Source organism: Pan troglodytes, chromosome 1, assembly GCF_028858775.2.
Source record: "Pan troglodytes isolate AG18354 chromosome 1, NHGRI_mPanTro3-v2.0_pri, whole genome shotgun sequence".
NCBI classification, from domain to species: Eukaryota; Metazoa; Chordata; class Mammalia; order Primates; family Hominidae; genus Pan; species Pan troglodytes.
Genome location: NC_072398.2, coordinates 1,848,211 through 1,920,299, shown reverse-complemented (window position 1 = coordinate 1,920,299; position 72,089 = coordinate 1,848,211). Strand labels below are relative to the sequence as shown.

The 72,089-nt window shown below is 39.3% G+C and overlaps 1 protein-coding gene and 3 pseudogenes across 5 annotated transcripts in view; 2 read left to right on the top strand and 2 right to left on the bottom strand.

The window, feature by feature from the left end:
- The window catches only part of LOC101056983 (zinc finger protein 682), a 21,907-nt gene extending 6,598 nt beyond the window's left edge, over positions 1–15,309 (bottom strand). The window contains exons 1-5 of one of the 5 annotated variants that reach the window (XM_016942170.4): positions 15,100–15,309; positions 8,157–8,303; positions 6,462–6,541; positions 4,516–4,642; positions 3,891–3,986 (exon numbers count right to left, since the gene is read on the bottom strand). In XM_016942170.4, coding sequence (XP_016797659.1) covers positions 3,891–3,986; positions 4,516–4,642; positions 6,462–6,476 — 238 coding nt within the window. In that variant the 5' untranslated portion in view covers positions 6,477–6,541; positions 8,157–8,303; positions 15,100–15,309. Of the gene's footprint in view, positions 1–3,890; positions 3,987–4,515; positions 4,643–6,461; positions 6,560–8,156; positions 8,304–15,099 lie in introns of all 5 variants that reach the window. The other 4 variants (XM_009441822.5, XM_009441824.5, XM_009441823.5 and 1 more) reach the window with 4 other exon arrangements.
- An 18,924-nt stretch (positions 15,310–34,233) lies between these two features.
- Positions 34,234–36,204, top strand: LOC469741 (heat shock cognate 71 kDa protein-like; annotated as a pseudogene).
- PANTROV1R-PS204 (vomeronasal 1 receptor panTroV1R-ps204 pseudogene) lies at positions 41,287–42,331 on the bottom strand (annotated as a pseudogene).
- VN1R5 (vomeronasal 1 receptor 5 pseudogene) lies at positions 60,453–61,526 on the top strand (annotated as a pseudogene).

The following is a 72,089-nucleotide window of genomic DNA, read 5'->3' as shown; positions in this document are numbered from 1 at the left end:
CCTCTATTATTAAAACAAACAAACAAACAAAACAACAACAACAACAACTATAAAATAAAAAGAATAAGAAGAGGCTTTACACTTCCTGGTTTCAAACATATTACACAAAGCTATAAAAAGACAAATATGAATAAATAGATAATGAAACAGAAGAGAGAACCTAGATATAAACCCTTTTGGATACAATCAAATGATCTTCCACAAGGTTGCCATGGCCACACAATAGGGAGAGACTCTTCGACAAACCATGTTGAAAACGGAGTATCTACATGAAAAAAATTAAGTTGGACCCTTCCTTTGCATTATATGCAAACAATATTTTAAAAGGATTCAATGCTTAAAAATAAAAATATAACAAAACTCTCAGGAGAAAATATAGAGAAGATCATGACATTGGTCTTTGCACCGTTTTCTTGGATATGATGTCAAATGCATAAGCAACAAAGAACAAAAAAACTGAACTACATCAAACTTCAGAATTTCTGAACATTAAAGGAACCAATTAGTGGAATGAAAATGTCACCTTAGAAATGGGTGAAAATATTGACCTATTAGATATTTGATAGGAGTTAATGTACAGAATGTATCTCTCCTAAAACTCAGCCCCCCAAAAATAATAATTTGATTTAAAAACAGACAAAGGATTGAACTGACTTTTTTTTAAAAGATAATACTCAAATGGCCAACAGGCACTTGAAATAAAGCTGAAAATTACTAATTTGTAGAGAACTGCAAAGCAAAATCACAATGAGCTATCACCTCACATCCATCAAAATGGCCACTATTAAAAATGAACAGAGGCTGGGCACAGTGGCTCATGGCTATAATCCCAGCACTTTGGGAGGCTGAGGCGGGTGAATCACATGAGGCCAGGAGTTCGAAACTAGTCTGGCCAACATGGTGAAACCCCATCTCTGCCAAAAAATACAAAAATTAACCGGGCATGGTGGTGCATGCCTGCAATCCCAGCTACTCGGGAGGCTGAGGCACAAGAATCACTTGAACCCAGGAAGCGGAGGTTGCAGTGAGCCAAGATTGCACCACTGCATTCCTACATGGGTGACAGAGCAAGAACCTGTCTGAAAAAAAAGACCAACAGAAACTAATCTGTCAAGGATGTGGCGAAATGGAAACCTGTGTGCGCTATTGATGAAAAAATATGACACAGCCACTATTAAAAAACAGTATAGAGATTCCTCAAAAAACTAAAAATGGAATTATCATATAATCCAGCAATCCCATTTCTGAGTATATATTCAAACTCAGAACCTAGAAGATATATTGCAGCATTATTCACAAAAGCCAAAATGCAGAATCAACCATGATGTCCCAAATGATCAATAGATAAAAATAAATGTGACATATGCATAAAATTGATATTATTTAGCCTTAAAGAAGGAAATATTGTTACATTGTATGATAAGGATAAAGCTTGAGAATATTATGTTAACCGAAATAAGCCAGTACCAGTGACAGTGTATGATTCTACTTCTATATAATATCTTAAGTAGCCAACATCATATAGAAAGTTGAAGGGTGTTTGCCAAGGGCCGGAGAGAGAATAAAATGGGCAGTTCTTACTTAAGGAGTACTGAGTTTTGATTTTGCAAGATGTAAAATTTCTAGCGGTCTTTTGCATAACAATGTGACTACGTGTAACGTTACTAAAAATGTATCCTTAAAGGTGCTCAACATCACCGGTCATCAAACAACCGCAACTCGAAACCACGATGAGACATCACCTCACACCTGTTTGGATGGCAAATATCAAAAAGAAGAGAGATGTGTATTATTCAAGGGATGGACAAAAGCCCTGACTTCACTACTGCATAATCTCTCCACTTAAGAAAATTAATTTATACCCTAAATTCATACAAATAAAAAAATCTACAAAAGAGATAATGTGGCATATACATAAGACTGATATTATCAGCCTTAAAGGAGATATTGTCACATTGTATGATAAGGATAAAGCTTGAGAATATTATGTTAACTGAAATAAGCCAGTACAAGTATTGACAAAGGTGTGAAGAAAAATAAATTCCATATATTGCTGCTGTGTTGTAAATCGATAGAGCCATTAGCAAAACCAGTATGGAGGTTCTTAATTGAAAAATGAAAAAGTAAAACTACCATATAATTCATCAATCCCACTTCTGTGTAAATAACCAAAGGAAATAAAATAATTATCTCAAAAGAAAAAAAACTGTACGCTCATGTTCATTGCAGCATTTTTCACAATTGCCAAGATATGAAAACAACCTAAATGTTTGCAGACACTAAAAATAAAAGTACACACACACACTCTAGAATGTTATTCAGCCATTAAAAATAATAAAATCTTGCCATTTCAACAACATGGATGAACATGGAGGAAATTACGCCAAGTGAAATAAGCCAGGCACAGAAAGAAAAATACTGCATAATCTCTCTTATAAGGGGAATCAAAAAGGGTTGAATTCAAAGAAGCAGAGAGTACAAAGATGATTGCCAGAGGCTGGAGTTAGGGAAAATTGGGAGCTGTTGTTCAAAGAGTACAACTTTCCATTATAAGATAAATACATTTTGGGGATCTTGTGTATAGCATTATGACTGTAGTTCATAATAGCATTCTGTATGCTTAAAATTTGCTAAGATAGTTGTATCAAATCATCACATTGTACACAATACTTACACAATTTTTATTTGTGAAAAAATCCATGTTACACACATGTACATATATACATAAATGTATACACACCAACATATATATGAATAACAGTTCCAGTCATTCCAAACAAAATTATAAAATTACAGTTATTATAAACTAAGGTAGCAAGTGGAAGTTAAACATATGCTGAGCACTGCTCTAAGCTACCCAAATACACAGCATATTTAAGAAATCTAGGAAGCTGATACGGTTTGGCTGTGCCCCCACCCAAATCTCAACTTAAATTGCATCTCCCAGAATTCCCACGTGCTGTGGGAGGGACCCGGGGGAGGTAACTGAATCATGGGGGCCAGTCTTTCCCGTGCTATTCTCATGATAGTGAGTAAGTCTCACGGGATCTGATGGCTTTCTCAAGGGTTTCTGCTTTTGCTTCTTCCTCATTTTCTCTTGCTGCTGCCATGTATTCAGCCTCCCGCCAGGATTCTGAGGCCTCCCCAGCCATGTGGAAATAGTTAAGTGCAGTTAAACCTCGTTTTCTTCCCAGTCTCAGGTACGTCTTTGCTAGCAGTGTGAAAACCGACTAATACAGAAGTGAATAGATACACTAAACCACACTACACTTGAGAATTTGGGGCAGAGTTTAAATTACCAGTCTCAGTTTATACTAAAACAATAAATGTTTAATAAAAAATAACAGTTTCTTACATTTAGGGAGATGTCTAGTGTTCTTATAAAATTACTGAGTATAAATTTCTATAGAATGACATTTAAAACCTCTATAGAATGGGAAATCACAAAGCAGAAAACATGTAACATCTGTTCTGGTGTTCCTGGGATTCTGAGCCAAATCCCACTGCTCTCACACACCTTAGACATAATGCAAAAAGGGAACTTAAAAAACAGCTTAACAAACAGTTTCTCAAAAATACACAGATATTCCTGTGTCCCCAAAGCAATGGAAGAACAATCAGATCATACGGTCTGTTCCAAGCTATGAAAAAGCCTTTGGCTGTCACTGTCATCTTGAAGAAAGATCACTGAAGGGAAAGTAGAGCCCTAAAAGAATTTCAGAGCATGGGACAGAAGGTGTTCCTATGTGACAGCAAGGGAAAGAAACTCAGGCTTCGCAGAAACCATTTCCATTGGAGCAGAGCTTCTCAAACCACATTTTAAGGTCTGGCTTCCGCCTTGATCTTTGAACCTCTCATCTGTATCATCCACTTCATTTACTCCCACCTACCTGGGTGTCTGGCTACTGTCTCATGTTTCTTCACATTCCAGGGCTCATTCCTTTGCTCTAGACAGGTGATCAGGTCTGGCTTAGAGACAGCAATACCTATTTTAAAAAAAAAATTAAAAGGACCTGTTTTATTTTTTGAGAAGTAGCATGACTCTTGCTTGGATTCTCTAATTACCAACCTAGTACTGTGCTCAGTAGAGAAATAAGGAAATAGAAGATTCTAAAAATTAATCCCAAAATACTGTTTCCTGACAGAACCTTTAGAATATTTGGAAAGTATTTTAAATTTGTGAGTCCCTAGCTTCACTACCTAATACTACTGAATCAAGAATCGGTGGTGGTAACTGGACTTTTCAGGGTGTGGGCGACACTATTTTATGCTACTAAATTTCTGGAATTGCCACCACTAATCTGAGTACGCACATCACCTCAAGAAAGGAAGGTTAATGTCAAGATAAAATACCTCCAAGATTATTTTGTTCTACACCAACAAATCCCCAAGTTTTCCTTGAAAGCAGAAATCTGAAATTCATTCGTGCAAAGCAGAATTCCCAAAAATATTCTACAATGAAGGAAATAAAATCCTTAGTGTAAAATAGAAATTATGCATTGAAGCGATCCTCACCCAGGGAGACCAGGTTTCTGTAGTTTTCTAACATCACGTCCCTATACAGATTCTGCTGAGCAGGGTCCAGATAGCTCCACTCCTCCGGAGAGAATTCTATGGCCACATCCCTGAATATCAACAGTCCCTGGCAAAGAAAAAACACATACTTATCAAGTGGCCATGGGCAGAGTTCTTAATTTGATTCCAGGCACAAAGAGAGACAGAGAGAACTGGTTCTTACTTATAGAAGAGACTGAAATGATCAAATAATTGTAAACACAGAAATATTCTCTAACATAGTCTTTAATCCTGAAGAAAGAGGATGGCATAAGCTCCACATAACCAGTGTAGATATTCTACTCTTGTGAATAATACAGTATAAAATTAAGGGCATCAACACAGGCATATAGGTTTTTTCCTGCTCTATTTACATCACACAGGATAAGTTGTAAATATTTCTCATATGCAGAGGTCATGATTCATCAGAAGGTACCCCTCAAATTTTAATGCGTACACAATAAACTAGAGATCCTCTTAAAATGCAGGTTGTGAGTCAGAGGACCTCGGGTGAAGCCCGAGTCTCTGAATTTCTAAGTGAGCCATACAGTGATGCCACTCTGTCTGGGCCAAGGAAAATATTTTTTCAAACATGCAGGAAGTGGCAGAGCCTGTGTTTATTTCAGTTTATCTAACCAATAAACAAACACGAGAGCCTTCATTTTCCAAAGCAAGCTATAAGCGAGGAGAATCTAAAAAGAAAGAAGAGCTTCCTAATTAAATGTGATGGCTTATATGTATCAGTCAGTAAATCTCCCCAAGGTACTAAACAATAATGAAAAAAATACCTCTATAGTGCAAAAATCTGGCAGAGAGCACCTTAACCAAGTAAATAAAATTAAGATCAACTATAATAGGATAAATCAACATCAAAGATGTCAAGGATAAAATGACATCAAGGATCACATGACATCAAGGACACAGTATCACTGCTCTGATATTATTGACCACAAAAATAGTAAATTACAATCTGAACCTAATCATGTAGAAACATCCTTTTTTTGTTTTGTTTTTTGGAGACAGTCTTGCTCTGTCGCTCAGGCTGGAGTGCAATGGCGCAATCTCGGCTCACTGCAGCCTCTGCTTCCCAGGTTCCAGTGATTCTCCCACCTCAGCCTCCCAAATAGCTGGGATTACAGGCATGCACCACCACGCCCAGTTAACTTTTGTATTTTTAGTAGAGATGGGATTTCATCATGTTAGCCAGGCTGGTCTTGAACTCCTGACCTCAAGTGATCCGCCCGCCTCGGCCTCCCAAAGTGCTGGGATTACAGGTGTGAGCCACAGTGCCTGGCCAGAAACATCAGTTTTATGCAAAGTTCAAGCTATAGCTGTTTCCCTGGTTCTTTAATCTGCAATAGGGTATTTCAATAGTGTTTCTTTAGCATCCTAGACAGCAAATGTCTTCTAATTATTCTCTTTTCAGAACTTTAAGTTACTCCAGGCAATGAATGCCATCCTCTTTAAATGTCTCTTTTCTTACTTCTGTTCTGCATAGAGATGATGGAGCATGTGGATGAAATCTAAACGGTATGTGATCCCCTTCTTCACTGACACCCCAAGACCCAGCCCCATCCCCAGGGACAATCCTGGGGATCCACACTTTCCCATGTTGATATGTCACAGAACATCTCAATACTGCCCATCATACATTAATGGTAAGATTTGGTCATGACATATAAGAAGCCTGGAAGGAGAGAATGGAGAGAAGGTTCTGGTACACAGGAAGAAGGATTTTACAGAGCTCCTCATCAATCATAAGAAAGGAGGGGGGAAGAGGGAAGGTAGTTGGGAAGAAACACATCAGGCAGGTACATCAGAAGTACAGAAATAAAGGTTTGCAAGTTCTAAGCACATAACATCCCAGAAGAAAAGAGGACACATCCCCTGAACCCAGACACATTCACCTGAGAACCAGCCATTTCTTCCTCTTCTTCCTTCTTCTCTGGGATTCCTTCTCAGGTGAGATTATCTGGACAAATCACACCTGCATTTGAGAATATGTCTTTAAAGGTGTCAGCACAACCCTTTCACCTGCAACCAGCACACCTAGAGGCAGAAGGCCCTGCAGTGCAGAAAAGGGAATACTCCCCTATTCTTTATCACAGGAGAGGAAAAATGAGCTACCACATAAAGACCAAAAATTTCCTGCCTTCAGGTGATCTCCCCTGCCATGAACTCCAGCAATTTCTGGTACAGCAAAGGAAATATGGATCTTGGTGACCTACCCCTATCAAACCCAAGAGCAGGCCCTCTGACCTCCTTTTGGAACCCAAGTCTCGTGACTGTATCTGGGAGCCCTCAAGGTTGACTCTGATCTCACCTTAGAATCGCTGGGGGGCACTTACTTAAAACAACAATTATGCTTCCATCCAGACCACAGACAGGATCTTTGGAGACGGCATGTGTGATGGTAGTTCTCCAAACTGGCTATTTGATTCTAATTGCAAGCCTGGGCTGAGAACCACATACCTGAGTACTGTCTCTCTGGCTTCAATGTACATATAAATAATTTGGTATTCTAATTTGGTATTCCAGGCCCCATTCTAAGTAATGTGTTTCCGCAGGTGTGAAAGGGGTCTGCAAATTGGCTTCTATAACAAGTCTTCTGATACTGTTCCCCCGGACTCCTTATCAGCAGCACTCAGCTAGAGAAGGCAAATACGGCACAGAGTCCCTTGTACTCAACACCGGTATCACAACAGAAATGCTTTGGCCGGGCGCAGTGGCTTAGGCCTGTAATCCCAGCACTTTGGGAGGCCGAGGCGGGCGGATCACCTGAGGTCGGGAGTTCAAGACCAGCCTGACCAACACGGAGAAACCGTGTCTCTACTAAAAATACAAAATTAGCCGGGTGTGGTGGCGCATGCCTGTAATTCCAGCTACTGGGGAAGGCAGAGGCAGGAGAATCGCTTGAACCTGGGAGGCAGAGGTTGCAGTGAGCTGAGATCGCACCATTGCACTCTAGCCGGGGCAGCAAGAGGGAACTTGGTCTCAAAAAACAAACAAACAAACAAACAAAACCCAGAAATGCTTCTGATTGCAAGTGAAGACCACCAATCGCCATCCTGAAAAATGGCATTCTCTGCTGAGCGTTTAAAGTTTACTAAAGTCTAGAGAAGGCAGCAATGTCTGAGTAAGTCTGCACTGGGAGAACGTGGACACGGGCATTAATGACTGTTTACAGAACACATACTACGTGCTCAGAAGTGTGTTACAGAGGACAGCGCTGAAAACCTAGTAATAGGTGAGGTAATTCTAACACTCCGGGAGGTGGGTACTAAGTGTTCCATAATCCCCAGGGTTTACATGAAGGGCCCAGCTTTTCTTTTTCTGTTTCTCCATCACTGAGTTTTAGAAAGAAAATATATAGAATAAAAGCTAAATACAGACAGATGGGAGAGATACAGAAAGAAGGGGTTAAATGTAGTTGAGAGGGATTTTTCGTTGTTGTCGTGTTTGTATTTACTTTCTGGTAACTCATGGAGGAACTACTGGGTCTGCAGGATGAACAACAGGCTGCCGGGTGGGATGTCTCTAGCAGCACTGGTTTCAATGAAACACAAAGGGCCACAATTACACAGTTCTTTGTTCTCATTTACCTGCTTTTGGATTTGGGAAAATTGTCGGCACCTGCTCTGGAGAGATCACAGGAACCACCACGCAACAACTCTGATGTCTTCTAATGAATTCTGTGACGGAGATTTCAGGGTGGGATACGGCCTGGGAAGCAGGCTGATCTGGCAGAGCTGGGCCAAGAAGCAGACCCTCAGCGTCTCATCTTTACGCCTCTGGGTACTACCGGTTCTGTTTTTCCTAGGCCTGCCCAACAGACACTTGACTCCCAGAGTTTGTGTAATTTTAACCAATTTTAGCTACTTCCTCGTCTATTTTATAAGATCCAGTAACGAGCAATTTAACCAACACCCTTAGAGCTTTCTAGGACAAATATATTAGAAACTAAATATTTATTCTTGGCAAGGAAAATGCACTAGAAATAAAGATAATAACAACTCTTTTGTCCATAAATAGCCCTTCAGGTGGCAACACCAGAACTCACAAAAGAACAAGAAAAGAGAAGTGGCCCCAATGAAGCCACAATCCTCTGTATACCTCCCTTTGTGCTGACCACAGGATGCCGAATTCGACCGTTTATCCACTGGCTCTAGACTGAAAGTTCCTGGTTGGTAAGGACCCAAGACTGTGTCATCTGTTTTTGTAATGGCCATATGAAATGGAAGCAACTGGTTTATCAGTTTGAGTCTTGAGATCTCCTCCTTGTTTTTTACCCAATACCAGGAAACGGAAGCCAGTCCCATCTGGATATCAATCAAAGAGATTCCTTTTGTGAGGGGGAAAGAAGAAACATGCATGACTCATTTCTCTTCCTCTGAGATGGAAGCAGCTTTGTTTATTTGTTTATTTTTAAACGAAAAAAGCCTACAGCATCCAGTATTCCCAGGACTGACCCTGCTTAGCTTCCAAGATGAGATGAGATAGGGCATGTTGGGAGCGGTATGGCCATAGACTGGAAGCAGATTTAGACCTTCCTGTCAGCCTGACCTGAGTCTGCACTAATATTTAAAGACTCCCAGGTACCTGCGACAGGGTCCTCAGTGACCCTGGGCTTATGTCCCCATGGTGATCTAGGCAAGAGAGATTCCGGCTGATTCTGTGGGACAAAAATAGAAAACAGGCCGGCACGGTGGCTCACACCTGTAATCCCAGCACTTTGGGAGGCTGAGGCGGGCGGATCACCTGAGGTCAGGGGTTCGAAACCAGCCTGGCCAACATGGTGAAACCCTGTCTCTACTAAAATACAAAAAAATTAGCTGGGCCTGTTGGCAGGCACCTGTAATCCCAGTTACTCAGGAGGCTGAGGCAGGAGAATTGCTTTAACTCAGGAGGCGGAGGTTGCAGTGAGCTGAGATCACCCCACTGCACTCCAGCCCGGGTGACAGAGTGAGACTCCGTCTCAAAAAAAAAAAAAACACAAAAAAACCCAAAAAAACAAAACTGCCACGGTGGAGTGGCAGATTCTTAATCCAGAGGAGATATCACCTGTCCCTAATTAGCTAAATCTTGAGTAAGAGAAAGGACAACAGTGCTTCCATGTCACACTTTACAGGTGGGTGTGACTGTGACCACAGCTCTGCCTATTTTGTGGCCCTAACCTCACCCTGCCGAGGTTCTTGTTTACATTTACAGACTCTGTCACCAGGCTGTTTTTTTTTTTTTTTGAGACAGTTTCACTCTTGTTGCCCAGGCTGGAGTGAAATGGTGTGATCTCGGCTCACCACAACCTCTGCCTCCCAGGTTCAAGCGATTCTCCTGCCTCAGCCTCCCGAGTAGCTGGGATTACAGGCATGCGCTACCACCCCGGCTAATTTTGTATTTTTAGTAGAGACAGGGTTTCTCCATGTTGGTCAGGCTGGTCTTGAACTCCTGATCTCAGGTGATCCGCCCGCCTTGGCCACCAGGGTCTTTTTATACCAGGAGCTTCTCGCACAACTGTAACAGGTCGCTGGACTTGGAAAACTCAAAGGGTGCCACTCTGAAACTGGGGCTTTAAGATGTCTATGTCAGCCAGGCACAGCGGCTCATGCCTGTAATCCCAGCACTTGGGAGGCCAAGGCAAGAGGACAGCATGAAGCCAGGACCATCCAGGGCAACATAAGTGAGATCTCACCCCTACACAAAATAAAAAATAAAATTTGCAATGTGGTGTGGTGTGTCCCTTTAGTTCTCGCTGTTGAGGAAGGAGGATCACTTGAGCCCAGGAGTTTGAGGCTGCAGTAAGCTATGAATGTGCCACTGCACTCCAGCCTGAGTGAAAAGAATGAAACCGTGTCTCAAAAAATAAAATTAAGTAATTAAAAGCTTTAAGAAAGGGGAGAAGAGCAAAATTTATTCTCCTATTTTCTGGCGGGGGAATTAAGCCTCTTATTTCTAGCTGCTGTCAGTATAAAGAGCTTCTTTCATGCTTGGGGTGTACGGACACCTGCAGGGGGTGCTCCCCAGGAAGAACTGACCGGGCCTTCAATGACCTGCCACAGCCAAGTCAAGGGCCACCGTCTTGGACTCGTGGATATCTGAATTCCAGTAGGTCTGGATTCAGGCACTTGAGGGGCAGCCTGGGACAAACTGTGTATCAAAGAGGGTTTGTGGGAAAGAAAAAACAGAAAAGTGCTGTCAAGTACCCATGTTAAGTACTCAGTGCAGGGTTAGTGAAGAAGTGGTCTGTGCCTACAGATACTGGCCCAAGTGGGGCTACGCTCCGGCTCATTCCTGTGTCCATGCAGGCAGATGAGATGACGGTCATATCGTGGAGGGGCCAGGATGCTGGGGGTGGGGATAGGCCAGGAGTCTTCCAGGCACCTGTGTGGGTTTTCCATGGGAAACTCTAGAAGCAAAGGTGCTGTGATGGGATTCCTGAGGGTGAAGCCTTGTTCTGGGAGGGACATGGCCACGTCAGTGCCTAGTGGGTATGTTTACAAGTGGGTGAAAATCACGTAGTGGCAGCAGACTAAAGACGGGGTCTGTCCTCAGAACTCTTTGCTTCTAAGTCCTCAGTCCTGTCTGATCCTGAGAAGAGAGCTGGAATCCCAGGAGAATGTGCAGTGTGTGTGCAGGAGAACAGAGCCTCCCAATCCTGCGACACCCTGAGGTGCCTCCAGCCCAGGCCACTGTGATGTCTTGTCTTTTTTTTTTTTTTTCGAGACGGAGTGTTGCTCTGTCGCCCAGGCTGGAGTGCAGTGGCGTGATCTGGGCTCACTGCAAGCTCTGCCTCCCAGGTTCACGCCATTCTCCTGCCTCAGCCTCCCAAGTAACTGGGACTACAGGCGCCCGCCACCACGCCTGGCTAGTTTTTTGTATTTTTAGTAGAGACCGGGTTTCACTGTGATAGCCAGGATGGTCTCGATCTCCTGACCTCGTGATCCACCCGCCTCGGCCTCCCACAGTGCTGGGATTACAGGCTGTGATGTCTTTTTTTTCTGACACCAAATGTGTGGAGTTTGCTGAACACCAACCAATTCTCCAACACCAACAGGGTGCTGGAGCAACTCGGTTCTGACACCACCCAAAAAACAAGTTGGCACACGACCCACAGGCTCAGGACTCAGTCCCACAACGCTGCCCCCAAGGCAGGGGCCAGTCACGCGTCCCCGGGGGCCCAGCAATACTTCTGGGCTACTGCCTATAGATCAGAAACTCCCATCACCCACTCCTCAAGTTCAATAATTTGATAGAGCTATTCGCAGAACTCAGCAAAGCACTGTACTTACGTTTACCAGTTTATTGTAAAAGATACAACTCAGGAACAGTCAAACGGAAGAGCTGAATATGGCAATGGAAAGTGGTGGGGGAAGATGGAGCAGGCAAATAGCTGTGATTAATGAAATCCTTCAGCTGTGTGTTCTCCAAGAACAGCTTAATAAAAAGCAACACCCCTCTAACTTAGATGAAGCTCCTTCTTATACCTATCACAAAGCCAGGCACAGACTCTCAAATTCCCATTTTCCCCCTATAAACAGTCAGCTGAATAATTTTGTCTTCAGTTGTTAGAACAAAATACTTATTAACCAAACTGTTTAAGATTCTCTCCTTCTCCTAGGCCCATGAATTTGTCCCACCCTCTGCTTGAGCTAACATACAACTCCTATTTATGCCCCTCCTAAGAACAGGCTGATTTGGGAGTCAAACTTTCTCTAATCTAGGATCTGATTTGCCACCCTGCATCTTGTCCTCTCACTCTCACCTTTCTACTCTGGTTTGTTCCTCCAAACGAAAGAAAGCCCTCGTCTGCCTAAACTTTGAGATCCTGGAAGATATAGTTGGTGCTTTCCCTCTGTTGTAATACTCCTTTGAAGTAAGTAACTTCTTATCTAAATGTGAATTTGTTTTATTTGACAAAGTCTAGAAACAGCCCCAGAACAATAACAATTCCATCCTCAGAAAGAGCCTCCAGACTCCGACCCCAACAGCATCTGCCTGTGGATCCCAGCTCTCTAGGGCTCTATAGCTCCTCTCAGTATAAAGTGCTCCGTTCATGTTGGGGTGTGCAGGCTGGGACACCTGCAGAGGAGGCTCCCCAGTAAGAACTAACCAGGTCCTCAATGACCTTGTTTTGCAGGCTCAAGATTGGCCTTAGCTTAGAGTCACTGGGCTCCGACTTCTATTTCCCAGTCAGGGTTATTCACTTAGTTGTAAATGAGAAAATGCTCAGTGTTTGAAGAATCCAGCAAAATCACTCAAACACAGTGTTTATTTAAGAGAATAAAATTATAAGGCACTTACATTGTATACCTCAATAGAAAAAGCAAAACTCTCTATCAGTTTCAGACAATAAACACGTCACAATATTTCCGTAATTCAAATCATTCAGTAAACAATCACATATGAACATATCTAGGAGATGCCAAGTCCCATCTTGTAAAATTCAGTATTAAACTCAGACATCTAGATAACAGAGATATCAACTCCACAAGTCCTCCACCCTGCAAAAGAGAGGAACTAATATTTTGATGAATCAATGTAATTCACCAATTAATCTACTACTTTTTTTGTGGAAATGTATTCATTTCCTATAGCCATACTGGAAGAGGATTTTTCCCTATTACTTTCCCTGGTAGCATTCCCACAGCTAAGCCCTGGGATTCTGTTTAAAATCACCCCCTAAAAAAGAACAGGCCTGACAAACTTACTATACTCTAGTGAAGAAAAAGGTAAATCAGAATTTTTAACAAGTGAATATTTGACTATATATGTAATGTCTTTTCTGAAATCCACCTCTTAAACATTTTCTTACCTTTGAAACTCTACTGTTAAAACGCAATTGACAGTTAATAAAAAACTAAGGTTGAATTAAGTGAAAAAAATTTTTCAAGGTGTAAAACCCAGGAAGTGGCAATGCTGATTGGAACACAGACAAATCTGACTCAAGTGCCAAGTCAGGCCGTCCTATCACTTGGGACATTCCTCTGTTTCCATACTGCTCACTGACCACCTTCCCGCCTTGCCCAGGAGCCACCACACTGTGCCCCACTGGGTGCCCCAAGTGGCTTGACTTTGCAGATTCTTGCGCCCCCTCACTGCAGTGGGTTTTCCTTGTCCTTTGGAACAGCTTTTTCCCCCTTCACAAGTCTGAGAGAATCCAGATGTCAGAAATCATTTCTGTTTTTTCTTCTCAATATCAGCATCCAACTGGCTGACCAGCAATGGGTCTCCAAGGAACAGACGCTGGAGTTGGGTGAAGACAATCTTCATGTCCTAAGGGGTTAGCTTCGTAAATGAAGGGTAGGACCAGCTTCCTCTCAGCCCCAGGGCATCCATCTGCTCCCTTAAGAGGCTCCACCTCCATCACTGAGGCTGTCCTCTGGGAGGAAAGGAACAACGTGCTAATGTTCACTAAACATGCCTTGAGGTGGGTCACCCCAGGACAATTATGAAACCCAGGCACAGAAAAAGACTGGAGGGTGGCTGAGGACACATGACCTTGTACAATTTCCAAAGCAGAACCTCAAACCAAAGACATTCCGATAAGGTGTCTGTGCCTGGGGAAGATAAAAGAAGAGACACAAAGTTTTTTTTACAGCAGTGTGTCAGGTGATTCTTCTCTGCTCACATAAAATGTTTACAAACAGAAAACAGATGTCTAAAAAAAGTGCCATCCAATGCTCTGTGAAAAAATGATGAAAACACTGTGTGTGAAATGTACAATAAAGGACACATAGGCTGGGGGGACAGGATGGTGGATGTGAGACCGTGCTTGCTACACATTTGGAAACGCAGTGGAAAACCAGTCCCCCTCTGGAGTGTTTAAAATAATTAACTAGCAATCAATTAGACTGAAGTAGCACTAGGACCATCGGTTCCTAAGGAAAAAAATCTAACAGAAATACATGTCTTGTAAATTACTACCTTAGGAAGAAACGATATTCAGCCTGAACCAACCACAAACCTCCAGTTAACCTCTCATTAAATAACCAGGAAATTTCCACCTGGACAGTCCACATAGGGCGACTCCACAACTGTAACTGTAACCGAGTTCTGAATTTGGTTCGCTTCCTTATGCCCCTTACAAAAGCCTTTGCTCCAAGCACCCACAAACCATGACTGGGCGCTCTGCATTGATGAACAGCTCTTTGCTCAAATAATCTCTTTAACGTTTAAACCTTGACTCCCTTCTCACTTTCACCAGGAGAAAGGAGGGCCTGGGACCCCACAGCCCACAGCTCCTCCCACGCAGTGGCTCCTCCTGGGTCGGGGCTCTCCCCCAGGCCCCTGCCGTCGCCACCGCACAGCTGCCAGCGAGGGGACGGGCCGGGCGGAAGTCGAGCACAGAAGCGGACCGGACGCCGGGTGAGGCTGGCGGCCCAGCCCACATCCTGAGGCCAGGGGAAGCTGAGGGCCGGGCGGGTCCAGCGGGGTCTCGGGTCTGCAGACTCCGGAGGGAGCCGTGGGGAGGCCTGGGGCCGCCACAGCCAGTTCCAGCCCGTTTCCATCAGCCCCCTGCCCACCTCGGGACCCCGCCCACATACTCACCATTTCCCAGCTTCCCGGGTGTCCAGGCTTCTTAGCTATGGATCTCCTGATACCTGCAGGTCAGAGGGCAAGAGGCTGTGGCGGCCACCTGAGCTTCCCCGAGCAGAGCACGCCGAGCACAGAAGACGACCCAGCTGAGGCTGGCAAGAGAGACGAAGGCCCCGCCAGATCCCGGAAGCCGCGCCCTTCTGTCCGGCTGCACGCCTGATTGGACGGTTCCTACGTCAGCGCCCCTGATTGGATAGGGCTCCAGGCCCCGCCCCCTCAGTCCCTGAGTGACGGAGGATGTGATCGGACGCTGGGCTGAGGGCGACAAAGTGACAGGTTCTTGGCTGCAGCCTTTTCATGCAGGGCTTCCTGCTTGCGCTGGGCCTGGCCCAGCCCAGGGGGCATTTTCATTTAACCTTTTGTATAAGGTTATATCCATTTATAAATAATATATATATGTTATTCACAAATGAAAATAATATAATGGCAATGATTTTAACATTTCAGATTTTATGACCTTTCTGGCCTCTGGTAGTTTGATCAGGCAGCCTGAAATTTCAAAAAGGAGGCAATCCTTTAAGAAATAAAATGTAAGCCACGTGTGAATTTTAAATTTCCTAGTAGCCACCTTTTAAACATTAAAAGTAACAGGTGAAACTGATTGTAATAATTTATTTAACCCAATATATTCAAAATATTATCATTTCAATGTATGATCAATATCTCAATATTCATCAATATATTAATGAACTATATAATTTTCGGTAGTCAATCTGTGAAATTCACTCTGTATTTCACCTTCCCAGCACGTCTCGGTTCAGCCACATTCCAGGCCCTCAGTACGCACACATGGCCAGTGGCTGTCACACTGACGTGCAGCTCTGAGGGAGGTGAAGGGTCTGAACCCTCATTTCCTTCCAGCAGTGAAAGATCGGTGCCTCCTTATCAACATCTCTCCCCAGGCCAAAGGCTGAAGGGACAGGGCCCTAGAGAGAGCAAGGGCTGCAAAAAGAGAGTGTCCACAGGTAGACCATTGCTGCCCCGCCTGCTGTCCATCTTCCTCCCAAAAATCAGACAGTCAAAAAAAGAACAATGGAGCCCCCAGGAGGACCTAATCCCCAGTCTTCAGGTCTTCCACAGCTTTGACTTCCAAAGTTTAGATATACAGAAAATAGATTAAACAAACTTCTGATATTGGTATTTGGCCTTGGCGCTAATAAACAGGCTATTGGTTGTCTTTTTCCTCCTATGGTGTGCGAGACTGGGTGAGTTTATGCACCAATCACGTGTACACATCTACATGTATCTCTACATAACTCACCACCGTCTAACAAGAGATCCAAATTTAAATAAAGGGAAAAGAAAATCAATACCTATAGGGTGCCTACTGTTTGCAGGTAACTAGTAATCAGTCTCTCATTGAATTCTGACATCCTGTCTGTAATGGGTGTGTGTGTTAGTTAGTTAGTGATGCATAACAAACCGCCAAAACTTACTAGCTCATGATTCTGCTGGTCAGCAATTTAAGCTAAACTCAGCTGGGCAATTCTTTTGGTCTCAGCTGGGATCCTTCAGACATGTGTGGACAGATGCTGATTGCAGCTGTTTCTAGGGGTGAGTTGCCTGTCAACTGGGGCACCTTCGTTCTTCTCCGTGTGGTATCTCGTTCCCCAGCAAGTTAATGTGTGCTTATTATCATAGAGATAACAAGATTCTGAAAGAAAAACAAAAGCACTCAAGTTTTGAACCTAGGTCCCAGACTAGCACACTGTTATATGTTCAGTTTTCTGTTGACCAGAGCAAATAAGACTCTAAACATTTTGAAATACAGATTTTGCCTCTTGAAGGGAGCAGCTATAAAAGCACTTTACAAAGGACATGTATACAGGGAGGAATGAAGAATATTTGCAATCAGTATCATCATGCCTTTTCTTGCAGATGAGGTTTATATAAGTGTTCCTAGTCAAGAAACTTCCAAAACCCCACAGCTACTAAGCAGCTGGATTGGGATACAGAATCAACTGTAACTCCAAAGCCTGTGTACCTCCATAGACCATACTATTCATGCAACTACCCTGGGTCTTCAAGGTTCTGGAGAGTTATACTTCTGCTGTAGAAGCAGAATTCTTTTGATATTTGCGCCCATATGGTACTGTTTATCATTGGCATAACATCCCTCAAGAAACTGCAGAAGCATGTTGGAAGGATATGGAATATTTAGGAAAATAGCTGAGGAATGAGTTTAGGAAATCAAAGCCAAACAACACATTATTTATTTTTCATCATAGGAGACTTTGAAAACATAAAATGTATTCCATATATCTGCAAATTCTTTTCATCATTTTTGGGTATTTTTAGGCTGCTTATGATTTTAACACAGACTAAAACTGCTGTGCCTGAAATAGCCTCTTATTCTGAAAGCAAGTGACATAAAGATAGGTCTGCTGATAAGACATTTTCTCCTGCTGCAATTTAGCAAAATATCTGAGTATGTCTTAAAGTTTTCCTTAGATTTTTAACAGGGCCAATTTATAGGCAGTAGCTCAGAAGTGTAGATGGTCCCACAGTGCTTGTGACTGGCATCTGGGTTGTTCAGACTTCTTTATATATTTTCACTAACAGTTCTTTATCAGCTATGTCTTTTGCAATTATTTCGTTTCATTCAGCAGCTTGTCTTTTCATTGTCTTAACAGTATCTTTTGCAAAACAAGATTAAAGTCCAATTCATCAATTTTGTCATTCATGACTCATGCTTTTGGTGTTGCATCTGAAACCTTATTGTCAAACCCAAGGTGCCCTAGTTTCTGTTGTCTTATCTCCTAGAAGTTTCAGATTTTACATTTCACATTTAAGTTTTTGATTCATTTTGAACTTTGTGAAAATTGCAAGTCTTTGTCTCATTTATTTCTTTGCATATAGATGTGTAGGTGTCAAGCAATATTTCTTGAAAAAAACCATTTTCATTAAATTTCCTTTACTCCTTTGTCAAAGAATAGTTGACTGTATTTTGTGGGTTTATTTCTGAATTTTCTATTCTGTTCTATTGACCTATTTGTCTATTCTTTTCCAAATACCACACTGTCTTAATTACTATAACTTTATAATGAATCTTAAAATCATGTAGTGTGAGTACTGGAAATTTACTCTTCATTGTTCTGTCAACCATTCTGGGTCATTTGTTTTTCCATATAATTTTTAGGGTCAATTTATCATTATTGACTACATAACTTTTAAAGAGTTTTATTGGGATCGTTTGAATCTATAATTCAAATTGGGGCAAACCAACATTTTAACAATATTGAGGCTTCTTTTCCATGACATAGAACATCTCTCCATTTATTTAAATCTTCTTTGATTTTTTTCATTAGAAACTTGTAGTTTTTGTCATGAAGATCTTTGTCATATATATATGACATATATATGACAAATATATATATAATATATATTTGTCTCTCTCTCTGTTTTTCTTGGTGCTATAAAAATGGTGTTGTGTTTGTAATTTCAAATCCAATTGTTCTTTATTAATATACAGGAAATGGTTGACTTTTGTATATTAACCTCTTATTCTACAACCTTTGTATCATCTTTTACTAATTCCAGCAGCTCTTTCTTCATTATTTGGAATCGTCTACATAGACAATCATATCATCTGAAAGCAAGGACAGTTTAATTTCTTTCTCCTTAATTTCAATATATTTCCCCTTTTTTGCCTTATGGTTTTTCTACAACTATTAATATAATAATTTTTGTTGTTTAGTTTTCTGATGTGATGGTTTACATTACTTGACTTTTGAATTTTGAATCAGCCTTTTCCACCTGTGATAATTCCCATGTGGGTTGTGGTGTATAATTTTTTAATACATCTTTAGATTCACTTTGCTTGTATTTGTTGAGAATTTTTGCATCTATGATCACGAGACTGCTTTGTCTATAGTTTTCTTTTTTTGTAATGTACCCATGTAGTTTGGTAGTAGGGTAATGTTGACCTTATAGAGTGGATTTAGAAAGTATTTACCCTACTCTCATTTTTTGGAAGAGATTGTGGCTTAATTGGTGTCAATTTTTCTGTTTTCTTTTTTTACTCTTTGGCACAATTCACCAGTGAGGCCATCTAGACCTTTTTTTCTTATGTAAGTAATTATTCGTTATTGATTCAATTTCTTTAATACATATAGACCTAGTCATATTGTTTATCTCTCCATGTGTGACTTTTGGGAGATTGCATCTTTCAAAGAACTGGTTTTTTTCAACTAAGTTATCAACTTTCTGGTTATGAAACTGGCCTTTTGATGTCCATGAGATTAGTAGTGATGGCCCCTCTTTTATTTCTAATTAGTCATTTCTATGCTTTTTCTATTTTTCTAGCCTCACTATAGGCTTATTAATTTTATCAATGTTCACGAAAAACCAGCATTTTGTATGTTGATTTTCTCCATTGATTTCCTGTTTGCATTTTCATTGATGTCTTCTCCCATTGTTATTTTCTGTGCTTGATTTAGATTTACTTTCTTTCTCTAGTTTCCTAATGTAGGAGGTTACATTATAGGTTTTAGATCTTTCGTCCTTTCAGGCACATGCATTCAGTGCACTAAATTTCCCCCTATGCACTGCTTGTGCTGCATTCCACAAATTTTCGTATGATATACTTTTATTTCCTTCAAAATATTTAAATTTCTCTAGAGACTTTTCTTTGACTCTTATGTTATTTAGAACTTTGTTGTTTTGTTTACAATTATTTGAAGGCTTTACAACTGTTTCTGTTATTGCTTTCTAGTTTAATTTTAATATGTTTTCTGGGCATACTTTATATGTTAACTAGTCTTTTACATTTGTTAAGATACGTTTTATGGCTCAGAGTGTGGTCTATTTTGGTGAATATTCTTTGATTTTCTATGAGAATGTGTACTTGGCTGCTGTTGGTTAAAATATTCTGTAAACAATAATTAAATCCAGTTGATGGATGCTGCGGAGTTAAACTGTATTATTACTAATTTTCTGCCTTCTTGATCTGTCAATTACTGATAGAGGTGTGTTGGTGTCTGCCACTATCATTGTAAATATTTAATTTTTTTAAAGTTTTAAAAGTTTTTGCCTCATATATTTTGATCTTCTGTTTTAGGCATATACATATTAAAGATTTAATACATTGACTTAAAGTGTTTGTCTAGTAACTCTGTCTGGGGTTTTTCAGAGATGGTTTAGCTCAAATAATTTTTTTCATTCCTCAGCCATATTTTCTTGTTTCTTCATATGCTTTGTAATTTCAGTAGTTGAAGAGTGAACATTTAAATATTTTAATGGGATAACTCAGGAAATTATTCCCTCTGCTCTAGTATTTGCTATTCTTGTTTGCTGAAGAATGTAGTTGTCTGCTTTTTAAAGTGACTTTTCCAAAATATTTTTGCAGGGACTGCATTACTTGTATATAGTCACTAAAGTCTGATCTTTTTTTTGCTTGTGTTCAGTAGTGTTTTGACACATATCTCCTTGAATGAGAAAAAAGAAGAAATAAAAGCCTTACCTCTTCTGGTTTGTGTAAACGGTTCTGTGATGGGTATTTCTTCAACACTTCAGCTGTTTAAAACTCTGCTTCAGCCTTCCCTTCCCACTGAACTAAGCCTAGAGATCAACCAGTGCTGAAAATGAGAGTCTTCTCTAGTCTTTTCTAAACATGTGTTTTTTCTTGGGCAGGCAAGGGGCTTTCTCAATTCTTCAGCACACAGAGAAATTGTAACATACAAATGCAATAATTTGCAAATAACATCTGTTTTGCTCCCTCTGAAACCAGACTCTTACAGGGAACCCAAGCTGCTGCCTAAGACTGGCCCTGAGAAAGGGAGGGGTTTGGGCAAAGACAAGTAAAAACGCTACAAGACTTTTCTCCTATTTTTCTTTGTTTTCTTTGATTCTGCATTCACATGATCACTGTAAACCTTTGATGGTTTTCAAGAGTGTTGACAAAGTTGTTGCTGATAGTTGTGCCTGTTTTTTTATGTTTCTGTGCAGTGACAGGTGTTTGGAGTACCTCACTCTGCCATTTTGCTGATGTCACTCTCTCCGGACTTTCTATTGTATATCATTTATCTAAATGACTTTCCTTGTGCCTTTACTAACTACATTATCTTGTTTTTTGTTGATTTGATGCACATTTTGAAATTGTGAAGTTTGAGTCCCTCTGCTTTGCTCTTTTTCAAGATTGTTGGGATATTCTGAGTTTTTTGTAATTTCATATGTAAATTTCAGCATCAACTTTAAAATTTCACAAGGTAGTCATCTGGAATTCTGATAGGGATTGTACTGAATCTGTAGCTATTTTGAAGAGTTATTGCTATCTTAATAATATTAAGCCTACTGATCTATAAATATGGGATTGTTTTCCATTAATTTACAGCTTTAGCTTCTTTCAACAAGGTATGTAGTTTTCCGAGTCTATGTTTTGTACTTCTTCTGTTAAATGTATTCCTAGGTATTTATTCTTTGGATGCTGTTATAAATGACTTTTTAAATTAATTTCATTTTTAGATATTTCTTCTCAAGTGTATAAAAGTGGAATTGATTTTTGTATCTTAATTTTGTAACTCCAATGTTGGTAAACACATTTTCCTCTTAGTTGCTGTCAGGTTTTAAATTATGAGTGTTTCTAAGAATTCCCCTGTGATTTTTTTTTTTGAGACGGAGTTTCGCTCTTGTTGCCAAGGCTGGAGTGCAATGGCGTGATCTTGGCTCACCGCAACCTCCACCTCCCGGGTTCAAGCAATTCTCCTGTCTCAGCCTCCCAAGTAGCTGAGAGTACAGGCATGAGCCACCACGCCTGGCTAATTTTGTATTTTTAGTAGAGATGGGGTTTCACCATGTTGGCCAGGCTGGTCTCGAACTCCTCACCTCAGGTGACCCACCCGCCTCAGCCTCCCAAAGTGTTGGGATTACAGGCATGAGCCACTGCGCCTGGCCTCAAGAGGTTTGGCTCTGGTAAAATCTCGGTTAGTTTGGCTTTTGAGAAATAGGTGGTTGGTTTTTTTTGTTTGTTTTTGTTTGTTTGTTTTTTTGAAGGCTGGACCTTTAAGAACAGAATTATCTGGACATATTTGAAAATTGTTACTTTTCTTCTCCTGCTAGAAGCAGGAGACAATGCTGTGTTCTTCATGAGGACAGGGTTGAGAGTGTTTCTGGAGAAGAACTTATCCATTTGTGAGGACCCCTGAGAATGGGTACTCTGGAGATTTTAACTCCCAAACTTAAGCAACTCACCAATTAGAGTTTAGATTTTCTTTCACTTGTATTGTTTCCCACAGAGGTTTATTATAGTTTTCTGATCAAGTAAGTTATGATTCTCTGAAAGTGCCTCTCTATCTTTCCAATTTCGGGCAGCGATTTGCCCTGTAAATTCAATTCTCTACTGAATCTATGAAGCATTGTTGATTTCAGTTTGTTTGCTTTTTGTGCTTCTGAATGTGAATGTTGCCTTCCATGTTTGTACATGCAAGACTTGTGAGAAAACATTTTAAATGGTCCATTTTCAGCATGATAAATCTAAGCACTGGCAGCCAGCCTGCAAATGTAACAGACCACATGGCTTATGCACCTAGAAGGTTACGAGAAGTGAACAGAATGTAGAGGAGGGGTTAGCCCATAAAAGAGAAGAAAGTTTCATTATTGGGAAATCGAAACTTAAGCAGGGAAGAGGACAGGGGTATAATCTTATAAGGGGAATGATGAAACTTAGGCAATGTCTGGGAAGATTGTAACCCCACAGTACTCAACCAGCGAGGAACTGGGGGAGGGACTTGTGTGCTAGAAGATAAATTACCTGTTGTGACCGCCCCGGTTGTGCCTGCCTACCAGACACCTGATGTTGCAGGACCGTTATTAAAAGTCTCCCTTTGGCTGTTCTTCAGGCCTCTAAGCCCATTCTTTGGATTTGGACAGGTGAGTGTGTTTCTCACAAGCGTGGGGGCCCATCTGGGATCCATGTGCCTGTGTGAAGTGGGACTTTGGCCGAGAGGGGAGATGTGTCCCATCTGATTTAGGTGGCCTGCTCTATCTGGGCATCCCAGCTTCCCGTAGAAGGCATAAACAAACCCAAGACTATTATTCAGGAGGCAGCAGAAGCAACACAGGGAGAAAAGCAGGCACTGCGGGAACCAGGCAAACTCATGCACCAGCCAAGGAAGGAAAATTGGACTGTAAGTACTGCCTTGGTCGTGGGGCATTTTTGGAGGTCTCGGGGTGTGCAAGAAACCTCCAGTAAGGGGGGTTGAGTAGACAGGGAAAAACTCAGACGCAGAGACTGGCAGAAAATGGGAGACAGGAATTCTAGGCCTGGGAGCCAAAGAGACTCCCTCTGACATTCCCCTGGATAGTCCTTTGGGGAGATTGTTGCAGGTTTGGTGGAACAACCCTCGAACCAGGGACAAGGAAAAGGAAAAGACGATAAAGTATTGCTGTTTTGTCTGGCCCAAAGACCCCATTCATAAGCCTTCTGTCTTTTGGCCTAAGTTTGGCTCAGATGAGGATTGTGTTCTAAGCTTTAATTCTCTCTGTGAATAATAAAACTTCATCCTCACAAGAAGAGATAGGTTATTCTCTGCTGAATCAAGGAATTAGCCCCCATGACCCCCTCAAAAAAGAAGAAAAAGAGCCTGGTGAAGAGCCCTCACCCAGTGAAAAGCCCTGGGACCCCCTATCGTGCCTGCCCCTTCATACGTCTCACAAAAAAGGGGACAGGAAGATCAAGGGGCAGCAGGAGGGTTACAGGAAGAAAGACCCAGAGACCACGGGGGAGCCAAGCCAACTGCTCCTTTAAATCCTTATCCAAATTTAAGAAAAGAATTACAAGAGTGTAAGAGGGATATTGAGAACTTCCCTATCCCTTCCACACAGCAGGCATCTAGCATGTTCCCTCTTAGGGAAGTTCCCATGGGACAGGGAGAGATTGGCTTTGTAAATGCTCCTTTTACAAGTACTGAAGTTAGGAATTGCAAGGAGGAAATGAAACCACTCCTAGAAGATCCCCTGGGTTTAGCAGACCAGCTGGACGAATTCCTAGGACCAGCTTTTACACTTGGGCTGAAATGATGTCTATCATGAATATCCTGTTCATGGGAGAAGAAAGGGGAATGATTAGGAGAGCGGCCATGACCATCAGGGAGAAGCAACACCCTCCTGAGCAGGGAGTGCTGCCAGCTGAACAAAAATTTCCAAATGTCAATCCCAATGGGATAATAATGATCCCAGGGACTGGGCCCAAATGCAGCACCTCAGGGAAATAATAATTCGAGGGATCAAAGAATCCACTCCTAGGACATAAAATGTCTCAAAGGCATTTGAGATTCAACAAGAAAAAGAAAACTCCCTCTGCACTCCCGCAGCGGCTCAGAGATGAGAAAATACTCTGGGCTAGATCTGGATTGTCCAGCAGGGCAAGGCCTTTTGCAGATTAACTTTGTAACTAAGAGCTGGCCTGACGTTACAAAAAAATTACAAAAGATTGATGGATGGAATGAGAAACCGATTGAGGAATTGCTGAGGGAAGCTCAGAGGGTTTTTGTAAGGAGAGAGGAAGAGAAGCAGAAACAGAAAGCGAAAAGCATGGTTTCCACTGTGGAAGAGGTAGTCAGAAAACGATTAGATCAAGATCCCCCTCAGAGGAGACAAAGCAATAATAGACTTCAACACCAAGAAAGAAGGGAAATGCAGGGAAAACCTCCCAAGACTATGAGTGGATGTTACGAGTGTGGAAAGCCAGAGCATTTTAAGAGAGAATGTCCGTTGTTGGACAGTGGATCCTGAGGTTAAATTGGTCAACAACTGAAATGGATAAAGACAAGCTATCTTAATTTTTGTTGTGTTTTTGTTTTTGTTTGTTTGTTTGTTTTTTGAGACAGAGTCTCACTCTGTTACCCAGGCTGGAGTGCAGTGGCATGATCTCGGCTCACTGGAAACTTCGTCTCCCAAGTTCAAGTGATTCTTCTGCCTCAGCCTCCTGAGTAGCTGGGATTGCCAGTGTGTGACACCATGCCCAGCTAATATATATATATATTGTTTGTTTGTTTGTTTTTATTTGCAGAGACAGGGTTTCACCATGTTGGCCAGGCTGGTCTTGAACTCTTCACCTCAAGGAATCCGTCCACCTCAGCCTCCCCAAGTGCTGGGATTACAGGTGTGAGCCACCTCCTAGATACCTTTAAATAGATGAAGATGAGCTACTTTTTACTGAAGAAAGATTCTTCAGTGGAGGTGAACCTAGCGGCTCACTCCTGTTGGCAGTGGGTTACCAGTTGTGTGGAATTTGAAACTAATTTGTACATTCGTGAAATTCTTAAATTGTGTGGTCCACCAGACATCCCAGGGCTTCAGACAGGTCGAAGCCACCCTCCAAAAGGTGAATGATAGCATGTGTTCACCAGAAGCACTTAATGCGACATGGTACAATTTTACATCCCCTCTTTGACTCTGTTGGACACTTGTGCATGGTGCTAAACAATACTGAATGCTGTATTTTTCTTCCCCTGATTTTGCTACTACAGGAAGCTTAATTTAAAAGGTGGCTGATATCCTGTTTCTTAAGACACTGATAATAAATACACTAAAAAGGGAATACGGGATGTGTTTATAGGAAAAGCTAATAGTTTGCTTGTGGGCATTCTAAACGGTGGATGACAAGCTTAACTTTAAACCTTTTTTTTTAATATTTATGTTTTTTTCTAGTGAGTGGGTCTCCAGGCTTCTATGACTTGTGTTACCAGGCTAAAGATAAAGATGGAATCCTCGTTAAATCAGACCATGCTACAGTGAACTATGGTCCTTAATCCCCATTACACCTTGAACAAAGATTATGACCAATTGAACTCAAATACTGATGAATTGCCTGAATTGCATGAACTTGATTCTTTTGTAAATTTTAATCAGTTTCATTTGTGGGGCTTCTATTAAGGAGTACACTTCAGTCTACTGGTATTATCATCCTGACAGTCATCAAAATAGTCTTTCTTGTGTACTGTATCCTCTCAAGTGTCTTAAATGTTGTTTTGCAGCCATCCATTGTTTGTTAAATGGTGTCACTGTGATTAAAACAGCAAGAATGTCAGGGATCATATGACCAATCTATCATTGTGACTTGTGAATCCCATACTGAGACTAAACAAGCCTATTATGATGGTCACAGAGTGGTTGCCATAGCAAAGTTTTTGTCAATCTCTCAAAATTGAAAGACTGACCACAAGGGAGAAATTGTTAAATGAAATAAGTGGAAGACCATTGTCCCAATGCTGTCTTTCTACTTTCAGTTCCTGTGTAATAAACTACAACCTAACTTAGTATGCAAATAAACGAAAACCCAATTTAGGAGTGTATTTTTTGGTATAGATAGCTGGGTCTCAGCCAGTCACAAGCACTGAGCTTCAGCCAATTCCAGGCAGCCAGCAGATCACAGCATGTCGAAATGAGGCACACACCTTACTGTAATCAATCCAGTCATTTTCATACTTTACTTCTGAGCTCTCTGAACTGTTGGTTCTGAGTGTTCACTAATTCCTGAATCATGTTTTGCTCAAATAAACTCTATTAAATTTAATTTATTGGCTGGGAAATGGTCAAGATGGCTCATTAGAAGCAGCTGTGGTCCATGGATCTTGTGAAACAGCGAGTGAATTCTCCACCTTCAACTGAGGTATCCAGGTTCTCACAGTGGGACTGTCTAGGCAGTTGGCTCAACCCACAGAGAGTAAGGAAAAGCAGAGTGGGGCAACAGCCTACCCAGGAGCAGTACAGAGCCAGGGGAGACCCCAACCCCAGCCAAGGGAGACACCTTCACTGGTGATACCTCCAGTTGCAGGAGGGACCGAGGCAACTAGGGTCTGGAGTGGACCCCCTGCAAACCTCAGCAGCCCTGAGTGTCTTCACTTGTTATAAACAAACAAACAAACAGAAAGCAATAACAACAATAACATCAACAAAAAAGACCCCGCAAAACCCCATTCAAAGGTCAGCAACCTCAAAGATCAAAGGTGGATTAGTCCACAAAGATGAGAAAGAACCAACATAAAAATGCTGAAAACTCAAAAAGCCAGAGTGCCTCTTCTCCTCCAAATGACCACAACACCTCTCCAGCAAGGGCACAGAACAGGGCTAAGGCTGAGATGGCTGAATTAACAGAAGTAGGCTTCAGAAGGAGGGTAATAACAAACTTTGCTAAGCTAAAGGAACGTACTCTTACCCAGTACAAAAAAGCTAAGAATCATGATAAAACATTACAGGAGCTGATAACCAGAATAGCCAGTTTAGAGAGGAACACAACCAAACTGATGGAGCTGAAAAACAACACAAGAACTTCACAATGCAATCACAGGTATCAATAACAGAATAGAGCAAGTGGAGGAAAGAATCTCAGAACTTGACTATCTTTCTGAAATAAGGCAGACAAGAATAGACAAAAAATGTAAAGGGACAAACAAAACCTCCAAGAAAGATGGGATTATGTAAAAGACCAAATCTATGACTGAATGGGGTACCCGAAAGAGATGGGGAGAACAAAACCAAGTTGGGAAACATACTTCAGGATATCATCCAGGACAACTTTCCCGACCTAGCAGGACTGGCCACCATTCAAATTCAGGAAATCCAGAGGACCCCAGTAAGATACTCCATTCGGAGATCAACCCCAAGACACATAATTATCAGATTATTCAAAGTTGAAATGAAAGAAAAAATGTTAAGGGCAGCCAGAGAGAAAGGCCAGGTCATGTACAAAGCAAAGCCCATCAGACTAACAACAGAGCTCTCAGCAGAAGCCAGAAGAGACTGGGGGCCAATATTAAATATTTGTAAAGAAAAGAGTTTCCAACCCAGAATTTCATATCCAGCCAAACCATGCTTCATAAACGAAGGAGAAATAAGATCCTTTTCAGGCAAGCTAATGCTGAGGGAATACACCAGGCCTCCCTTGCAAGAGCTCCTGAAAGAAGCATTAAATGTGGAAAGGAAAAACCAGTACCAGCCACCACAAAAGCACACTGAAGTACACAGACCAGTGAAACTATGACACAACCACACAAAAAAGTCTGCAAAATAACCAGTTAGCATCATGATGACAGGATCAATTTCGCAAATAACAATATTAACCTTAAATGTAAATGGGCTAAGTGCCCCAGTTAAAAGACACAGAATGGCAAGCTGGATAAAGAATCAAGCCACATTGGTATACTGTCTTCAAGAGTCAATCTCACATGCAAAGACAAACATAGACTCAAAATAAAGGGATGGAGGAAAATTTACGAAGCAAATTGAAAATAGAAAAAAGCAGGGCTCACAATCTTAGTTTCTGACAAAACAGCCTTTAAACCAACAAACATCGAAAAAGAAGGGCATTACATAATGGTAAAGTTCAACAAGAACCAACTATCCTAAATATATATGCACCCAATACAGGAGCACCTAGATTCATAAAACAAGTTCTTAGAGACCTTCAAAGAGACTTAGACTCCCACATAATAACAGTGGGAGACTTTAACACCCCACTGATAATATTAGACAGATTATTGAGACAGAAAATTAACAAAGATATTCAGGACTTGAACTCAGCTCTGAATCAAGTGGCCCTGATTAATATCTACAGAACTCTTCACTCAAAAACAACAGAATATACATTCTTCTCATCACCAGGCATGGCACTGACTCTAAAATTGATCACATAATCATAAGTAAAACACTCCTTGGCAAATGCAAAAGAACTGAAATCAGAACAAGCAGTCTCTCAGACCACAGCACAATCAAATTAGAACTCAAGGTTAAGAAACGCAGTCAAAACCACACAACTACATAGAAATTGAACAACCTGCTACTGAACGACTCTGGGGTAAATAATGAAATTAAGGCAGAAATTAAGAAGTTCTTTGAAACTAATAAGAACAAAGAGACAATGTACCAGAATCTCTGGGATGCAACTAAAGCAGTGTTAAGAGGGAAATTTATAGCACTAAATGCCCATATCAAAAAGCTAGAAAGATCTCAAATCAACAACCTAACATCAAAACTAAAAGAACTAGATCTCATTAAACTAAAGAGCTTCTGCACAGCAAAAACAGAAACTATCTTCAGAGTGAACAGAAAACCTACAGAATGGGAGAAAAATTTTGCAATCAATCCATCGGACAAAGCTCTAATATCCAGAATCTACAAGGAACTTAAATTTACAAGAAAAAAAGAAACAATTCTATCAAAAAGTGGGCAAAGGACATGAACAGACACTTCTCAAAACAAGACATTTATGTACCCAACAAACATATGAAAAAAAGCTCAACATCATTGATCATTAGAGAAATGCAATTTGACCATTTGACCCAGCAATCCCATTACTGGGTATATACCCAACTTTATATAAAGGTGTCCACTATCTATGCTTCTGTAACTTCATTTTTAATTCAACATTGTATTTTTGGATGTCTTTCATGTTTTAGTTTCTTATTTAATTGTATATATTGTTTATGAATTAGCCCTCTGAATCGAAGACACTAAAACCTACCTCAGAGAGAATTCTTGAAAGGTAATGGATAAAAAGTGCTTATAGCAATGCCTTATTGTAGATGTTCAGTAGTACAGTAAGTTCTTACTTAAATCATCAGTAGGTTCTCAGAAACTGGGACTTTAAGCAAAAATGTGTATCATTAAACCAATTTTACTGAAAGGTAATTGATATTGAAAGGAGTTAAGTTCCTATAGCATATTTCTGGTAACAAAAACATCACCAAGTTTCTAAATAAAGATCCAAAACACTTATCATATTAAACATTGAAATAAATGAGAGCTATAGATACATTTAAGAAAGGTTAATAGAGCTACTTGTAAGGCTGAGGCAGGAAGATCTCTTGAGCCCAGGAGTTTGAGTTTACAGTGAGCTATGAACGCACCACTATGAACATGTAAGATAATTACTTACCCAATTCTTAGTGAGTCAGTAAGTGATGGTGGTCATAGTGGTGATGGGTTAAATGAATGAATAAATGTTAGCAAATCAAGTATTGCAAAGAGCACCTCCTACCACCTCAGGGTTCAAAATAGAAAATATGTCAGCAGAGCGCTTCTGTACTCCATTACTGCATTGTGCATTGTTGTGCATTTGCATGGTTATTATGTACTTTACGAATACTGATTTTTGTTTTTTGTTTGTTTTTTGGGGGCTCTGAGCCCTTACCTCGCTCTGTCGTCCAGACTGGAGTGCAGTGGTGCAATCTCGGCTCACTGCCACCTCTGCTCCCGGGTTCACGCCATTCTCCTGCCTCAGCCTCCCTAGTAGCTGGGACTACAGGCGCCTGCCACCATGCCTGGCTAATTTTTTGTATTTTTTAGTAGAGACGGGGTTTCACCGTGTTAGCCAGGATGGTCTTGATCTCCTGACCTTGTGATCCACCTGCCTCGGCCTCCCAAAGTGCTGGAATTACAGGTGTGAGCCACCGCGCCCGGCCAGATATTGATTTTATAATATGTTTTATAAATTCATTCATTCATTTCCCACCTTACTAATTCTAGTTCAGGGTCACAAGTAGCCAGAGGCCATCCCAGCAGCTCAGGGTGCAAGGTAGGAACCAATACTGGACAAGACTCCATTTCATTGTAAGGCACATTCACACCCTCACCCACACTCATTCTTTTTCTTCTTGAGACGGAGTCTCGATCTGTCACCCAACCTGGAGTGCAATGGCATGATCTTGGCTCACTGCAACCTCCACCTCCCGGGTTCAAGCAATTCTCCTGCCTTTGCCTCCCCAGTAGCTGGGACTACAGGAACACATCACCAGGCCCCGCTAATTTTTATATTTTTAGTAGAGACGGGGTTTCACCATGTTGGCCAGGCTGGTCTCAAACTCATGACCTTAGGTGATCTGCCCACCTCGGCCTCCCAAAGTGCTGGGATTACAGGCATGAGCCACCATGCCTGGCCCACACTCTTACTGGGACAATGTAGACATGCCAATTAACCTAATGTGCACATCTTTGGGTTGTGGGGGAAAACTGGAATACCTGGAGAAAACACACACAGAGACAAAGAGAGAAACTGTTAACTCTATACAGACAGTGGCCTTGGCCAGGAATTGATAACATTAGCGGAGGACCTGCATACATATGTAATAATACGTACAATATTATATAATTATGAGTGATTATAGTATTATAACAATTACCTAATGTAAATGACAAGTTGATGGGTACAGCAAGCCAACATGGCACATGTATACCTATGTGACAAGTCTGCATGTTGTGCCCATGTACCCTAGAACTTAAAGTATAATAATAAGAAAATTGCTTATTTCTATGTCAGTGTAGATTATTTTGTCAACTGCATTATTTATTACAATTTTTCAAAATATAGTAAAATCTGACTTACATGCACCTTTAAAAAAAGACTTGTTTGGGATATTTGAAGTTTTTGGATGGCTAAGATTTATTTTGTACATATCAATTTATTTCTAAATGCATGCTTTTAAACTTAAACTGAAAGAATAGATTTTATCTGAAAATTGTAATAATTTTCAAATTCTCTTTCAAACTTGTTTATGAACATGTATGGCATAGCTTAAATAAGACTGTGCAAACTCTTTTGTGTTCTACTTTTTAAATATTACTTTTTTTGTTCACTTTCCCATATTTGCAAGCCTCACATAGTTGCCATTTTAAATATGTTTTTGTGATTCACCAATTTTTCTACCAGTCAGAGAGCAGCACGAGAGAGGAAATGAAACCATCTGGCTCTGAGCCCTTACCAGGTGTACTTGTAAGGTTCCAAATACTCACATGGGGTATTAGTCCATTTTCACACTGCTATAAAGAATTACCCAAGACTGGGTAATTTATAAAATAAAAAGGTTTAATTGACTCACAGTTACGCATGGCTGGGGAGGCCTCAGAAAACTTACAGTCATGGTGGAAGGGGAAGCAGGCATGTCTTACATGGCAGCAGGAGAGAGAAAGGAGTGAAGGAGGGACTTCCAACACTTATAAAACCATTAGATCTTGTGAGAACTCACTCACCATCACAGGAGCAGCATGGGGGAAACCACCCCCATGATTCAATAATCCCTTTGCCCAATTGTAATCCCTCCCTTGACATGTGGGGATTACAATTTGAGATGAGATTTGGGTGGGGACACAGAGCCCAACCATATCACATGCGGTGCATGATTGTTCTTGGTGTTAGCTTACAAGATCCAAGTATTTCTCACAGGGTAATGTGAAAATTGCACCAGCAGCTGCATTGAAAAAAAAAATCAGTGGACACCAAGAACAATCATGCACCCCATGTAATATGGTTTGGCTCTGTTCAAAGAAATCAGAGATGACACAAACAAATGGAAAAACATTCTGAGGCAGGAGACTAGGGTCTGGAGGCAGGGAACCTAAGGCTGATTCATGCTGACTGAATATCACAGGCTATTCCCCTTTCAATTCCTCCTTTCTCTTTGTGGCAGTTGCTGCGTGGCAGTTGGAAAATGAAAGTACCTCTGATTGGTCCCTTTCCACAACCAATCAGACTGGTCATGGCCCACTACTTTATTTGCATAGAGTGAACCAATGGGAAACCTCTAGAGGGCGTTTAAACCCCAAAATATTCTGTAACTAACGCTCTTGAGCTGCTTGCTTGAGCCTCCCCTGACTCTGTGGAGTGTACTTTCATTTAAAATAAATCTCTGCTTTTGCTGCCTTGTTTTGTTTGCATGTTTTGTCCAAGTCTTTGTTCAAAATGCCAAGAATCTGGACAACTACCCTCAACAGTAACAATTCCCTGCTCATGGATAGGAAGAATCAGTATCACTAAAACGGCCATATTGTCAAAAGCAATTTACAGGTTCAATGCTATTCTTATTAAACTAACAATGACATTCCCCACAGAACTAGAAAAAAAGCTATTTTAAAATTCATACAGAACCAGAAATGAACTGGAATAGCTAAGGCAATCTTCAGCAAAAAGAACAAAGCTATAGTGATCAAACTACTCAACTTTAAACTATAGAGGAGGGCTACATTAATCAAAACAGCATGGTACTGGTACAGAAACAGAAACACATACCAGTGGAACTGAATAGACGCCCAGAAATAAGGCCACACACCTACAACCATCTGATCTTCCACAAAGCTGACAAAAACAAGCAGTAGGGAAAGAATTCCCTATTGAATAAACTGTGCTTGAATAACTGATAGCCACATGCAGAAGACTGAAACTGGACCTCTTTTTTTACAAGATATACAAAAATTAACTCAAGATTGATTAAAAACTTAAATGTAAAACCCAAAACTATAAAATCCCTGGAAGACAACCTAGGCAATACTATTCTGGACGTAAAAATGAGCAAAATTTTTATGATGAAAATGCCAAAAGCAGTCACAACAAAAGCAAAAATTGACAAATGGGATCTAATTAAACTTATGAGCTTCTGCCTAGCAAAAGAAACTATCAACAGAGTGAACAGACAATCTACAGAATGGGAGGGAATATTTGTGAACTATGCATCTGACAAAAGTCTAATATTCATCATCTATAAGGAACTCAAATTTACGACAACAAGAAAACCCCTCAAAAACCTCATTTAAAAGTGGGCAAATCCTGGGTGTAGTGGCTTATGCCTGTAATCCCAGAACTTTGGGAGGCCAAGGCAGGAGGATCACTTGAAAACCAAGAAAGACCCTGCATAGCCAAAGCAAGAAGAAGCAAAAAGAACAGATCTGGAAGCATCACATTACCCAACTTCAAACTATACTGTAAGGCCATAGTCACCAAAACAGCATGGTACTGGTATAAAAATAGGCACATAGACAAATGGAACAGTATAGAGAACCCAGAAGTAAAGCCAAATACTTACAGCCAACTGATCTTCAAAAAACTGAACAAAAACATAAAGTGAGGAAAGGACACCCTATTCAACAAATGGTGCTGGGATAACTGGCAAGCCACATGTAGAAGAATGAAACTGGATCCTCACCTCTCCCCTTATACAAAAATCAATCCACGATGGATCAAAGACTTAAATCGAAGACCTGACACCATAAAGCTTCTACAAGATGACATCAGAAAAAACCCTTCTGTCACTGAACTCACCTGCAGCTCTCAGGGTTTCTGTGTCTTTCTTTGTAGCCAGAGCCAGGCCTACATACCAGCAACCATGTTGAAGGGAACTGCAGTTGATATTGATATTGGCACCACCTACTCTTGTGTGGGTGTTTTCCAGCACGGGAAAGTAGAGATAATTGCCAATGATCAGGGAAACCGAACCACTCCAAGCTATGTTGCCTTTACAGACACTGAACGATTGATCGGTGATGGCACAAAGAATCAAGTTGCAATGAACCCCACCAACATGGTTTTTTGATGCCAAACATCTAATTGGATGGAGATTTGATGATGCTGTTGTCCAGCCTGATATGAAGTATTGGCCCTTCATGGTGGTGAATGATGCTGGCAGGCCCAAGGTCCAAGTGGAATACAAGGGAGAGACCAAAAGCTTCTACCCAGAGGAGGTACCCTCTATGGTTCTGACAAAGATAAAGGAAATTGCAGAAGCATACCTTGGGAATACAGTTACCAATGCTGTGGTCACAGTGCCAGCTTACTTTAATGACCCTCAGCATCAGGCTACCAAATATGCTAGAACTATTGCTGGTCTCAATGTACTTAGAATTATCAGTGAGCCAACTGCAGCTGCTACTGCTTACAGCTTAGACAAAAAGGTTGGAGCTGAAAGAAAAGTGCTGACCTTTGACCTGAGAGGTGGGACTTTTGATGTGCCAATCCTCACTATTGAGGATGGAATCTTTGAGGTCAAATCTACAGCTGGAGACACCCACTTGGGTGGAGAAGACTTTGACAACCGAATGTCAACCATTTTATTGCTGAGTTCAAGAGCAAGCATAAGAAGGACATCAGTGAGAACAAGAGAGCTGTAAGATGCCTCCATACTGCTTATGAACATGCTAAGCGTACTCTCTCTTCCAGCGTCCAGGCCAGTATTGGGATCGATTCTCTCTATGAAGGAATAAACTTCTATATGTCCAGTGCCTGTGCCCGATTTGAAGAATTGAATGCTGACCTGTTCTATAGCACCCTAGACCCCATAGAGAAAGCCCTTCAAGATGCCAAACTGGACAAGTCAAAGATTCATGATATTGTCCTGTTTGGTTGTTCTACTCATATCCCCAAGATTCAGAAGCTTCTCCAAGACTTCATCAATGGAAAAGAACTGAATAAGAGCATCAATCCTGATGAAGCTCTTGCTTATGGTGCAGCTGTTCAGGCAGCCATCCTATCTGGAGACAAGTCTGAAAATGTTCAAGAGTTGCTGCTCTTAGATGTCTCTCCTCTTTCCCTTGGTATTGAAACTGCTGGTGGAGTCACCACTGTCTTCATCAAGCATAATACTACCATTCCTACTAAGCAGACACAGACCTTCACTACCTATTCTGGCAACCAGCCTGGTGTGCTTATTCACAGGTTTATGAAGGTGAGCGTGCCACGACCAAGGATAACAACCTGCTTGGCAAGTGTGAACTCACAGGCATACCTCCTGCACCCTGTGGTGTTCCTCAGATTGAAGTCACTTTTGACATTGATGCCAATGTCATCCTCAATGTCTCTTCTGTGGACAAGAGTACAGGAAAAGAGAACAAGATTACTATCACTAATGACAAGGGCCATTTGAGCAAGGAAGACATTGAATGTATGGTCCAGGAAGCTGAGAAGTACAAAGCTGAAGATGAGAAGCAGAGGGACGAAGTGTCATCTAAGAATTCACTTGAGTCGTATGCATTCAACAAGAAAGCAACTGTCTAAGATGAGAAACTTCAAGGCAAGATTAATGATGAAGACAAACAGAAGATTCTGGACAAGTGCAATAAAACTATCAACTGGCTCAATAAAAATCAGACTGTCGAGAAGGAAGAATTTGAACATCAGCAGGAAAAGCTGGAGAAAGTCTGCAACTCCATCATTACCAAGTGTACCAGAGTGCAGGAGGTGTGCCAGGAGGAATGCCTGGGGGATTCCCTGATGGTGGAGCTCCTCCCTCTGATGGTGCTTCCTCAGGGCCCACCATTGAAGAGGTTGATTAAGCCAACCCAACTATAGATGTAGCGTTGTTCCACACATTTTGAAACACTGAAGGACCTAAATTTGTAGCAAATTCTGTGGCGGTTTAAAAAAGTTCAGCTAATATAGTAAGTACCTGGGTAGTCTCAATACTTGAATATGGAACATATGCACAGGGGAAGGAAATAACATTGCACTTTATAAATACTGTATTTTAACTGGAAAATACAGTGTCTTAAATAAAAACTGTTTTAAATTGGCACCATAAAAAAACATAAAATCCTTCTAGACATTGACTTAGGCAAAGACTTCACGACCAAGAACCCAAAAGCAAATGCAACAAAAACAAAGATAAATAGGCGGGACTTAATTAAACTAAAAAGCTTCGGCACAGCAAAAGAATCAGCAGAGTTAACAGACAACTTACAGAGTGGGAGAAAATTTTCACAATCTCTACATGTGACAAAAGACTAATATCCAGAATCTACAAAGAAGTCAGCAAGAACAATACAAATAATCCCATCAAAAAGTGGGCTAAGGAGATGAATTCTCAAAAAAAGATATACAAATGGCCAAAAAGCACATGGAAGAATGCTCAACATCACTAATTATTAGGGAAATAGAGATCAAAACCACAATGCAATACCACCCCACTCCTGCAAGAATGGCCATAATAAAAAAATTAAAAAATAATATATGTTGGCAAGGATGTGGTGAAATGGGAACACTTTTACACTGCTGGTGGGAATGTAAACTAGTACAACTAGGATGGAAAACAACGTGGAGATTCCTTAAAAAACTAAAAGTAGATCTATCATTTGATCCAGCAATCCGACTACTGGGTATCTACCCAGAGGAAAAGAAGTCATTATACGAAAAAGATACTTGCGCATGCATGTTTATAGCAGCACAATTTGCAATTGCAGAAAAAAATGTCCCATCAACCAACGCATGGATAAAGAAAATGTGGTACATATATACCATGGAATACTACCTCAGACATAACAAGGAATGAAATAATGGCATTTGCAGCAACCTGAATGGAATTGGAGACTATTATTCTAAGTAAAATAACTCGGGAATGGACAACCAAACATCATATGTTCTCACTCATAAGTGGGAGCTAAGCTATGAGAACACAAAGGAATAAGAATGATACAATGGACTTTGGGAACTTCAGGGAAAGGGTGGGAGGGGGATGAGGGATAAATGACTACACATTGGGTACAGTGTACACTACTTGTGTGATGGGTGCACCAAAATCTCAGAAATCACCACTGAAGAATTTATTCATGTAACCAAACACCACCTGTTCCCCAAAAACGTATTAAATAAAAAATAAATCTTAAAAAACATGGTACATATACACAATGGAGTATTATTAAGCAAAAAAAAAAAAAAAAAAAAGAGAGATCTAGTCCTTTGCAACAACATGAATACATGAATGGAACTGGAGATCATTGTGTTTAATGAAATAAGCCAGGCACAGAGAGATAAATGTCACATGTTCTCACTTATTTGTGAGATCTAAAAATCAAAACAATTGAATCCATGGAGATAGAGAGTAGAAGGATGGTTTCCGGAGACTGGAAGGGTCACTGAGGGATGTGTGCTGGGGGGAGGTGAGGATTGTTAATGGATACAAAAAATAATTAGAAGTAATGAATAAGACCTACTATTTGATGCCATAACAGGGTGGCTATAGTCAATAATAATTTAATTGTACATTTTAAAATAATTTAAAGGGTGTAATTGGATTGTTTGTGATTCAAAGGATAAATGCTTGAGGGGATAGATGCCCCATTCTCTATGCTGTGATTATTTCACATTGCATGCCTGTATCAAACCCCATCTCATGTACCTCATAAATATGTATACCTACTATGTACCCACAAAAATTAAAACAAAAAGAAAGAAAAAGAAAAGTAAATGAAATAGATTACAAGGCAAAAGTAACAACAATAGCATGGTATTGAGTTTAAAAGAGACACATAGTCCAGTGGAACAGAGTATAGAACAGAGAAATAAATCCATGTATTTACAGCCAACTGGTTTTCCACAAAGGCTCCAAGAACATACACTGGGTGTTGGACATTATTTTCAATGAATGGTGCTGGGAAAACAGGATATCTACATGCAAAAGTATGAAACTGGACCCCTATTTCTCACCATATACAAAAATAATCTGAAGATGAATTATGAACTTATACATAAGACCTGAAACTGTAAAACTATTAGATAAAAACACACAGAAAACACTTCAGAACATTAGTTTAGGCAAATATTTTATGGCTACGACATCAAAAACACACACAACGAAAATGAAAACAAAAACAAAAGCAGACAAATGGGAAAATATTATTAAATAAAAAACCTTCTACATGGCAAAGGAAACAATGGAGCAAAGAAACAACTTGTTGAATGGGAGAAAATATTTGCAAACTATTCATCTGATAAAGAACTAACATCCAAAATATACTCAAATAGTAAAAAGCAATCACATTAAAAAGTGCGCAAAGGATATACATAGACATTTCTCAAAAGAAGAAATGCAAATGGCTAACAGGTTTTTTTTTTTAATGCTCAACATTACCAGTCACAAGGGAAATATAAATCAAAACCAGAATGAGATATCATCTTACCCCAGTTAGAATGACTATTATTAAAAGGAAAACACAAGAGATGTTGGCAAGAATGTGGAGAAAAGAAAACTTATATACTGTTGGTGGCAATGTAAGTCAGTACAGCCACTATGGAAAACAGTATGGAGATGTCACCAAAAAGAACCAAAAAAAAAAAAAAACAACAACAAAAAACCTAACTAAAAATAGGACTACCATACCATCTAGCAATCCCACTACTGGGTATTTATCAAAAGAAAAGGAAATCCATATATCAAAGGGATGCCTACATTTGCATGTTTATAGCAACAGTATTTACAACAGCAAAGATATGAGATCAACTAAATTGTCCATCAGTGAATGAAAATGTAGTGTATGTGCACAATAAAGTACTATTATGCCTTTAAAAAAACTGAAATTTTGTTATTTGCAGCAACACGGATGTAAATGGATGTCATTATGTTAAGTGATGTATGCCAGGCACAGAAGGACAAATATTGAATAGTTTCACTTACATATGGGAGCAAAAAAAGTTGATCTCACGGAGATAGAGAGAAGAATGATAGCTACCAGAGACTGAGAAGTGTGTGTAGATGGTTGTTGATGGAAGAAGAGAGGTTGTTAATGGGTACAAACATACAGTTAGATATAAGAAATGTTTTAATATTTGATAGCAGAGTAACTGACTATATATAACAATGTATTGTATATTTCAAAATAGCTTTGAGAGAGAACTGAAAGGTTTCCAACACATACAAATAATAAACAGGCTGGACACTCTAGCTCATTCCTGTAATCCCAGCACTTTGGGAGGTCAAGGGAGTAGGATATTTGAGGCCAGGATTTTGAGACTAGCCTGAGCAAGAGTGATATTCCATCTCTACAAGAATAATAATAATAATTAGCCAGGTGTGGTGGTATGTGCCTGCAGTCCCAGTTACTTAGGAGGCTGAGGTGGGAAAATTTCTTCAGCCCAGGAGGTCGAGACTGCAGTGAGCCATGATTACTCCACCGCACTCCAGCCTGGGTGACAGAGTGAAACCCTATCTCCAAAATTTTTTTGTAAAATTACAAATAAAAATTTGAGTTGATGAATACCTTATACATCAACTTGATCATGACACATTGTATGCATATAACAAAATATTATACATATGCCATAAATATGTACACATATTATGTATCAACATAAAAAATATAAAAAATAAACTGGCATCAAAGCTATGAAAATAAATTGAATTGTTAAATGGCAGTTGATACCGACTTCAGGTAAAATTATAACTAAGCTACTTGGCTGAATAAAATGTTTAGAATGCAACTGAGAAAGCAGAGAGATCTAAAATATATGAAAGAGATTAGGAGATATAAATAATAAAATGAGCAGGTCTAATTTAAATCATGTTGAAAATTCAGAAGTAGAGAAGAGGGAAAACAAAGATACAATATTTGAAATAAAGACTTTGAATTTTATAGAAATGATGAAGTCAGATCAGGAGGGATGGCTCATACCTATAATCCAACACTTTGAGAGGCCAAGGCATGAGGATTCCTTGAGCCCAAGGAGTTTGAGACCAGCCTCGGCAACACAGCGAGACCCTGTCTCTACAAAAAAAATGTTTTTAATTAGCCAGGTGTGGTGGCGTGTGCCTGTAATCCCAGCTATTCAAAGGCTGAGGTGGGAGGATCATTTGAGCCCAGGAGGTCGAGGGAACAGTGAGACATGATTGTGCCATTGCACCCCAGGCTGAGGGACAGAGAGAAACCCTGTCTCAAAAAAATATATAGAAATAAGTAAAAATAAAAACATAACAAAGTTGGGAAATGCAGATACATGTGGGAGATCAAAAAAGTGTGATAAATAAAACGGGATATTTATATACAAACAAGAAAAGTGTGGCCAGGCGCAATGGCTCACGCCTGTAATCCCAGCACTCTGGGAGGCCGAGGTGGGCAGATCACGAGGTCAGGAGATTGAGACCATCCTGGCTAACATAGTGAAACCCCGTCTCTACTAAAAATACAAAAAAATTAGCCGAGTGTGGTGGCGGGCGCCTGTGGGAACCAGGGTGGCGGGCGCCTGGTGGGAAGGGCGCCTCGTGGGAACCCGGGGGGGCGGAGCTTGCAGTGAGCCGAGATGGCGCCTGGTGGGAACGGCGCCTGGTGGGAACAGGCGCCTGGTGGGAATCTGGTGGGAACCCGGGGGGGCGGAGCTTGCAGTGAGCCGACATGGCGCCACTGCACTCCAGCCTGGGTGACAGAGCGAGGCTCCGTCTCAAAAAAAAAAAAAAAGAAAGAAAGCAAAGAAACAAAAATCCTATAGACATATGACTGATGTGCACAATTTACTCAATTGCATTTGCTAATCATATTAATCATATTACAAAGATCGTTATAATTGATATAACACAGGGTTAGTAATAACCTTGAATGAATGTATTCAGAGAAATACCCTATGCAACATGTAAAACTATTTGGGGGACTATCAAATGCATTTATAGTTGTAAATTTTCATCACTTTTGATAAACCTTAATTATTCTCCTCCAAAGAGTCTGAACAATCTTGAATATTTGTTATCAGCATAGATTAAGACTAAAGGACTAATTATGGCATAGTTATTGACCACAGGCATATGGAATCATACCAGTAGAGGGTCGTTTATCCATGTCACAACCACTGAAAATAAGAATATGAAGTCCACCCAATATATGAAGACAAAACAGCTCACCAACAATAGGATGGTCTGGGAGGCCCTTTTTGCTGGGGAGGCTCTTGGGGAGACGCTGGTGCTATGTAGGTGCTGGGACAGTCTCTTTTGTTTGTACAAAATAATCACCCATAGCCACTTGAGAGGACCATGAGTCCTATGAAGATGACATCCCTCAAAACCATTAGTATGAAAAACAGGCTCCTGTGGGTGTAGCTCATGGGCAAAACATAACAGTGCTCAATGACAAACAAAAGACTGGCCCCAATCCTATTCGGGGTAGGCACAATGAAAAGCAAAAGGTTATTAGTAATGAACATGTTGAGGACCCATGAGAAGAGGATGAAGCCTAGGGTGTGATTTGCAGAAATATGTTTAAACTTTTCCAAGAAGGAGGTGCTGGGGCTGATGGTGATGGCCTGGAGCACGCTTAGGAGGCAAGTGGTGCAGATGGAGACTCCCCTCATCACCCTGTTTAAAAATGTGATGATCTTACACTTTAGATCATTGTTCTGAATATTCCATGATTCAAATAAGTCGGAGGACACCAGTATCGCCTGAGTGAAGAGTAGCAGTATGTGGATTCGGGGCAAGTGACTAATGGTCATGTCAATGGGCTTAAGCCTGTGAGTATCAGCAAAAGTGAAGATGTGGAAAAGAAGGAGGAAGGTGTTTGCTGAGATTCCAAAGCTGACTTGAGGGTAATAAACATTTTTAATGACAATATAGCTGAAAAGCTTGGTCATTTCCATGGAAAATTAAAACAAATAAAGGATATCTGTAGAGAAAAATAAGACATCAAATGATAATTGCATTAGGAACATTTCTGCCATGTTGTTAATTAGTATCATTATGTTCAATAATCTCTGTGATCTGGAATAAAAAATGTCGATTAAATCTGAGTAGTTTATTACTCTTTGCTAAATATTCAACGCAACCATGTAATTCTCCAGATACTTGCTGTCCGTCTCCCATTCCCACCCCTGTGGTTCTCCCTCTGTTCCCTTTCCTGGGCTCCCACAAAATCTATGCTTTCCTCCATAGCAACATTTGCCCTATTGATGGAAAACTGATGGTTTCTCTTGTACATGTCCACAAGCACCTCAAGGGCAGGAAGGAGCTTGGATTTCTGCTGTGCACAAACTTCTTCTACCTATAGATATCTGTCAAACAAAATCAAAGTATGTGTTGGGCAAGTGGAAAAAGTAAATTAACTCAACAGGACCATTTCGATCTTTATCTCATCTTCTCTGGGGCTCCTTTCCTGGTGCACTTGGGGATGGAGAAATAAAATGACTCAATGATTTTCACTGAACAGTAACTATTATTGACAGTGGCAGAGCAGCTTCTTACATATATCTTGGTACGTAGCTTACATAGATTCTGCAGAAAAATAACAAAACCTTAAGGTCTATAAACAGTTAAAACTCTCACATTCAAACATGGGCACTTATTGTGGTAAATGCAGCTTTGACCCCATGCATGATGGTGAAAACCCTGGAAGCATGCCGGAGAGTGGCAACGTGAACCAAGGGCCTTCCTTGACTGACTACACAGCCCTTGTTTCCACGGAAGACCATTTAGCCGGTGCTGGGCACCAAGCCTGGTCCTCAGTCATGCTCAATAGTGGGATTCATAGCATCATCACAACTACCTGGGCTGTGCTCCTGGTCACAAGAAAAGGAAGGAGAACAAAGTAAGGGCAGCTGCTCAGCAGAATCAGACCAGGCTTGACAGAGTTGACTGTGGTGGGACCTGGTGCAGCATAAGGAAATGACGATGTGTGCTTCTATATCCTGGGTTGTTCAATCAGAACATAATGCACCTGTCTAGGAACCTTGTAAAGTGTAAAACATAAAAACTGCATAAAGCACTTAAATCAGTGTCAGGCATACAAAGACCTAAAAGTGAATCCTGTCAATCATAAAATAATAGCTACTTTGTCATAATCATTTTGGCAAATATCATCATCATTTTTAAAATTTAGTTTACTGTCTCATGGAAAAAAGTGGATGTGTTTGGGTGATAAAATTATCACTGTGAGAAGGGGGCTTTGTTATGCCAAGAGGACAACTGGTGATAGTCATTTCATAAGCAGGAAAACTGTGGAGAGAATCATAAGAAATGCATGAGCCACATATGGGAAATGCAAAGACTTGAAAATTTGCGTATAAAATATGCAACCACAATGAGACTACAAAAAGTATCATTAAGAAACTGTGGTATAGGCACAAGACAGGGATGCCCTCTCTCACCACTCCTATTCAACATAGTGTTGGAAGTTCTGGCCAGGGCAATCAGGCAGGAGAAAGAAATAAAAGGTATTCATTTAGGAAAAGAGGAAGTCAAATCGTCCCTGTTTGCAGACTACATGATTGTATATCTAGAAAACCCCATTGTCTCAGCCCAAAATCTGCTTAAGCTGATAAGCAACTTCAGCAAAGTCTCAGAATACAAAATCAATGTGCAAAAATCACAAGCATTCTTATACACCAATAACAGACAAACAGAGAGCCAAATCATGAGTGAACTCCCATTCACAATTGCTTCAAAGAGAATAAAATACCTAGGAATCCAACTTACAAGGGATGTGAAAGACCTCTTCAAGGAGAACTACAAGCCACTGCTCAATGAAATAAAAGAGGACACAAGCTAATGGAAGAACATTCCATGCTCATGGATAGGAAGAATCAATATCGTGAAAATGGCCATATTTCCCAAGGTAATTTATAGATTCAATGCCATCCCCATCAAGCTACCAATGACTTTCTTCACAGAATTGGAAAAAACTACTTTAAAGTTCACATGGAACCAAAAAAGAGCCCGCATCGCCAAGTCAATCCTAAGCCAAAAGAACAAAGCTGGAGGCGTCACGCTACCTGACTTCAAACTATGCTACAAGGCTACAGTAACCAAAACAGCATGGTACTGGTACCAAAACAGAGATATAGACTAATGGAACAGAACAGAGCCCTCAGAAATAATACCACACATCTACAACTATCTGATCTTTGACAAACCTGACAAAAACAAGAAATGGGGAAAGGATTCTCTATTTAACAAATGGTGCTGGGAAAACTGGCTAGCCATATGTAGAAAGCTGAAACTGGATCCCTTCCTTACACCTTATACAAAAATCAATTCAAGATGGATTAAAGACTTAAATGTTAGACCTAAAACCATAAAAATCCTAGAAGAAAACCTAGGCAATACCATTCAGGACATAGGCATGGGCAAGGACTTCATGTCTAAAACACCAAAAGCAATGGCAACAAAAGCCAAAATTGACAAATGGGATCTAATTAAACTAAAGAGCTTCTGCACAGCAAAAGAAACTACCATCAGAGTGAACAGGCAACCTACAGAATGGGAGAAAATTGTTGCAATCTACTCATCTGACAAAGGGCTAATATCCAGAACTAAAAAGTACTCAACAAATTTATAAGAAAAAAACAACCCCATCAAAAAACAGGCAAAGGATATGAACAGACACTTCTCAAAAGAAGACAGTTACGCAGCCAAAAGACACATGAAAAAATGCTCATCATCACTGGCCATTAGAGAAATGCAAATCAAAACCACAATGAGATATCATCCTACACCAGTTAGAATGGCAATCATTAAAAAGTCAGGAAACAACAGGTGCTGGAAAGGATGTGGAGAAATAGGAACACTTTTACACTGTTGGTGGGACTGTAAACTAGTTCAACCATTGTGGAAGACACTGTGGCGATTCCTCAGGGATCTAGAACTAGAAATACCATTTGACCCAGCCATCCCATTACTGGGTATATACCCAAAGGAATATAAATCATGCTGCTATAAAGACACATGCACACCTATGTTTATTGCAGCACTACTCACAATAGCAAAGACTTGGATCCAACCCAAATGTCCAACAATGATAGACTGGATTAAGAAAATGTGGCACATATACACCATGGAACACTATGCAGCCATAAAAAATGTTGAGTTCATGTCCTTTGTAGGGACATGGATGAAGCTGGAAACCATCATTCTCAGCAAACAATTGCAAGGACAAAAAGCCAAACACTGCATGTTCTCACTCATAGGTGGGAATTGAACAACAAGAACACTTGGACACAGGAAGGGGAACATCACACACTGGGGCCTGTTGTGGGGTGGGGGGAGTGGGGAGGGATAGCATTAGGAGATATACCTAATGTAAATGATGAGTTAATGGGTGCAGCACACCAACATGGCACATGTATACATATGTAACAAACCTGCACGTTGTGCACATGTACCCTAGAACTTAAAGTATAATAAAAAATATATATTAATAAAATAGAATTATGACCTCTAAAAAGAAAGAAAGAAAAAAAAAGAAACTGTGGTATAAATGAATGAGAACTGAGTCCCCAAACCATGGCCCAGACTATCACTTCTTGGCAATGGAATTAGATAGAAGTTTAGTTTGTAGTAATATCCTGTTACTAGTGTCTTTACAATCCCAAGGCATTTATTAATATGTTATTGTAGAGAAGAAGCAGGAAAACAGACATAGAGAAAATTGAAATAGTTCTCCTAAAAATGGAATGCAACTCGAATGGGAAGCTGACACTTCAATCTTGCCTATGTTTTCCTGATTGCTACAAAAATTACAATGAGAGCAAAGTGTGTGAATTTTTTTGTCAAAAAGTTTGCAAAGTCTTACCTCCTCACTTTGCTTGTATCTCATTAGCAAAAGGGAGTAGAATATGCTCACCTTCTGGAAGTCAGGACAAAGAGTCAGAAAGGAGTCAGTAGAAGAAAAAAAGCATTTTAAATCTGTAATGCAGGATGACTCAGAGTCAGACTGTCCTCCTTCCTTAATGGGAAAAGCTGGCACATGCCTGAGCATAAAAAGAGAAAGGGATTTTTGACTTTGAATGTGTTTAAGAATATCTGAAAAATTTCTCAGTAAAATCCTTAAATGCAGATTTTTCTCCAACTTAGGTTTTCTGTTTTTTTTTAAATTTGATTCTTGGGAGACATAAAAGAAAAATATCTGTAATTTTGACTTGGCCTTTTATTTACCTTATTCTTGGTCCTGCCCCAGTTTTCTTCTTTTCTGAAAGCATATTACAGAGAGTATGATGGAATTACCTAATCACAAACTACCAGGTTGACATTTGTGGTAAATCATTTAACTTTATTTTATAAAGAATATTTTTATTGATTAAATAAAAATTTGAGTTTTTAGAAGAAGATACATTATAATTCTATCACAACAAAATATTTTGAACAAAAGGAAATTTTAAAAATAATTTTAATTTACTCATCCATTTATTAAGAAAATAAAGTAAAACCAACAGTTTATCACTCATTGTCTTGTGACTTTAGGTAATTAAAAGTAACACTAAAAATATTTCAATAAAATTTAGAGTTGAGATGTCACATTCTTTTCCAGCTAAATATGAATTACTTTTCTAACTGTGAAATCAATTAAGTCACTAGGGAGAAGATATCTCAAGTTATATGAAAGATACAGTAAGAAGTTGGTCACTAATTACAGTGATGAAAAAGGTAAAATATGGTTACTTGTTAAAATTATATTTCTCATGCAGTTTTTTTTTTTTTTTTTTTCTGAGACAGGATTGTGCTCTGTTGCTTGGGCTGGAGAATAGTGCCATGATCATGGCTCACTGCAGCCTTGGCCACCTGGATTCCAGCAATCCTCCCACCTCAGCTTCCTGAGTAGCTGGGACTACAGGTGTGCATCACCACACCCAACTAATTTTTTAGCTTTTTATAGAGACGGGGGTCTCACTGTGTTGCCCAAGCTAGTCTTGAATTCTTGGGCTCAGGCAATCCTCCCACTTTGGTCTCCCAAAGTTCTGGGATTACAGATGTGAGCCACTATGCCGTACCATCCCATGCATTTTTGAAAATACTAATCACTATGACATCACAAATGGAAAATAATTCTATCACTTTGTTTTCTTCTCACAACATCCTTAGAGCATTTTGAATTGAATAAAGTGCCCAATATTTCAAAGAATGTAGTGAGAAACAAATGAGAAAGAAGACATAGACCTTTATTTTGTGGAGAAATAAACATAAGAACCATTATGGGATTCATTTGGTATAAATTTATTACGCAGAAGAAACTATAAATTGAGTATTCAAAAATAATTGAATACATTCACATTTTTAGTCTACCTCACATTCAGGTTTTAAAGTAACAGGAGTGTAAAAAGATATCAATAATATAAATAAATAAAAATCTAGAATCATTTCTAGAAAAATTATTGCTGAAGTGAGCTTTTGTCTAAAGTCTACTATTCTTTCCAAAAGCAGAGGGGGTTAAAATAACAAAAACCAAAAACAAATAAAGCCTACTGAATCTAAATTAACTAAAGTATTAGATATTATTAGATTCTGAGCATTATTATAAGTTATTCTGTACCTTAAGAGAAAATCCTGCCTCTTGCATGTGCCTGGGTAGACCCTAAATAGTCAGTCACTGAAATTATTGTCCTAGACCTACATTTCTTTCCCGCTGCCTCACTGTCGCTCTTTCTCAGACTGAAAAGCTAAGCAACACTTACCAAGCAGGGTTTTGAGAGTGTGTTTTTCCATGTGAGGACAGCCACGCTGCTGTTATATAAAAAGAATATCATTACCTCATCTCTCCCCCTCTCCCCGGATGAGCAATTTTCCTATTACCTTTGAAATATGGCAATGTCTGGTTGTTTTGGTAAGAAGCAGTCTCAAAAGGGAAAAAGAGGTACTTACTTTACTTACCAAGTAAAGCAAAGTAAATAGCGACACCTCCTCAGTTGAACACTTTTTAATGTCATAATCCACAATGTATAAACCTGGGGTGTTCATGTGATTATATCACACTAAGCCAAACTAAATCCCCACTTCCACTTGACCTAGCTTGTACATCAATGTCATGTAGGATAAGCTCGAACACATTGAGAACTGAAAATTGGAATATAAACTAATTACTTTTTTTGTTTATTTGTTTGGTTTTTCTTGAGATGCAGTTTCGCTCTCATTGCCCAGGCTGGAGTGCAGTGGTGCCATCTCGGCTCACCACAACCTCCACCTCCCAGGTTCACGTGATTCTCCTGCCTCAGCCTTCCCGAGTAGCTGGGATCACAGGCATGCCCAACCATGCCCGGCTAATTTTGTATTTGTTTAGTAGAGACGGGGTTTCTCCATATTGGTCAGGCTGGTCTCAACTCCCGACCTGAGGTGATCCACCCGCCTCGGCCTCCCAAAGGGCTGGGATTGCAGGCGTGAGCCACCAGGCCCGGCCAACTTACTACTTTTAACTTGTCTTTCTTTACTGAAATGGTGAAGGCAAGGAGACACTAGTAGCAATGAGCAGGCCATATATTCAGATTTTTGAAAAACTATTTTATTAAGATTTGACTGACATATAAAAAGTTGTACATATTTAAGGGTAAGTATATGCTACAAGACCATAACCACCATCATGGCCATAAACATATACATCACTTCCCAAAGTTACCTTCTACATCCTTTATTATTGTTGTTCTTTTTGTTTGCTTGGTTGGTTTTGTGTTATTTTTTATGAACATTTAACATAAGATCTACCCTCTTAGCAAATTGAAGGTATACAGTACAGTTTTATTAACTGTAGACACCAAGTTATATATCTTGAGAATTTATTTATCTTGCATAACTATAACTTTGTACAATTTAACCATTACTTCTTCATTTCCTCCCCCATCCAGCCCTTGACAGCCATCATTCTATTCTCAACTTCTGTGAGTCCATTTTAGATCCTTCATATATAGGTGAGATTATGCAGTATGTGTTTTTCCCTTACAGCCAGATTTTGATTTCTAAATACCTATTTCCATATAAGCCTAACCATGATTCTTTGGTCTTGAGTAGGAAATATATAAAATGGGCCTTTGTCAAAAAGCAAGAAAGCACTACAAGATGAGTGAGATTTCATCAAAAAGATAGACAAGACAGAATTTAGGGGCTTCCAAGGGTAAATTGGGGATGACATTTTTGTTATTGTTTGTTTTTTTTGAGACAAAATCTCACTCTGTTGCCCTGGCTGGAGTGCAGTGGTGCCATCTCGGCTCACTGCAACCACCGCCTCCCAGGTTTGAGTGATTCTCCTGCCTCAGTCTCCCAAGTAGCTGGGATTACAGGTGTGCACCACCATGACCAGCTAATTTTTGTATTTATTTATTTATTTGTAGAGACGGGGTTTCACCATGTTGTTGAGGCTGGTCTCAAACTCCTGGTCTCAAGTGATCTTCCCACCTTGGCCTCCCAAAGTGCTGGAATTACAGGCATAAACCATCGTGCCCAGCCCAAACTGGGGACATTTGGACATCAAAATAAATATTGACTAGAATTAATGCAGCTGAGTGCCATGGTGCATGCCTGTAGTCCCAGGTACTTGGGAGGCTGAGGCAGGTGGATCACTTGAGCCCAAAAATTTGAGGCCAGCCTGTGCATCATAGCAAAGACTAGTCGAAAAAAAGAACTAATGCTTTCGATATATAAATGTTCATTATCCCACTCTCAGTGTTACTTAAAAAAGAGTATGAATATTGTGTGTGTAATAACATAGATGAAAAGCAAATGTCAAACTCACCCTATCTACCAGTCAATCTTAAAAATGTCCAATCAATAATGCTACCCAGTCTCCGAATACAGTGTAAGATTTCCCTGGGCAAGGAGGCAAGCCCAAGACCATTCTTATTTCTGGAGTACCTCCTTGCCCATTTCTAGTGGCTGAGCAATAATTCCACCCAATTTCTGAGCCTTGCCCAACTGCAAGATCCAAACAGTAATACCACTCAGCCTGGAGACACAGCCTGAGACCCTCCTTTATAAAGGTGACAGCAGAGCCCAGTCCACAGCTCCTCCTGACTGAAGAGCCCAGCTACTGATTTCACCAGACCTCATAGCCCAGCCAGAAGCTTTAGCTGATCTCAGAGCACAGGCCACAACCCAGCCCAAAGAGAGAATGTGACAGCAACCTCCTCCTGTCCATGGTCACTGCAATTTGAGCCATCCAGAACCCAGGTTAGAATAAACAGTAAAGGACTAGTCCCATGAAAGAACACATGTGAAGACTGGGAGATGTGGCCATGGTTTTAAAATGACAGACACCAACACAAGGACACAAAGATTATGAAGAATCAGTAAAATATGACACTACCAAAAGAAACTAATAAAGGTCCAATAATAGATTGTTTAAAAATGAAGATCTATGAACTAAGAATGGAATCCCTTAAAGAAGTTCACTGAGTGATTAAAAAGAAGAGAAAAGAAAACTAAATGGAATTAGGAAAATATGACACAAAGAAAAAGAGAAGATTGAAAAAATAAATAGAAACAATAAAACAAACAAATAGAAATCCTAGAAAGGAAGAATAAGATGACAGAAGTAAAAAATTCAATAGAAACCTCCAATAGCAGACTTGATTAAACAAAAGAAATAATCCATGAGCTTGAAGAAAGAACATTTGAATTTATCTAATGAGAGAATCAAAAAGCAAAAAGAATAAAAATGAATGAAGAAAACCTACAGGATCTATAGTATACTATCAAGAAAGCTAATACTTGCATAATAGGAGTTCAGAAGGAAAAGAGAAAGAGAGAAATAAACAAAAAGCTTACTTTTAAAAATTATGGGCCAGACAGGGTGGTTCATGCCTATAATCCAAGCACTTAGGGATGCTGAGGCATGAGGACCATCTGAGATCAGTAGTTCCAGAGCAGCCTGGGCAACTCCAAAAATATATTTTTAATAAAAATTTTGATAAATTTATATCATTATAATATATAGTTAAAAATTTATTAAAATAATAACTATATATTATATTATTTTATAAGTAATGTAAATTTTAAATAAGATATTTTAATAAATTTAATTTTTGTCACTACAAAAAATAAATTAAAAAAAATTTTTTTAAGATGGTTAAGGCCAGATGCAGAGGCTCATGCACTTTGGGACACTGAGGTGGGAGGAATGCTTGAGCCCAAAAGTTAGAGATCGGCATAGGCAATATAGTGAAAGCCATCTATAAAAAAATTTAAAAATTAGGCAGCCATAGTGGTGCATGCCTGTAGTCCCAGCTACTTGGGGGGCTGAGGTGGGAGAATTGCTTGAGCCCAGGAGGTCAAGGCAGCAGTGACTTATGATTGTGCCACTATACTCCAGCCTGGGGGACGAAGCAAGGCCCTTCCTTAAAAAAAAAAGAAATTATGGTTAAAAATTTCTGAATGTGGGAAAAGATATGAGCATCTAGGCATAAGAATCTCAGTGATATTCAATTAAACTCAAGCCAAATAATAGCTCACCTAGAAGTATTAAGAAAAATCTCTCAAAATCAAAGAAAAAAAGGAAATTCTGATATCACCATGATGTAAAATATATCACATACATGGGAGCCCCCAGTGTAGTTATCAATGAATTTTTTTAACATTTTTAATTTTTGTGGGTACATAATAGGTGTATATATTTATGGGGAACATAAGATGTTTTGTACAGGCATGCAATGCATAATAATCATATCATGGAGAATGGAGTAGCCATCCTGTCAAAAATTTATCCTTTGTGTTACAAATAATCAAATTACACTATTTTAGTTAGTTTTAAGTGCACATTTAAATTATTATTGCCGATAGTCACCCTGTTGTGCCATGTAAGTGTAGGTCTTATTCATTCTTTCTAACTATTTTTTGTACCCATTATCCACCCCTACTTCCCTCCCAACCCCTCACTACCGTTCCCAGCTTCTGGTAACCATCCTTCTACTCTCTATCTTCATAAGTTTAATTGTGTTCATTTTTAGATCCCACAAATAAGTGAGAATGTACATTGTTTGTCTTTCTGTGCCTGGATCATTTCACTTAATATAATGATCTCCAGTTCCATCCATGTTGTTGCAAAGGACAAGATCTTATTCTTTTTGAAATCATCATTCTCAGTAAACTATCGCAAGGACAAAAAACCAAACACCGCGTGTTCTCACTCATAGGTGGGAATTGAACAATGAGAACACATGGACACAGGAAGGGGAACATCACACTCTGGGGACTGTTGTGGGGTGGGCAGAGGGGGGAGGGATAGCATTAGGAGATATACCTAATGCTAAATGACGAGTTAATGGGAGCAGCACACCAGCATGGCACATGTATACATATGTAACTAACCTGCACATTGTCCACACGTACTCTAAAACTTAAAGTATAATAATAAAAAAATTTTTTTAAAAAGATCTTATTCTTTTTGATGGCTGAATAGTGCTCCATTGTGTATATGTACCACATTTTCTTTATCCATTCATCTGTTGATGGACATTTAGGTTGCTTCCAAATCTTGACTATTGTTAAAGGGCTGCAACAAACATGGGACTGAAGATATCCCTTTGATATCTGACTTCCTTTCAGTGGGACGGCTGGATCACATGTTAGTTCAGTTTGTAGTTTTTTTTGAAGAACCTTCAAACCATTCTCCATAATGGTTGTACAAATTTATATTCCCACTGGAGTGTACAAGGGTTCCCTTTTCTCATGCCCTTGCCAGCATTTTGTATTGCCTGTCTTTTGGATATATGCCATTTTAATGGGAGTGAGATGATATCTTACTGTAGTTTTGTCTTCCATTTCTCTGATAATCAATGATGTTGAGCACCTTTTCTTTTCTTTTTCTTTTCTTTTTTTTTTTTTTTTGAGACAGAGTCTTGCTCTGTCACCCAGGCTGGAGTGCAGTGGGGCAATCTTGGCTCACTGCAAGCTCCGCCTCCCGGGTTCATGCCATTCTCCTGCCTCAGCCTCCCAAGTAGCTGGGACTACAGGCGCCTGCCACCACGCCCAGCTAATTTTTTGTATTTTTAGGAGAGACGGGGTTTCACCATGTTAGCCACGATGGTCTCGATCTCCTGACCTGGTGATCTGCCCACCTTGGCCTCCCAAAGTGCTGGGATTACAGGCGTGAGCCACCGCGCCCGGCCAAGCACCTTTTCATATGCTTATTTTCCATTTGTATGTCTTCTTTTGAGAAATGGTTAATCAACCCTTTTGCCCATCTTTTGATCAAATTATTAGATTTTTTTTATATAGAGTTGTTTGAGCTCCTTATAGATTATGGTTACTAACTCCTTTTCAGATAGGTGGTTTGCAAATATTTTTTCCTATTCTGTGGGTTGTCTCTTAACTTTGTTGATTGTATTTGCTGTGCAAAAACTTTTTAACTTGATGTGATCTCATTTGTCTATTTTTGCTTTGGTTACCTGTGCTAGTGGGGTATTGCTCAAAACATTTTTGCCCAGATCAATGTCCTGGAGATTTTCTCCAGTATTTTCTGGTAGTAGTTTCATGGTTTAATGTCTTAGATTTAAGTCTTTAGTCCATTTTCATTTTATTTTTATATATGGTGAAGGAGAGGGGTCTAGTTCCATTCTTCTGCATATGGATATCCAGTTTTCTCAGTACCATTTAATGAAGAGACAGTCTTTTCCTCCAGTGTATATATATTCTTGGCATGTTTGTTGAAAATGAGTTTACTGTAGGTATGTGGAATTATTTCTGAGTTCTCTATTCTGTTCTATTGGTCTATGTGTCTACCTTTATGCCAGTGCCACGCTGTTTTTGGTTATTACAGCTCTGTAGTGTAACATGAAGTCAGGTAACGTGATTCCTCCAGTTTTGTTCTTCTCGTTCAGGATAGTTTTGGCTATTCCGGATCTTTTGTGGTTTCATATAAGTTTCAGGATTGTTTTTTCTATTTCTGTGAAGCATTTCATTGGTATTTTGACAGGGATTGCATTTTATTTGTAGATTGCTTTGGGTAGTATAAACATTTTAACAGTATTGTTTCTTCCAATACATGAACATGAAATATCTTTCCATTTTTTGGTGTCCTCTTCAATTTCTTTCATCGGTGTTTTACAGTTTTTATTATACAGATCTTTCACTTTTTTGGTTAATTCTAGGTATTTAACTTTATTTCTGGCTGCTGTATATGGGATTCCTATTTTTTATTTCTTTTTCAAATTGTTCACTGTTGGCATAAAGAAGTGCTACTCATTTTTTATTTTATTTTATTTTTTTGAAGACAGAGCCTTGCTCTGTCGCCCAGGATGGAGTGCAGTGGCGCGATCTCGGCTCATGGCAAGCTCCACCTCCCGGGTTCACGCCATTCTGCTGTCTTAGCCTCCCGAGTAGCTGGGACTGCAGGCACCCGCCACCACGCTCAGCTAATTTTTTTGTATTTTTAGTAGAGATGGGGTTTCACTGTGTTAGCCAGGATGGTCTGGATCTCCTGACCTTGTGATCCACCCACCTCGGCCTCCCAAAGTGCTGGGATTACAGGCATGAGCCACCGTGCCCAGTCATAGAAATGCTACTGATTTTTGTATGCTGATTTTGTATTCTGCAACTTTACTGCATTTACCAGTTATAATAATTTTTTAGTGAAGTCTTTATGTTTTGCCAAACATAAGATTATATCATCTGCAAAAAGGATAATTTGATTTCTTCCTTTCCAATTTGAATGCCCTTTATTTCCTTCTTTTGTCTGATTGTTCTAGCTAGAGCTTCCAATACCATATTGAATAACAGTGGTGAAAGTGGGCATCCTTGTTGTGTTCCAGATCTTAGAGGAAAAGATTTCAGTTATTCTCCACTCGGTATATTAGCTGTGAGTCTGCCACATATGGCTTTTATTATGTTCTTCCTTCTATACCCCGTTTTTTGAAAGTTATGAAGGAATGTTAAATTTTGTCAAATGCTTTCTAGTATCATTTGAAATAATTATATGTTTTTTTTCCTTCATTGTGTTGATATGATGTATCACATTGATTGATTTGCATATATTGGACCATCCTGGCATCCTAGGGAATACTATCACTTGGTCATGATAAATTATCTTTCTAATGTATTGTTGTATTCAGTTTGCTAGCATTTTGTCAAAGGTTTTTGCGTCAATAATCATCAGAGATATTGGCCTGCAGTTTTCTTTTTTGATGTGTCTTTGGTTTTTATATCAGTGTAATACTGGCCTCGTAGAACGAGTTTGGGAGTATTCCCACCTGCTCTATTGTTTGAAATAGGATTTGGGTAGGATTGGTATTAGTTCTTCTTTAAATGGTAGAATACAGCAGTGAAGCCATTGGGTTCCAGGCTTTTCTTTACTGGGAGGCTTTTTATTACGACTTTGATTTTGTTACTTGTTATTGGTCTGTTCAGGTTTTGGATTTCTTCATCATTCAATCTTGGTAGGCAGTATGTGTCTATGAATTTGTCCATTTCTCTAAATTTTCCAATTTATTGGCATATAGTTTCTCATAGTAGCCACAAATGATCCTCTGAATTTTGCAAATTATTTGTAATGTCTCCATTTTCATGTCTGATTCTATTTATTTATATAGTCTCTCTTTTTTTTTCTTAGTTTGTCTGGCTAAATGTCTGTCATTTTGTTTGACTTTTCAAAAGACAACATTTTTGTTCATCTTTTGTATTGTATTAATTATTTCAATTTTAATTATTTCTGCTCTGATCTTTGTTTTCTCTTTCACTAATTTGGGATTTGGTTTGTTCCTGCTTTTCTAGTTCTTTAAGATCTATCATTAAATTTTTTATGAAAAGTTTTCCTTCTCTTTTCCTACAGTCACTTACAGCTATAAGCTTCCCTCTTAGCACTGCTTCTGTTGTATCCCATAGGTTTTGGTATGTTGTGTTTCCATTATTATTTGTCTCAAGAAATTTTTCAATATTCTTCACAATTTCTTTTTTGACCCACTGTCATTCCGGAGCATATTGTTCATTTTCCACGTATTTGTATAGTTTTCAAAATTCTACTTGTTTTATTCCATTGTGGTCAGAGAAGATGCTTAACATTATCTCAACTCTTCTGAATGTTTTAAGACTTGTTTTGTGACTTAACATATGGCCTATCCTTGAGAATGATCCATGTGCTGAGCAAACGAATGTGTATTCTGCAGCCAATGGATAAAATGTTCTGCAAATATGTGTTAGGTCCTCTTGGTCTACAGTGCAAATTGAGTCTGATTTTTTGGTTGATTTCTGTATGGAAGATCTGTCTAATAATGAAAGTGGGGTGTTGAAATCCCTATTATTGTAGTATTGTCTGTCTCTCTCTTTTGGTCTAATAACGTTTGCTGTATATATCTGGGTGCTCCAGTGTTGGGTGCATATGTATTTAAAATTGTTACATCCTCTTGCTGAATTGGTCTTTTATCATAATACAGTGAACTTCTTTGTCTTTTATAGTTTTTATTTTGAAGTTCTTTGAAATTTAGGGAATTTTTATTTTATTTGAAATGTCCTAAAGATATCATATAGAAAAAAAAAAGTAGCAGGATTATTTTAATTTTGTCACATAATAGTGGTTGGTTCTTTTTAATTGCATAGGGTAATACATTTTAACAGATGACTATCTTGTCATCTTTTTAATCACTGTAATTAGACAATGCCTTTTTAATATATCTGACATATATCTGGAACTGTCATCTTTTGCTTGGTGATTTAGTTGATTTTACACTTAGAAATGTGACTCATATTTTATTAGAAGATAATATAAAGCCTCATTTTTGTATCTTATTAAAAATTCTTTCAGTTTTACTGTTTTAATTATCTAAAGTCTCAAGATGTGAGTGAGAACATATTTTATAGCAGTCTCAGTTAATTGTATTAATAGATAAGAGTAAATAGTTCAAATGTTTTCTACCTCTTGTTAAAAACACTTTATCAGTAAATTTATAATGCACTTTCTTTCAAAGTCTCAAATTATAATTCATTCATCAAAAATGCAGTTCACAAAAAAAGTCAGATAATTTGCCACAAATGACAATGAGTGGTTTATGATATGTCCATCATATTCTGTATAATTAGTTGCTTTCAAAGGATAATAAAATTATAGTAGGACCATAAGTAAGATGAATAAAAGAACAAAGTCAATATGGCAAAGATTTGTCTTTCCTGTCTCCCAGGAAGTGAAGCATAAAATCTCAGGAAATCTGAATAGGAGAAAATCTACATTTAAAGCCATGCATGGATAAAATTTCAGAGCCTCCTTATACTTATTAAAAGTGGAAAAAGTCCTCCTTCTTTCCCTGAAAATGTGTGCCGTCTGATCACATTAAGGATATAATTTGGATGTCTGTCCCCTCAATATCTCATGTTGAAATGTGATTCCTAGTGTTGGAGGTGGGGCTTGGTGAGAGGTGTTTTGGTCATGGGGGCAGATTCCTCATGAATAGCTTGGTGCCCTTCCTATGGTAATCAGTTCATATGAGACCTGGTTGTTAGAGTCTGGGACCTCCTCCCTCACTTGTTTTCTCTCTCACTCATGTGGCATGCCTGCTCCCCTTCCCCTTTCAGCGTAATTGGAAGCTTCCTGAGGCCTCACCAGAAGCAGATGCTGGCACTATGCTTCTTGTACAGCCTGCATAACTGTGAGCCAAAATAAACCTCTTTCCTTTATAAATTACTCAGCTTCAGGTTTTCCTTTATAGTAACACAAAATGAACTAATACAAGGACAGATTGAATTTAGAATGAACCTGAGACCTGGACTGTAGATTTTAAATAGTTCATTTTCCTTCAGCTGACAGTTTCAAGGCCTTGAATGTGAAAAGGGGAATGTATTCTATGCCCTTTCACTAACCTGGGGCGCAAACAAAGTCAGGGCATAAACTTTGCAAATTGTTTAAACAACAGAAGTCTTACTTATTTAAAAAATGTAAATTGACAGTTTAAAATTCTATATGTTTATAGTGTCTAAAGTGATGTTATAATTTATTAAGACAATGTGGAAAATTAAATCAAGCTAATTAACATGTTCATCACCTCAAATATTTTCATTTTTATGGTGAGAGTATGTTAAATTTACTCAGTAATTTTGAATTTTACAATGCATTATTAACCATATTTACTACAGTGTGCAATAAATCTCATTTTAAAAAAACCTTATTCCCCCAATCTAACTGAGATTTTGTGCCCTTTGACTGTCATCTTTCCTTTCCCCATGTACCCCAGCTTCTATAGCCATGGTCCTACCATCTGTTTCTATGAGTTTAATTGTTCTAGATTCTACATTTTGTGAGAACATAAAGTATTTGTCTTTCGTGCCTGGCTTATTTCACTTAGCACGATGTCCTCCAGGTTCATCCGTATTGTTATAAATGACAGAGTTTCCTTGTATTTTAAGGCTGAATAGTACTCCATTTTTTATGTATACCACATTTTCTTTATCCATTTGTCTGTTGATAGACACTTAGGTTGATTTCATAACTTGACTATGGTGAATAGTTCTGTAATGAACATGGGAGGGATTTCAAATCTTTTAGGTAAATGCTGAAATAGATAGTAATTTTATTTTTAGTTTTGTATGTATGGACATTTAAACCTCCATTCTATTTTCCGTAATTGTTGTACTGATCTACATTCCTACCAACAGTCTAACCTGTTCCTTTTCTTCACATCCTTCCTAACACTTGCTCTCATAATTTTTGTAGTGATCAGGAAAATAGAGAAGTTTGAAATGTGAGTTTCCCATTAGAATTACATTCTATTCATGGTAGAACTTCTCCAATTTATTTTCCATCTCCTTCCTCCTACTTCATGTCTACAATGACATAGATGCCTTGAATTATAAACATTCTAGTAATAGGATAGAACTGTGAACTAAACCGTATATCCAATTCACTTGCCAAAGAAGTGATAGTCTGCGCCATGGTTTTGGAAATTAGTTCTCATTCATGAATTCCAAAGTTTCCTAATAATCTTTTTTTTTTTTTTTTTTTGAGATGGAGTCTTGCTCCGTCGCCCAGGCTGGAGTGCAGTGGCGCGATCTCAGCTCACTGCAAGCTCCGCCTCCTGTGTTCATGCCATTCTCCTGCCTCAGCCTCCCGAGTAGCTGGGACTACAGGTGCCCGCCACCACGCCCGGCTAATTTTTTGTATTTTTAGTAGAGACAGGGTTTCACCGTGTTAGCAAGGATGGTCTCGATCTCCTGACTTCGTGATCTGCCCACCTCAGCCTCCCAAAGTGCTGGGATTACAGGTGTGATCCCAGCCCCTAATAACCGCACCCAGCCCCTAATAACCTTTTTTAATCTTAATGAAGTTGTATGTTTCATACACAAATTTTTTCACATGGCCTATGATAACAGAGTTATAAATTAAGTATATGCAAAGTTATGCATTGTGTAGAAATAAAATAATAATGCAATATTCATTTATACTGATTTTGACTCCTCAAAATATTTATTATATATAATATTGATTTTGTAACTATAACATTAATATTCTATTGGTGCAACTTGTTAATTAATAAATATAAATAAAATAATGTAAAAAATATACACACACACAAGCACATGTGTACACACACACGAGGGGTAAATGGCTAAGTACTTTAATTTTACTTAGACGTGCTCATCCCTGTAATCCTACCACTTTGGGAGACTGAGGCAGGAGGATCACTTGAGCTCAGGAGTTTGAGACCAGCCTGGGTAACATAGTGAGACCTCATCTCTACTTAAAAAAATAACTAATAATAAATAAATAAAATAAGAATAAAGAATTACATGATTGAGTTGTATCTTGGATGGTGAGAAATAAATGATTCAGATTTAAGCTATAGGCCAGGTGCAGTGGCTCATGCCTGTAATCCCAGCACTTTGGGAGGCCGAGGCAGGTGGATCACCTGAGGTCAGGTGTTCAAGACCAGCCTGGCCAACATGGTGAAACCCCATCTCTACTAAAAATACAAAATTACCTGAGTATGGCAGCACATGCTTGTAATCCCAGCTACTCAGAAGGCTGAGGCCAGAGAATCACTTGAACCCAGGAGGCAGAGGTTGCAGTGAGCCAAGCTTGCACCACTGCACTCCAGCCTGGGTGACAAAGAGAGACTCTGTCTCAAAAATAAAATAAAATAAAGATTTAATCTATATTTGTAGTTTAGAAACTAATGATTCCAGATCATAGAGATGTTGAAATTGGTTATTATTGAGAACATGGCAGAAATTATGCTATTCTCATTAGATCTCTTGCTTTTCTCCACAGATATCCTTTGCTTTAATTTTCCTTCTAAGAAGATCAAACTTCCTGGTTTTATTACCATACAAATCTTCTTTTATCCACAAGCCAGCTTTGGAATTTCAGCAAACACCATCCTTCTTCTTTTCCACATCTTCACCTTTGTTTTCAGTCACAGGTCTAAGTCCATTGACATGATAATTAGTCACCTGTCTCTCATCCACATACTGCTGCTCTTCACCCAGGCAATATTGGTGTCCTTAGACTTCTTTGGTTCACAGAATACTCAGGATGATCTTAGGTGTAAGGTCATTGTCTTTTTAAACAAGGTGATGAGGGGCCTCTCCATCTGCACCCCCTGCCTCCTGAGTGCGCTCCAGGCCATCATCAGCCCCAGCATCTTCTCCTTGGCAAAACTCAAACATCCTTCTGCAAGTCACATCTTAGGATTCTTCCTTTTCCCATGGGTCCTCAACATGTTCATTGGTGTAATCTTCTGCTGTACACTGCGGCTACCCCCAGTGAAATGGGGCCAGTCTTCTGTTTGTCATACAGCACTGTTCCTTTTTGCCCATGAGCTACACCCACAGGAGACTGTTTTTCACACTAATAACTTTGAGGGATGTCACCTTTATAGGGTTCATGGTCCTCTCAAGAGGCTACATGGTGATTATTTTATACAGTAAATAAGAGGCTATCTCAGTGCCTTCACACAGCCAGCCTGTCCCCGAGTCTCACCAGTGAAAAGAGCCTCCCAGACTATCTTACTGCTGGTGAGTTTTGTCTTCATATATTGGGTGGACTTTATGTTCTCATTTTCAAGGGGTGTGACATGGATAAATGATTCTCTGCTAGTGTGGTTCCAGGTTATTGTGGCCAATAGCTATGCCACAATTAGTCCTTTGATGCTAATTTATGCTGATAACCAAATATTCAAGACTCTGCAAATGTTATGGTTTAAATATGTGTCTCCTCCAAAGCTCATGTTGAAATTTAATCGCCAATGTGGCAGTACTAAGAAGTGATGAGAGGTTAATCCATTCATGAACTCATGAATTAATGGGTTGTCATGAGAATGGGACTGGTGGCTTATAAGAAGAGGAAGAGAGACCACTCAGCTTCCTTGCCATATGATGCCATCTGCTGCCTCAGGACACTACAGAGTTCCCACCAGCAAGAAGGCTCTGATCATCTGGTGAGATATTGGACCTTCCATAACTGTAATAAGCAAATTCCTTTTCATTAGAAATTGCCCAGTTTCAGGCATTGTGTTATAAGCAACAGTAAATGGACTAAGATCTTCTTACTAAGTTGTCAGAAAATAAGAATAAATGTTTAAAAAGAAGTGATGAAAATTAAGACTTAAAAATGAAATTGGCCATCACCTAGGGTTTTTACATGTCACATGATATTTTGTCTCTGTGTAAATTTTTAATGGGTATTATTAATCTCTGTTGCATCTGATTTAGGAACTTTTATAATATGGCAGAAAAGCACTTGTAGATATTTGATCACATTTTATACATCAATCATATATGTCCATAGGCTTTTTTTTTTTTTTCTTTGAGATGGAGTTTCGCTCTTGTTGCCCAGGCTGGAGTGCAATGGCATGATTTTGGCTCACTGCAACCTCTGCCTTCAAGCGGAGGATCTGTTGGTTTTGAGTTATATTTACCCAGCAGTCAAGGAAAACCTAAACAAAGACATTAATTTGAAAATGCCCCAGCTGTAGGGCATGGGGCTTTTGGAAGAAGCAAATACAAATTTTATTTTTTTTTGAGATAGGGGTCTCTCTATGTTGCCCAGGTTAGTGTTAAACTCCTGAGCTCAAGCAATCTTTTCACCTTAGCCTCCAAGGAGGTCCAGGTTCAAGCGATTTTCCTGCCTCAGCCTCTGGAGTAGCTGGAATTACAGGCACCTGCCACCATGCCCAGCTAATTTTTTGTACTTTTAGTAGAGACGAGGTTTCATCATGTTGGACAGGCTGGTCTCGAACTCCTGATCTCAGGTGATCCACCCGCCTTGGCCTCCCAAAGTGCAGGGCTTATAGGCGTGAGCCACCACGCCTGGCCTTCCATAGGCTTTTTATTTCTTGTGTTCTATTCTTTTTTTTCTCATCTCAGGCCAGATTTCTGGAATCATTTTCTTTTTTTCCTGAATTATATTATTTGAAAATTGTTTTATTGAAGATCAGTTTAGGCGAACTATTGCCATATGATCTGAAATGTCTTTCATTCTCCTTTTTGTAAAAGTTAAAGTACACAGTTTTATGTTGACAATCTCACATCACACTTTCAAACAAATATTTCCCTGAGTCCCAACTTCCATTTTAGATTTTGAAAATTACACAGACATTTACAATATTGTTTGTGTGTGTGTGCGTGTGTGTGTAACTTAAATTTCCCTCTCCTCCTAGCTAACTTTAACTTTTATCAATTTATGGTTGATATTCCTATGACACTCTGGTGGATCTGTCTACAGATATTTCTTTTTTTTTTTTTTTTTTTTTTTTTTGAGACGGAGTCTCGCTCTGTCGCCCAGGCTGGAGTGCAGTGGCGCGATCTCGGCTCACTGCAAGCTCCGCCTCCCGGGTTCACGCCATTCTCCTGCCTCAGCCTCCCGAGTAGCTGGGACTACAGGTGCACACCACCACGCCCGGCTAATTTTTTGCATTTTTAGTAGAGACGGGGTTTCACCGTGTTAGCCAGGATGGTCTGGATCTCCTGACCTAGTGATCCGCCCGCCTCGGCCTCCCAAAGTGCTGGGATTACAGGCGTGAGCCACCGCGCCCGGCCCAGATATTTCTATTTTTTATATTACACTTATTTAATATTCTTCATTAATCTTCATTAATTCATTAATTTAATTAATTGGACCTTTTTGTTTTACTCCTTATATCGCGTAACTTCTTTTATATACTTTACATTCCTTTGTTTTCGAGTTCACATTCTAGGAAACTTATTCAGCCAAATAGCTTGGTTTTACTAAAAGTTTTTTTCAGTTCTGTATCAACTGCAATCTAACCATTTCATTGATTCTGGGTACACAATTTTTAAAAAAACTTTGTTTGCAGTTGTTCTATTTAGTCACTTTTCAAATATGCCACATCATGCTTCTAGTCTCCTACTATTTACTCTTTAAAAATTTAAATTCACTTTTGTTTTATCTTAATCTGATATTCATATCTCATATCGCAAGGTATAATTCTGATAATTTCTGGTTTTGATCATTATTAATTCTGCTGGCTTGTTTGTTGCCTACTTTGTAATTTAATTGTCATAAGTGACATCATTTTGTTCCTTGAGAAGGCTGAGGGTCTCAGTGATAGATGACCGGAAAGAAAATTTGGAAGCTTGACACAGTGGCACACATTTGTAATTCTAGAAACTCAGGAGGCTAAGGTGAGAAGATTGCTTGAGCCCAGGAGTTTAATACTAGCCTGGGCAACATGGAGAGACCCCTATCTCAAAAAAAAAAAAAAAAAAAAAAAGAGAAAGAAAATTTGTATTTGCTTCTTCCAAAAGCCCCATGCCCTACAGCTGGGGCATTTTCAAATTAATGTCTTGGTTTAGGTTTTCCTTGACTATTTATGCCAGATAAATATAACTCAAAACCAACAGGTCCTTTATTCCCCTCAGAGTTTAAGTATCAAGGTAGAAATAGTTCCATTGTGTAATCTGGCTTACCAACTTCTCTTTTGACTCAAAGTATAAAACCTTGAAAGTATTAGCATTGTGTAGGTGTCCCAGTTTCATTCAATGGGTTAAATAGATTGATGTTATTTTCCCTTTACCTACACAATTGACATAAATCAACATTTCACATTGGTAGTACCAGCCAATCCCTTCAGAGGAGCCCGGGCGTCCCTGTTTGATTTCAACCAAGCTTAAGAATTGTCTTTATTTTATTCCCATGGGGATTCCCTCTATTATCTTGTAGGTTCAGCTAGACATTTAAATATATATTAATTTATACACCATTTACAAACTAAAGAGTTTCTGCAAAGCAAAAGAAACTATCAACAGAATAAACAGACTATCTACAGAATCAGAGAAAACAATTACCAACTGTGCATCTGGCAAAGTTCCAGAATCTATAAGGATTAGTCCATAATATCCAGAATCTATAAGGAACAAATCAATAAACCAAAAACAAACAGCTCCATTAAAAATGGGCAAAGGACATAAATGCTTCTGAAAATAAGACATTCGATAAGCCAAAAACATAAAAATGCTCATCACTACTTATCAGCAAAATGTAAATTAAAACCACAAACTATCTGACACTAGTCAGAAGGGCTATTATTAAAAAGTCAAAAAATAACAGTTGCTGGAGAGTTTGCAGAGAAAAGGGGGTGCCTGCACACCATTGGTAGAAATGTAAGTTCATTCAGCCACTGTGGAAAGCAGTCTGGAAATTTCTCGAAGAACTTAAAACAGAACTACGATTCAACCCAGCAATCCCACTACTAGGTATACAATCAAAGGAAAATATACCATTCTATAGAGAAGATACATGCACTTGTATGCTCATCACCACACTATGCACAATAGCAAAGACATGGAATGAACCTAAGTGTCCATCAGTGGTGGACTGGATCAAGAAAATATGGTACATGTACACCATCGAATACTATGCAAACAAAAAAGAGTAAAATTATGCCTCTTGCAGCAACATGGATGCAGCTGGAGGCCATCATCTTCAATGAATTAACTCAGAATCAGAAAACAAATACTGGCCAGGCGCAGAGACTCACGTCTGTAATCTCAGCACTTTGGGAGGCCAAGGGGGGCAGATCACATGAGGTCAGGAGCTCAAGGCCAGCCTAGCCAACATGGTGAAACTCCACCCATCTTTACTAAAAATACTAAAAATTAGCTGGACATGGTGATGGGCACCTGTAATCCCAGCTACTCGGGAGGCTGAGGCAGGAGAATTGCTTGAACCTGGGAGGCAGAGGTAGCAGTGAGCTGAGATCCTCCATTGCACTCCAGCCTGGGCAACAAGAGCAAAACTCTGTCTCAAAAATAACATAAAATAAAAAATAAAAATAAATAAACCTATTTGTCATTTGTGTGTCTTCTTCTGCGAAATATCTGTTCAAGTAATTTTCTTCTTTTTTAATTGGGTTCTTTGTTTTCTTGCTGTCGAGTTGTTTGAATTTTTTTTTTTTTTGAGATGGAGTCTCACTCTGTTGCCCAGGCTGGAGTGCAGTGGTGCAATCTTGGCTCACTGCAACCTCCGCTTCCCAGGTTCAAACGACTCTTGTGCCTCAGCCTCCCAAGTAGGTGGGATTACAGGTGTGCACCACCACACCACGCTAATTTTTGTATTTTTAGTGGAGAGGGGGTTTCACCATGTTGTCCAGGCTGGTCTTGAACTCCTGACTTCAGGTGATCCACCCACCTTGGCCTCCCAAAGTGCTGGGATTACAGGCGTGAGCCACTGCACCAACCAAGTTGTTTGAATTCCTTACATATTTGGGATATTAGCCACCTATCTGATGTATGGTTCGTAAATATTTTCTATCACTCTGTGGATTATGTCTTCACTTTGTTAATGGTTTCATTTGCTGTACAGAAGCTTTTTAGTTTGATGCAATCTCATTTGTCTATTTTTGCCTTTGTTGTCGTGCTTTTGGGGTTATACAAAAAAAAAAATTACCAAGTCTAGTGTTATGGGCCTTTTCCCCATGTTTTCTTATAGTGGTGTTTAAAATTTCAGGAAACTCTTAACATTTTTAAACATTGCCTATTTGATAGTTATTTTCTCCCCACATCATTTCTGTGTAAAAAATTTTTTCTCTGTTTTTTTTGACTAGTTTATTTTGTAGTTATACATCTTTTTCTACAAAAAAAGTTGGAATTTTTAATGATTTCTGATTTTTTCTGTGTCTAACTCATTGATTTCTTATTTTTAAATTAACACCTATGTTTTTATTCATTTATAGTCCTCATTGTTGAGTTGAGGTGGTAATACATTAGTTGCATTATTTATATAGATTTAAATATTGTAAATATACATTCAATAACTGGACTTTCAGCTGTCTGAAAAATGCTGGGGGATAATTGGGTATGGATATTTCTAAGTATTGTGTATTGTCACCTTTTTGTGTTGTAATGCATCTTTCTCACTTTGTTTGCTGTTTGTCATGTTACTGTGTTAGATACTAAAAGATAAATTTTTACTTACTTTCTGTTTTTTTTTTTTAGAGATGAGATCTCACGCTGTCACCCAGGCTGGGGTACAGTGGTGTGATCATAGCTCACTGCAGCCTCGAACTCCTGGGCTCAAGCAATTCTCCTGCCTTAGTCTCCATAGTAGCTAGAAGTGCAGATACCTCTTTGATATACTGATTTCCTTTCTTTTCAATATATACACAGCAGTGGGATTGCTGGATCATAGAATAGCTCCACTTTTAGTTTTCTGAGGAACATCCAAACTGCTGTCCATAGTGGTTGTACTAATAATTTACATTCTCACCAACAGTGTACGAGGGGTTCTCTTTTTTCCACAACCTCATCAGCATTTGTTATAGCCTGTGTTTTAAATATAAGCAATTTTGGCTAGGTGCAGTGGCTCACGCCTGTAATCCCAGCACTTTAGGAGGCCGAGGTGGGCGGATCACAAGGTCAGGAGTTCGAGACCAGCCTGACCAATATGGTGAAACACTCTCTCCACTAAAAATACAAAAATTGGCCAGCCGTGGTGGCAGGCACCTTTAGTCCCAGCTACTCAGGAGGCTGAGGCAGGAGAATCGCTTGAACCTGGGAGGCAGAGGTTGCAGTGAGCTAAGATCATGCCACTGCACTCCAGCCTGGGCAACAGAGCAAGACTCTGTCTCAAAATATATATATAATTTTAACAGGGGTGAAAAAATATCTCATTGTAGTTTTGATTTGCATTTCTCTAATGATCAATGATGTTGACCACGTTTTTATATACCTGTTGGCCATCTGTCTGTCTTCCTTTGAGAAATGGTGATATGGTTTGGATCTGTGTCCCCACCCAAATTTCATGTGGAATTGTAATCCCCAATGTTGGAGGTGGGGCTTGGCAGGAGTTGATGGGATCATGGGGGCAGAGTTCTCATTAATAGGTTTGCACCATCAACTCGGTGCTATTCTCATGATAGTGAGTGAGTTATCATTAATCTGGTTGTTTAAAAGTGTGTAGCACCTCCCCCATCTCTGTTGCTCCTGCTCCAGCCATGTAAGATGTGCCTGCTTCCCCTTTGTGCCTTCTGCCATGATTATAAGTTTCCTGAGGCCTCTCCAGAAGCAGAAGCCACTAGGCTTTCTACATATCATGCAGAACCATGAGCCAATTAAACCTCTTTTCTTTATAAATTACCCAGTCTCAGGTATTTTGTTATAGCAATGTGAGAACAGACTAATACACATGGCTATTCAAATACTTTGCCCATTTTTAAAATCAGATTTTGCATTTTTCCCTTTAGAGTTATTTGAGTTCCTTATATATGCTGGTTATTAACCCCTTGTCTTATGGGTAGGTTGCAAATATTTTCTCCCATCCTGTGATTTGTCTATTCACTTCGTTGATTGTTTTCATTACTGTGCAGACGCCTTTTAACTGGATGTGATACAACTTGTCCATTTTTGTTTTGGTTGCCTGTGTTTGTGGATATTACTCAAAAGTATTTTTGCCCAGACCAATGTCCTGCAAGTTCCCCAATGTTTTCTTATAGCAGTTTCTTAGTTTAAGGTCTTAGATTTAAGTCTTCAATCCATTTTGATTTGATTTTTACATGGCAAGAGATAGGCTCTAGTTTAATTCTTCTGCATATGAATATGCAGTTTTTCCCAGGACCATTGATTGAAGAGACTCTTTTCTCCAGTGTATGTTCTTGGCACCTTTGTTAAAAATGAGTTCACTGCAGGTGTGTGGATTCATTTCTGAGTTCTCCATTCTGTTCCACTGGTCTATGTGTCTGTTTTTATGCCAGTACCATGCTGTTCTGGTTATTACAGCTCTTTAGTATAATTTGAAGTCAGTTAATGTGATCCCTCCAGTTTTGTTCTTTTTTTTAGGATAACTTTGGCTATCCTGGGTCTTTAATTGTTCTATGTAAGTTTTATGATTGATTTATCTATTTCTCTGAAGAATGTCATTGGTTTTTTGATAGAGATTGTATTGAATCTGTAGATTGCTTTGGGTCGCATGGACATTTTAACAACATTAATTCTTCTAATCCATGAACATGGACTATTTTTCCATTTTTTTGGTGTCCACTTCAATTTCTTTCATCAGTGTTTTATAGTTTTTATTGTAAAGAATTTTACCTTTTTGGTTAATTCCAAGGTATTTAATTTTATGTGTGGCTACTATAAATGGGATGACTTTCTTAATTTCTCTTTCAGAGTGTTCACTGTTGTGATATAGAAATGCTGCTGATTTTTGTGTGTGGTTTTGTATTCTGCAACTTTACTTAATTTATCAGTTCTAACAGCTTTTGATGGAGTCTTTAGGTTTTTCTAAATATGAGATCATATTGTCTGCAAACAACAATAATTTGATTTTTTTCCTTCCAATTTGAATGCCCTTTATTTCTTTCTCTTGTCTGATTGCTCTAGCTAGGACTCCCAGTATTACGTTGAATAACAGTGATGAAAGTGGGCATTCTTCTCATCTTCTAGATCTTAGAGGAAAAGCTTTCAGTTTTTTTCCCATTCAGTATGATACTAGCTGTAAGTCTGTCACGTATGCCTTTTATTACGTTGGGGTATGTTCCTTCCTTACCCAGTTTTTTTAGGTTTTTTTTCATCAAGGGCTGTTGAATTTTATCATATGCTTTTTCAGCATTAATTGCAATGATATCATTTTTGTCCTTCATTCTGTTGATATGATGTATTATATTGAGTGAGTTGCATACGTTGAACCACCCTTACATCTCAGGGATAAATCCCACTTGGCCATGATGAATGATCTTTTTAATGTACTGTTGAATTCAGTGTGTTAGTATTTCATTGAGAATTTTTGCATCAATATTAATCAGAGACATTGGCCTGCAGTTTTTTAAAATATGTCTTTGATTTTGGTTTCAGGGTAATACTGGCCTTTAGAATGAATTTTAAAGCATTCCCTTCTCCTCTACTTTTCAGAATAGTTTGAGTATGATCGGTATTCGTTCTTTTTAAATGTTTGGTAGAATTCAGCAGTGATGCCATTGGGTACTAGGCTTTTCTTCACTGGAAGTCATTATTTGGGTACCAGGCTTTTCTTCATTATTGGGTATCAGGCTTTTCTTCACTGGAAGTCATTATTTGTTTTTGGTCTGCACAGGTTTTGGATTTCTTCATGGTTCAATTTGGTAGGTTGTGTCAAGGAATCCATTTCTTCTAGATTTTCCAATTTATTCGTGTATAGTTGCTCATAATGGTTACTAATAATCCTTTGAATTTTTGAATTTCTGCAGTATAAGCTGTAATGTCTTCCTGTTTTAAGTCTAATTTTATTTATTTGAGTCTTCCTTCTTTATTCCTTAGTCTGGTTGCAGGTATGTTAATTTTGTCTAACTTTTCGAAAAACCAACTTTTTGTTTATTGATCTTCTGTATTGGTTTTTTCATTTCAATTTCATTTATTTCTGCTCTGATCATTATTATGTCTTTTCTTCTACTAATTTTGTGTTTGGTTTGTACTTGCTTTTCTAGTTCTTTAACTAGATTATTTGAAGTTTTTCTTTTTTTCTGATGTAAGCACTTATTACTATTAGTGCTGTCTTTAATGTGTCCCATAGGTTTTCGTGTCTTCTATTTCCATTATAATTTGTTTCAGCAAATTTTTCAGTTTCCTTCTTTATTTCTTCATTGACCCACTGGTCATTAAGGAGCATATATTTAATTTCCATGTTTTCAAATAGTTTCCAAAATTCCTCTTATTTTATGTATTTATTTAGAGACAGAGTCTTGCTCTGTTGCCCAGGCTGGAGTCCAGTAGTATGAGCTTGGCTCACTGCAACATCTGCCTCCTGGGTTCAAGCGATTCTCCTGCCTCAGCCTCCCAGTGGCTGGGATTACAGGCTTGTGCCACCATGCCTGGCTAATTTTTGTATTTTTAGTAGAGACGGGGTTTCACCCTGTTGGCCAGTGTGGGAAAGAGTTTCTAGGGTGCCACTTGAGTTGGTCTCCCCTGTGTGAGACACCCATGGGAAGCCATGGGTGGCCTCTGAGCAGAAAAGTCTCCTTATTGCCTTCATGTCTTTATACCCTGAGAGCATAACAGCTCAGCGGCATTCCACAGGTTGCTCAGGGAGATAACACTCCCTTGAAGCAGTGGAGTATAATCAAACATCTGGGCTTCTCCTGAACCCCACTCCCACCCATTTCAGTCCCAATAAGTTTAAGATCTTAAGTAGTTTAGACACATGCCTTTGCTCAAGGAAAATTCACAGAAACTGCCACTGCTATACATCTTATCGAATGACTCATGAATTCTCCTTCACTGATTAATCCTTTTCCTCATCCCTTTCTCTCCCTCCCATCTGCCCTAAGAGTAAAGAGCTTGTAAACCAATAAATTGGGCAGAGCCTGAGAGCTCTGGGCCCTGAGCAAACCTCCGACGCTCCGGCTCCCTGGACTCACCTTTTAAATGCTTATTCTGTCTCTTTCTGACTCCTTTGTGTCTGCCGGAATTGGGGTGCCCACTGGGTGGTGTGGGGATGGTTTCCCGAACAGGCCAGGCTGGTCACAAACTCCTGACCTCAAGTGATCTGCCTACTTCGGCCTCCCAAAGTGCTGGGAATACAGGCGTGAGCCACCATGCCCAGTCCTTCTTGCTATTGATTTCTAGTTTTATTCCACTGTGGTCACAGAAAATGATTGATATTACTTCAATTTTTTGAATATTTTAAGACTTGTTTTGTGATCTAACATACAGTCTATCCTTGAGAATAATTAATATTCTGAGGAAAAGAGTGTGTATTCTGCAGCTGTTGGATGAAATGTTCTGTAAATACCTATTAGGTCCATTTGGTCTATATTGTAGATTAAGTTCAATGTTTCTTTTTTATATATATATACACACACATATATATACACACACATATATACATATATATACACACACATATATACATATATATACATACACATATATATACATATATACACACACACACATATATATATATATGTGTGTGTATTTTAAATTTATAGAGATAGGGTCTCACTGTGTTGCCCAGGCTGGTCTCAAGTTCCTGGGCTCAAATGATCCTCCTGCCTTGGCCTTCCTACGTGCTGGGATTACAGGTGTAAGCCACCATGCCAAGCCTAAGTTTTATGTTTCTTTGTTGATTTTCTATCTGGAAGATCTATTCAATGCTGAAAGTGGGATGTTAAAGTCTCTAGTCATTATTGTATTGGGGTCTATCTCTCTCTTTAATTCTAATAATATTTGCTTTATGTATCTGGGTCAAGTATTAGGTGTATATATATTTAACATTGTTATATTCTCTTGCTGAATTGACCCCTTTATCATTATATAGTGGCTTTCTTTCTCTTTGTATAGTTTTTCTTTAGAAATCTCTTTTGGCTGATATAAATATGGCTACTCCTGCTGTTTTTGGTC